General features: G+C 35.4%; 5 protein-coding genes across 11 annotated transcripts; 1 reads left to right on the top strand and 4 right to left on the bottom strand.

The window, feature by feature from the left end:
- Positions 1-6832: 6832 nt before the first annotated feature.
- Positions 6833-13428, bottom strand: LOC129294421 (oxysterol-binding protein-related protein 1C). Of its 5 annotated transcripts, none has more exons than XM_054932789.1 (10): positions 12518-13426; positions 11667-12023; positions 10360-10459; positions 9631-10076; positions 9359-9514; positions 8881-9048; positions 8668-8808; positions 8034-8264; positions 7743-7856; positions 6833-7143 (listed from the first exon to the last, which is right to left on the bottom strand). In XM_054932789.1, exons 1-10 carry the CDS (start codon positions 13040-13042, stop codon positions 6976-6978), a joined length of 2406 nt encoding a protein of 801 aa, XP_054788764.1. In that variant the 5' UTR covers positions 13043-13426; the 3' UTR covers positions 6833-6975. The 5 variants fall into 5 exon arrangements, with proteins under 5 accessions (XP_054788764.1, XP_054788763.1, XP_054788766.1 ...); XM_054932788.1 differs by having other exon boundaries at positions 9631-10079; positions 12518-13425; XM_054932790.1 differs by lacking the exon at positions 6833-7143 and adding an exon at positions 7165-7575 and having other exon boundaries at positions 9631-10079; positions 12518-13428.
- An 11344-nt stretch (positions 13429-24772) lies between these two features.
- LOC129294455 (biotin--protein ligase 2-like) lies at positions 24773-30041 on the bottom strand. Of its 3 annotated transcripts, none has more exons than XR_008589392.1 (10): positions 29864-30039; positions 29426-29696; positions 29144-29205; positions 28905-29053; positions 28234-28354; positions 27884-28039; positions 27185-27230; positions 26254-26359; positions 25970-26046; positions 24773-25041 (listed from the first exon to the last, which is right to left on the bottom strand). XR_008589392.1 is itself a non-coding variant. In XM_054932843.1 (10 exons), exons 1-10 carry the CDS (start codon positions 29988-29990, stop codon positions 24999-25001), a joined length of 1119 nt encoding a protein of 372 aa, XP_054788818.1. In that variant the 5' UTR covers positions 29991-30032; the 3' UTR covers positions 24773-24998. The 3 variants fall into 3 exon arrangements, 1 of the variants encoding a protein (XP_054788818.1); XM_054932843.1 differs by having other exon boundaries at positions 26293-26359; positions 29864-30032; XR_008589393.1 differs by lacking the exons at positions 24773-25041; positions 25970-26046 and having other exon boundaries at positions 26317-26359; positions 27185-27279; positions 29864-30041.
- A 5168-nt stretch (positions 30042-35209) lies between these two features.
- LOC129294621 (uncharacterized) lies at positions 35210-37088 on the top strand. The gene is made up of 2 exons (XM_054933045.1): positions 35210-36011; positions 36191-37088. The coding sequence occupies exons 1-2, from the start codon at positions 35339-35341 to the stop codon at positions 36814-36816; spliced, it is 1299 nt and encodes a 432-aa protein (XP_054789020.1). The 5' UTR covers positions 35210-35338; the 3' UTR covers positions 36817-37088.
- A 2637-nt stretch (positions 37089-39725) lies between these two features.
- LOC129294676 (O-fucosyltransferase 10-like) lies at positions 39726-46350 on the bottom strand. The gene is given in 11 exon segments (XM_054933133.1): positions 39726-40744; positions 41600-41790; positions 42352-42519; positions 42838-43005; positions 43127-43331; positions 43525-43722; positions 44413-44501; positions 44616-44683; positions 44893-44977; positions 45591-45676; positions 45679-46350. Coding segments are annotated over 11 exon segments (1755 nt in total). The 5' UTR covers positions 45968-46350; the 3' UTR covers positions 39726-40536.
- Positions 46351-50854: 4504 nt separating this feature from the next.
- On the bottom strand, positions 50855-54738 carry LOC129294466 (ubiquitin-fold modifier 1). The gene is made up of 4 exons (XM_054932862.1): positions 54577-54738; positions 54394-54491; positions 52701-52733; positions 50855-51220 (listed from the first exon to the last, which is right to left on the bottom strand). Exons 1-4 carry the CDS (start codon positions 54642-54644, stop codon positions 51135-51137), a joined length of 285 nt encoding a protein of 94 aa, XP_054788837.1. The 5' UTR covers positions 54645-54738; the 3' UTR covers positions 50855-51134.
- Between the last annotated feature and the right edge of the window lie 4255 nt (positions 54739-58993).

Genomic DNA, 58993 nt, shown 5'->3' with positions numbered 1-58993 from the left:
TCATTTATTAAATAGGAGGGGCGGTGGCCGTGACTCATGAGATGGATGGCTAGTGCACCAATTCCGTCTTATTGATTAATTAAGTAATGATATCCATTATTATCGCAAATTTTTATTTTCAATTATTAAAATGTGTATAACGTTGATAGTTTGATCATTCATCGTGAAACTGTTATTTTCAATTACGGCATTGAACTGGTCTAAATTTAGAGTCCGAACAGTTAAGGTTTAAAGCGAGGAATCAAGGGTATGATTTGAGAGGTTGACCAAGAGAATTAACGATACATGGCCAATTGCTTCAAATTTAACCTGTCCGGTCTCTTCTGCCCAAAACATTAGGCTTTATTTTCTTGTCATCTAACGTTCACTGCCCTGAGAGAAGTTTAGTTATCAGGATTAAGCCACGTTAGGGCTGCATAAAAGACTGGACGGGACTGGACTTTAGCCTAATTCGGAGTCTGGTCCTTTTCATGAAAAGGATTGGGTTAGATAATCCATAGTCCGGTCTAGTCCTGTGAAAATCCGAAGATTAACAAGACTGGACTTGGTCCATAGGACTGGGAGACTGATCCTGTTAGTCCAATACTCACTTGGCTTTTTTTTTTTCTTTTTTTTCTCTATGATGATCAATAATCTATTTCAACTTAACAAACTCAATTAAAATAATAAAAACACTTATAATCATAATAAATCCATAATAATTTCTAACAGCAAGAAAATAATATTTTAGTTACAGTCCAAACTCCAAATGATTTAAATACATAACTTCAATAAAAAATCAGAGGAAAGACCAAAAATAGACCAGAGAAAAAAAATCAGCAAGAACAGAAGTAATAAAAATCAGCCCACAGACATGTTCCTTCAAAATTCGAACAGATCAAGATCAGAGTGCAAAGTGCAAGGCAGGGGCTAAGGCTTTGGCGCACTGAAGAAATTGAGAATGAGAGCAAAGTTGAGTAAGTGGCTGAGACGCTAAATGCTGTTGAGTAACAGTGTTAAGGTTTTTTTTTCGATCAGAGTGTAAAGTGCAAGGCAGGATTAAGACTTTTTTCTCTAAGGCTTATTAATTAATAATTTATAAATTAATTTTAATTATATTAAAATAATTATATAGGATCAAACCGGACCACTTAGTCCAGATGCTTGGTCTCTAGTTTGGTCTTACTTGAAAAATCAGTCATGTCTTTTTGGTCCTATAGGACCAGCATTTTACAGGACTGGACAGGATCAAATTTTCATGGATCGAATTGGATCGAACGAGATCACGAGACTTTTGCACAGGCCTAAACCACGTGATCAAGCTACAGAGAAATTCTTCTTTTATCCATGTCGAATGGTTTCTTTTCTTCTTCTTCTTTTTTTCTCTCCCCTTTTTCACCTCACGTAATGAAATCTTCTGCACGCGCGCGTGATTAGTTCGTAATTGTTTATACAACTAAATTTTAGAAAAAAAACATAATTTCGTGACAATTCCACCAATATAACATAATGTTTAAATAATCGTGCAATATACTCATGAACCACAGAATCCCACTTTTTTTGTTTTCCAAACGCCATGTACCTCATGGGACCAACTTACAAGTTATAAATAAAAGACTGTGAATTGCACAATATCATTTACAAATTTCAAAGTAAATAATAATTAAAAAAAAAGTCTGTTCCATCCCACCGAGGCTCCGAGTTTAAAATAAAGAATCTGGATTGATATGCCATCACAGCAAATGTATTTGTTCTGACGGGGTTTGAGATGTCGCGGTACAAAAATATAATAAACAAAGTATTGTGACAGTATCATAAAAAATGTGAAACACGAATACAAAATTGCTTTTTTCAGAAAAAATTGGCGAAACCCTCCAATGAGAGAAGCAATATGTCAATGAAGATTAAGAGCAATAATTTTGAGAGTGAACAGGTGGCGATCTCACAAATGGTCAACGTTGGTGAGCACGTCATGGGATGAATATAATACAGGCAGGCAAGGGTCGCTCTCCAGGGTCGTTAATTAGACTCTAATTAGAAAGCTCCGCAGCCTTTGCCAACAGCGTCTTCTCACGCTTCGTTTATTTCAATATAATCAAGTTTATTTCCTACAGACAGCATCCGATGATCTCGTGTTAAGCTCAAGAGCACCCTTTTTATTATTATCATTATCATTATTATCGTCCCCATTTTTTGTCTCTCTCTCCGTTCACCAAGTTCCCTACGTGTTTTAACTAACCTCATATGCTGGTCGCTTTCAAAAATTTCACCTTCATATCAATTTACACCCCCAGACATGTTCTGGGAAACGGACTTTTAGGGCTCTTTCTTTATTAAAATTATGCACAGGAGTGGATGGCTAATGGTGCAAATTAATTAGTTAATGCAAAGATAACGCGCAGAAGCTGGATCGATTCGTAGAAGTGTTGCAAATTTGTGGGGTGGCTGACACTACCTAATTAGAAGGTATGATTTTCTCAAATACAGTTTTGTGGAAGTTGGAAGAAAGATGCCTTCATGTTATGTAGCTCTAGAGTATAGACTTTCCAGAAGCATCTCCTCACTATATTGTGGATATACTCTTTATTGAGAACTCTGGTAAAGTCGCTCCATTGCCTTGTATTAAAGAATGCGTACGTATGTGTCTGTGGGACACGAGGATGCAACTATGTCCACGCAACTATACGCTGTCTTTGTTGTCATTCGATAAACTTTATTTGTAGGTTAGTTATAATTTGTGGAGGTTGTCCGAAGGACGGTTTTGGTTTATGCCTTTATAATTATCTGCTGTTAATGCGAGATCAATGCAAAAGCTGGTCTGATCCAAGAGTAGTTAATTTCTATGGCCGCTAGTTAGCCTTCGCTGATGCCTTATGCATGTAAGTATGTGTACCGCCGTATAAGATGCAATTTTTATTCTTAAAAAAGGCAATAGATATATCATTAAAAAATAAATGACTGAGACTAACAGGAAATTAGGTCCAGTAAAAGAGATTAGTCACTCACAATATAGTGAATAAAATCCAATTCTTGCTGGAATAAATATTCACATTTAATGTTCAATTATGCTTTTAATATAATTGTTTTCAATAAAAAAAATACTCATGAACAATATAAAAAAAATAAAATAGATACACAAGTCTATTTAAGATAAAGTTGGGAGATAGAAATGAAAATTCTGTAATTATTTGAAATAAAAGAGGATGGAGACAGAGAAACTTTTGGATTTTGTATTAAGGCTTTGGCCTCCGGTGAATAATAACCAAAAAGGTATGGACGGGATGCAAAGGAGGAGAGCGGAATATGTGATGGAGGGGAAGTGGTCGGTTGCCAACTTAATATCATAGTGAATGAATGTGCGTGTGGCTCTGGTTCATTGAGGCGCAATGCAGGGGTCTCGATATTATCGAGAACGAGGAAATGATTAAGGCGACAATTGTTTGCAGAGGAGTATGATGGATTAACCCCGACTCCTAGTGATGCTACGGCGAAGGATTCAACAAAGATACTCAAGTTTTAACTTCTTGGATGCTCACGTACGTTAAAAGTAATCCTCCTTCCTCATGCATGCCAGTCTCCAAACCTGATCACCTGGACGACGAATATTTATTATATGCAGATCCCATCATGACTAGCCTCGGATTTGATTAATTTTACATAATATATATTCAGTCTTCTTAAGACCATCTCGATTAAGGGAAGTGCAGAGGAGGGGTATGGGAAGACACAGCTCGGGAGGGCCCGGGAAATGATGAGTGTAGGTGAATATTTTCTGATTCCATTGTCCTTTCTCTCTTTCTCCTCCTTTCCACCCCACAACTCAGTGTACGGCCATCATTATCTCCAATATTATTATATCATCGTTAGATTGTTACTTTGTTACTCACCTCCTAATTGTTCACCCGTCCATTATTCAGCCTTTTCTATCTTGCGTTACCCTCCAAGACCAATGTTTTCATTCATTTCAATATACAAGCATACAAGCGATCCTCTTTTACACGTTGTTACTTGAGAAAATGAAAATAAAATCTGATGAAAATATATAAATAATAATTAAATCTTTCAAAATGTTACAATTTTTTAAGGAATCACAATTTTTATTCTGTGAATCACAAAAATTAATTAAAAAATTACATCTTTTCATATGATTTTTTTTATGATTGATAAATAAGTTTTTAAAATAACCGGTCTCAATCATAACTTTTGTTTAAGCAATTATAACTTTAATTTTATGAATTCCAAAAATTAAACAAAAATCATAACTTTTTACATAAAATTTTTTTATTACTAAAGTATAAGTTCTAAAAAAATCAATCATAATTTTTATTTAGACAATCACAATTTTTATTATGTGAACGAGACAAAAGTTGAACAATCTTGCATAATTTTTTTTTATTATTGAAGTCCAAGTCATTATGAAAATAATCAATTACAATTTTTATTCAAACAATCACAATTTTTATTTTATGAACTGTAAGAATTAAATAAAAAATCATAACTTTTCATGTAACATGTTATTTTTTTATTTTAAATAAGAGATAATTTAATCATTCAACTTGAAAATAATTAATATTAAAAAGGTACCTAAAAACTTCATAGAAATTATGATATTTTTAGAAACTTATAATTTATATATTTTGATAAGATTTTATTAATGCTTTTCCTTGTTATTATTTTAAGCTTCAGTATTATAGTATTTTATATGAATGCTGATGTATATTCCTCCAGTCTTTTTTATAGATTATTTTTATCAACATCATCAATATCAATGTAAAAAATTATGTAAAATTTTAAATATATTTTTATAAAATAAATTTAAAAAAATGATATTATGTTATTTTTTATTTTTTATAAATAATTTTAAATATATCTTTTAATTATTACTTAAAAAATTAGTGATCTATAAATAAAATTAAATGAAAGTTTTAAAATGTGATTTATACATGGGAGGAGTGGAAGTATATAATAGGGCCAAGAAATATCTGGAAATGGGGAAATGGGATGACATGAGGGAGCAGAGGAATCAATGTAGAAGAAGGAAGTAGGTGGCCAGAGCCGGCCTACCATACTTTATACGCAAGGAAGCATCACCTCGTCAACACCTGAACTCGTCAAGAACATGTGAGAGTTGATAGTAGCGACTGTTCACGAAAACTTTAAAAGGACGCAGAAAGCAGCAGCTCCCTGAGATGACTAGACGCGTAACAGCGATTGACGAGCACGTCTCAGATATCCTGCATCCCCGTGTTAGTTCTAAGAAAAACTATCAACTTATGATCACGGTCTGAACGTAAGATCTGAGCGTGACTGATATGAGAAAGGCAGAAGCTGGCGATCGAAAACCAAGGAACGAGAGAAAGTGGGGAATGCTGATATGATATATATGTGAGTATTTCAAGTCATCAGAGACGGCGGATCTCGTTGCATTACATCTGTGGCTCAGGCTGTGATGGGATGGATTTACCCATCACCAGCTCCGCGTCACGCTATAATGGCAGCAAGAGCCAGAGACTGAAAACGTGAGGTTATGATATCATGATAAATTGAAGTTGCCTATGCTGAGCTTCACTCCTGCACTCATGTTTGTCAAACATTCCGGAGTCCACACAAACACACGCGCGCGCGCACACACACACACTCTCTCTCTCTCTCTCTCTGTGAATATGGGAAATACGTGTAACGTTAAAAAAAAAAATAATAATCCTAAAGCATCCATGCGATCAGAAATTTGAAACTAGACATTGAAAGCAAGTTGAGGAAGAGAATTGGGCACGGAACTAGAAATCGAGCAATGACAGGGACTTCGAAGGCGTGGATTGCGGAAGAGATATGTGATTAGTGAAATCGAGAAAAGCCTTTGATTAGGCAGATGGTATATATGCAGCAGTCAGCATCAGGTCAAAATCTGGAAACAAAGAGATTCAAAATAACAAGCACTTGCTCCCAGATAGTCAGGTGTTGGAGCCACCTTCCCTAACCTCATCCCTATGCTTCCTTGACCAACATATCAACTACGACATCTCATCATTTCCACCATGTCCCCTGCTCACAGGCCCCTATTTTTTGGACTAAAAATAAATCCCCCGTATTTCTTGTCCAAACGTTATACTCTTTCCTCTCCTTAGTATAGGATAATTTTAAAACAGCTTAGTTAATTAACACTCTCTCTATTTAAAAATATAAAATATTTTTAATCAAATTTCATCCTTCAATAAAGTAATTATCTACTTTCAAATCAATTTTATCTTTTCATTTTCAGAACTGCTGAGCTGAGCAATGCCTGCCTTGTTGGTTGGAAGTATAAGATTTTTACCTATGGATATATAAATTAGGTCCCGTAATTAGGCACTCTAGTAATTTCCTTGCTGGAACTAAAGCTTCAATCCTCGCTGTTTTCAAGTGCTTTCTTCTTACAAGACATTCGCTTAGAGATTAAAAAACAAGGGAATAAGCGAGAAATACAACTAGGGGGATCTCATATAGGGATTGTAACCAGTGAGAAACTGGCTAGTTTCTTTTGGGGAATGAGAAAGTAACAGCACTCGATACAGTTTTGGGATTTGAAAGAGATGACGCCATTGCTTTAACAATATGGCCAACTGGAAATCAAAGGCTTTTTTCTTTCTTTTTTGTTTTGTTTTTTTTGTTTTTGGTAGTGGCTGCGGTGGCGTAATCCAAGTGAAGACAAAGGCATTCATTGATGCAGCTTCACAAGGCACCATGCCCGTTGCTTCTGGATTCAGCGGGAACTTGCTCCTATCGAGATGCTTAAAGCCGATGGGTCCTGGCTTTTCTATTCACTCCTTGTTAGCCGGAAAACAACAACAATAATAATGGATAATGCACACAAAAATGAGAATTGAGGGACAGATTAAAAAAGGGGAGATTACATTATTACATGAATATTGCAGGGCACGATAACAGCCAACTAGCAGTCATGCAGCACCCTTCAGAGGGAAAAAAAATGGTGGAAAAAAAAATAAGAAATTTAGGCTCTTAATCAGAAAGATGGTCAGAGGGGATCTGGCCAAAAATATCAGGGCAAGATTCCCAATTTCCTCGTTCCCTGGCTTCCCAATACCCTCCCAAATAGCTGTAAGTGCCGCTTGCTTTGTCCAAGGCAAACCATCGGGGTTTCCAACCGCTCTCCTGCATCTTCCGAGCCTGTATGCCATTCAAATATACGCAAGGTCAATTGAATCCAGTTAAAAAACTAAAAAAAAAAAACAGTATTTTTGACCAAGTCCATGACCCAATACCACCGGCTTATCTGCTTAGCCCAATTTTCCCATCACTCAAGCTGGGGCTTATCGACAGTTTCTAACCTCGGCTCATGACAACCTCAAAGCCAACCAAGGAGGCAACCCAATCATGTAGTGATTATCACATTTTCACAAATGGAAATTGCCCCCCTCTCACGCTTCTGCTAAATGAGCTAGCAGGATATATCAGGATATCGACTCTAATGAAAATTTGCTCTAGATGCAAGGACCTCTAAAAATGATTTCAGCTGAATAGAACTTGCTCTCCTGACGAATCCAACAATTGAAACAGTACATCCCCCTTGCATAGGTAATACCCTCATCAGGTACAAATCTGAAAGGGGGAGATCGCACATCGCTATCAATTTAACTCATCAGATTGCCCAAAATTCAACCGGACAAAACAACTTACTTAGAACCCTGAGTGCTAATCCACCTTTGTAAGCAAAGACAAGGGAGAGACAGGGGGAAAAGACAGAAAACATCAGGAAAATTGATTACCTGGCGTTGCCGCCGCTCTAGCCGCAACTTTTCTGAATTCGCCATTTCATACTCCCCGTTTTCCAAATACCTTTGGTCTGGCCTCAACCTGGAATCTGTTGGTGGCAACTTCTCCTGCACGTTGAATTGAAGTACAGTTAAGAATCAATGTTACACTCAAATGCCAAACACAGGCTCGCGCGCGCATGAACAGCAATAAACTTCTGGGTGCTCAGTATATCTTTCAAAGGAAAAAGAAACAATAGATTGCAACACAAGGACAGTGTCAAATGAAAATGAAAAAAAACAGACCTTTAATCCAGGTGTAAGTTCATTTAATGTGATGGCAAAGCGAGTGAAATTATATCTAGTAGGAAACATCGGAGGCTTGCTCCGCTTCCACAGGAGTCGTGCTTCTGACAAAGAATCATAACCTTTTCCCTTCACAGCAAAGTCTCCACAAACATAATGCATACTTTCATCCCATTTTCCAAAAAGTGTTGCCACTGTTTTTCCATTTTTATCTTGAACTATACCATGTACCTAAAAAACAGTGAAACCACAATAAGAGAATCCTCTGGTAGAAAAGCTAATGTGCGGAGTATTAGTAACTAGCAAGAGTCCAAATGAAAGTAACAGCAATAATACCCATTGCTTTACCATTTAAGAAATTAATAGGGCTTTTGACAATTGACACTCTTCGTTCAAAGAATCACACATAACTGCACTTGGTCACTAATTAGATAACTTGCAGAAATCCACTGCAGGGATGATTTTCTTTCATAAAGCTATTACTTGTTTAAGAAGAATTATTTGAAAGAAATCTGAGGCTGATAAACAAAAGGTATGCATAAAGAACCTATACAGTGAGGCAACTCAGCCATATACAAAACATGGGCTTATGCTATAACTGAGAAAGATAGCATCCATGAAGCAAAGAGAGCACCTGGTGGGGATTTCGATCAATTATAGATTGCTCCTTGAACTTCAGTTTACACGAGTAATCTCCGTTTCCTTGTATACGCATTGTCCCATAGTGATCACAGTACAGCTTCCCCAGTATTAGATTGTATATTGATGTAGTTACCTGACAGAGAAAGGGCAATTGAGATGAAAACCAAGCCAGGACATAATAGCAACTGGAGCAGTTCAAATATACCTTACTCCACTGAAAAACTTCCCCATCATCAAATTCCAAAGTCAAAATACCAACAGGGTCAAGCTGAATTGATCGGCCCCAAAATTTGCTCTTCAAGTTGCTATCTCCCCAAAATTTCCAACCTGTACCTTGACAATGACAAGCAACCACCATAGGGTGATGACTAACCTGGAAGAAAAATACATATTAATACTTTTCAATAAGAATATAGATTCTAAAAACACAAATTTGCTTCTGTTTGATGCCAAAATTCACAACATGCTATGCTCATTTAATCCTTAAGAATTTATGCACCCAAATACACACCACAGCAACATAACAAGTTTAGAGTTCTTGCATTCTTCCTTTTTCCCTACTCTATGTTTTCCTTAGAACATTTCAATATCTAACACATTATAAACAAAGATATATCTAAAGTCAGCAAAGGGAAAAAAAAAATACACACATTAGAAACAACAATTATGAAGGGTTAAATTACCTTCTCCGAGAAAAAGCGAAGGCCTTTATCTGGATAATCAGCCTCGTATGTTTCCCCTAGTAAAGGATTAAACGGTTTGCAAATTCTTCCTTCAGTTGAGGCATAACCAGATACAGCAAAAGCAGCCACGTTAAGAATCCTCATGAGGCTATTACCCTGCATGATATGTCCAATAATATAAAGTGAGAATGCTGCATCTATGCACATTGAAAGAACTAACAGTAAGTAATGAATCTCGATAAATAATGACATGGGTTATTGTCCAGGATTACCCTTGTTCCTGATTCACATGCCCGATCCAAGAGATACGAGTACTCCATTTCTTCAAAACATTTTTGCAAAGATGAAAGAGGCTCATTGAAATAAACAGGAAGGCATACTTTTGTTAGATCCTTTCCAATATTATCCTTGATCATTGACCAAAGACTGACACCTTTTTCTTTTTCAACAGGGTCGGGCAATTTTTTACGCCGTTTAACATAGGGATAGCTGGTTCCAACTGATTTTATTGATGGATCTACATCCTCCTCTGATTCTATCACATAAAGTCCTTCATCATCCGAAGAGAAAGATGAAACCCTATAATCAGACCCATTACTTTTAAAAGAACTGGATGATAAAAAGTCTCGTGTGTCAAAAAAGGCATTGTCATCATCGTCTGTTTCCTCCTCTGCAGCGTCATTTCTCTCATTGTAATCCTCAGATTCACTTGCACTTCCTTCTGGATTAAAAATGTAAAAATGAAAAGAGAATTATAGATGAAACAATCAAATATAATTAGACTGAAATGCTTCTTCAGACTGATGACAAGTTGACTCTAGGCATCCTGGCTTCTGCTAATGAAGATAAGTCCTAACTATTGTCCATGAAAGAAAAACTCAGAGACACATCTAAACTAATTAATAGGAGGCTGAGTCTTGATATATCAAGCAATAAACTGATTCCATCAAGCACAAGGAACTAATAAATGACAATGAACAGGCTATCATGCAAAAACTTACCGCTAAACTTCTCGTGCTTTAATCTGGAAAAAGACTCATGGTCATTCAACTGTCTTTGGCTCTCATCAACAACTGTATTCTCCAGATCAACTTTTTCTGTCTACAATAAAGCAGTATAAGTAATAGTTTCTTAGCACACTAAGAAAAAGGAATTTAATAATAAAAACGGTATTTAATGAAAAAAGAAAGACTAAACAGACCATCCTGTGTGACAAATGAAATCTTATATTGGGCAAAAGGGAAATCACGGGCAAGTCAATAGGTTACAACATATAAAGCCATCTCATTCCCGGAACAATATTGAAATGATCTTCTCTTCCACATTTAACTGAGTCCAACCCTATTCCCCCTTTCAAAATCTTTCCGGGTTGAAAATAAGAAAACTTTTCTATCTATGGCATCTATGGCTCGTCACCCATGATACAAGATAATTCCAGGTCCTCACGTTGTATGCTAGGAGAAGATTCCTGCGTTTTCTTATTAAGGATTAGTGCACTTGCAAACAAAATTGGATTGAGAATTAAAAGTTTAAAACCTTAATGTAGTATCAATCTCATCAATATAAGAAATAAAAAATATAAGGAGCAATACTGTTCGTGGCTCAGCTCATCTCGGGCTTTGTACAAATACATGGAGCACACTCTAATTATTTTGACTATTTATGACCCATTAACCACCGAGAAATTAACTTTTAAGTCCTCAATGAAGAATCAAAATCAGTAATTGTTTTACCCTATAGTCTGCCTGGCCTTAAACTTGTTTAAAATTTAGAGTGAGATAAATGAACACGAGACAGAAAATAATGACAGTGCCTCAAACAGCTTATCACGGTTCTTTGTGAAGCACTAGATAATCCATTGTGTATATAATAAATTGAAGGTGCGGATTCTGACAACAGCAAGCAGTTTTGAATATGGAATCAATCGTCTGCCCAAACCCACAAAGTTAAAGTAAAAGGGGGAACCACGGGAGACTGACAACGTATTTGATTACACTGAGACTTACTGTCAAGTCAGAGATGAAGAATAGAAAGAAACCATTAAGGCGTTGGTTGTAAGGATAGAGGCACGCCCCAAGGAGTAAAAACAGCTTCAGAAACAAGAATCAGCCTGATACACGCTCATGAATCAGAGCACCCCCCCCCCTTCCCCGCTTTCTTGTATTAAGGAGGAAGATAGACACAACCCTTCTTTACAGAATTTTAGAGCATTAAAAAATGACCGCACTTTTATGTTGTAGCTGAAACCGAGCAAGAGCCAAGATTCCCCAGCTTATTAGACTAAAGTATCTACTTTTCATAAATGTACCTCTAACTGTCGTAATGTGTCAATGAGAATCAACTGCTTCTGCTTCAGCAGCACAAGCTGGTTTTGTAGCGCTACAAATTCACTTCTCATAATTTGTTCACTGTCTTGAATGGCTGCCTCACTTACACCTTCTTCCAGAAGCCGTTGTCTCAGTCTGTCAGTTGAAATCGTTAGATAGTCTAACGGAGCCATCAGTTCACTGTTGGACATTCGCGGGAACATATCTTTCACCGCTTGCAATGCCTCCATCCATGCCACTCGATCTTCACGGGTCTCAGCCCTCAAGTGGAGTCTTTTAGTTCCCGTGAAAATAGAAAAACGCTTGTCATCTGACCTGCTTTCGCGAATAGTCGAAACCTACGGAAGAAGAGCTAACACTCAATAGAGAAAAGAGGAAGGACAGAAATGTAGAGATGAACCTCGAGGAAACAGGACACAAGAATTCCCTGTTTTCATAAACATAGAAATGATACTCATATCAACAAATCCACATATTAAAAATTTTATATATATACATATATCCTCTGTTAGAATCGGTAACGAAAAATGCTGCACAAAATTGATCACCCGTTCTGGTTCATAACCGTATCGGCAAAGGTTTCTTTATTAAAAATGTAAGAAAGAGTCAGAAATTTTACAGTTTCGTAATCAGCATTTTTCTACCATGGACCCAATCATCAATGGAGCAAAATTATTGGAAGAAGAGACAGACATCAAATTACACCCGAAAATGAACCTCGAATATGTATTTGTGTATATTTAAGTAAAAAAAAGAGAGAGAGACGTAAGCAGAACGAATAAATAAACATGAAGCATGAAAGGAAAAAAAATCTCTGACTGGAGAGTAGAACCTTGAGATGGATTTCTCCAAAGGGCTTTCGTCGATGGAGGGACTGCTGATGAGGAGAATAAGAATTACGGTCACGCGAGATCCTTCGCATGGATTCTTCGCCAATGACCTTAGAACCCTTCTCGGTTTCTTTATTGACAACGATCTTATCGGGCCCGTGAATCTTATAGTAAGAAAGTACGCCGTCTTGGAGGACGAACCATCGAGGTCTCCAGCCTTTACCGTAATTGACCCACTTATACAATATCCCCGAGATTCCATTCCCAACCAAGTCATTGATCTTCACATCCACGACCGGCTGCTGCTGCTCTCGCTGACTGAGCCGCCCATCCTCGCCGAAGACATGATTGCTAGGGGCGTGGTTGTGGTTATCGGCGCGGGGAATCGAATCGGATCGAATGGCGGAGGCAGGAGCGGCGGCGGGAGGAGGAGGAGGAGGCATGTGGAAAGCAGAGAAGGGAGCGGGGGAAGGTTTGACCGGGGAAGACTGATCAGAAACGGCGGAGACGCAGCAAAAGGGATGCATTGGGAATTAATACGAAAGACGAAGGGATTGAAGGGCGAAGGCGGAGCCGGCGGGGGCAGAGACTATCGGAAACATCGTGTTATAAGCGATCACGAGAATGGGGAGGGAGGAGGGGGGGGGAGACGAATGGAGAAGAGAAATTGGGGCGACAAATGGGATGAAAACGGTTACGTGTAAGGAGAAATGAAGTGATGGGTTTAGGAGGGAATTAAGGAAGCCACAACGAAAAAGGGATAAAGCGAAAAGAGGTGAGAGGAGAGGGACGGTTGCGAACCCGTGACGGAGTGGGGAGAGGGGGAAAGGAATCGGAGTCGCGGCGAGATGAGGTGGCAGGGGCAGGAGAAGGGGAAGACGCAAACAAAAAGAAGAAAACCGCTGGGGGAATTGGATGCTCCCCGTATTTTAAATATGAGGGGTGTTGGTTGAGAAGAATTATGAATTATGATGAACCAAGGCCAGGATCGCGTGGGGAGAACCCCACAGCCAGGAAAAGGCCGCCCGCTCCTGAAGATGAAGACACGTGGCTCTGGATCAACCGCGTAGAACCCGCTCTTGGGAATGGACTGCCAACTCTATTCTCAAGTGATCTTTGTTGATCTTGATTAAAGAACATGTGTGATAATAGTAGACGTTATTGTAGTATTAACTACAAGACATAACCACGTAGTATTTTGGTGGAAATGGATGAGAAGAAGAAGAGAATTTTGTATAATGGGGTGAAGTGTGAAGTTCGTTGGAATTTGGAGAGGAGTGGCGAGAGAGTGGGGGGGGGGGGAAGAGGGAAAGTTTGGGGTAGAAGGAATGAGAGTGGATTAGAAAGGAGAATGGGCGTACGGGGGGTGGCGGCGGCCATGAGGACGTCTTGTCAATTTGGAAGCAGCTTAACCCAATTATGAGAGGCTCTTTCTCATTCACTGCGCTTCGTCAAACCTTCTGTACTCAGTTCAACTACGCCCCGTACGTATGTGTTTATAGCGGTCATCGTCCCTCCACTGCTCACCCAGTTATTAAATCCACCTACCAGCGTGCGTGTTTATTATTTACTTTTGGATCATTCTTTTGCTCACACTACATTTCACTGCATGCAATTGTTCTCCAACGGACAACCCAATCCCCGCGAATTCAAACACAATCTAAATCTTCCTCATTTATTATTGGAACTAGATTTTATACCCATACAAGACATTGTTTAAGAGAGACGGAAGGGAAGAGTAAAAGTTGAATTTTATTAATTTTTTAAGACAACAAAAAATACCCATGGTTTTTAAATTCATTAGTAACTTCTATTAATTTTTTTTTATTCCTAGTTTAATATTATAATTTTTTGGTTGTTAGAATATACAAATATAAATAACAATTTAGTTTATTTTCGTACAGTTTAATTTAGAATATACAAAAAATACTACTAACATTTTAATTTGAAAATATAAAGTATTTTTAATCGATTCTTGACTCTAATAAAGTAGTTAATTATTTTTAAATCAACACCATCTTTTTATATTTATCTTTATTTAATAAAATATTTTATTTTAAAATAAATATAAAGTGATTTATTTGTTACATGCACCTTTGTAAAAAGCACATTTATTATACTTTAAAATATTAAAAAAACTTTATATTTTTAACATACAATATTTAACTTTCAACCCCTTAAAAAATATCTTTTATTTTTAAATGGGAGAGTACAATTTAAATTTTAAAAACCCACAGCATAAAATATAATTTTAATTTAAAAAATATAACTTTTGATCCTTACAATTTGTTCGATCTTTGCCACAGATCCCTGTGCTTTTTTATGTTCAAGATTCCTACACTTTTATTTTTTGATATTCTAGATTTATAGATCAAAATTTATGTTTTTCCTTTTAATTTTAATTTTTGTTATTAAAAATTAATTTTTTAAAACGATTTTAATTTATTAAAAAATAAAAAATATTTGCAACTGATGGCACTGTAGTAATAATCACATGTAAGGACCATTTAAAAAATTTATTCATAGATAAGAACTAATATAAAATAGATTATTGTTAAAATAAAAATATAAATTTGTTTTTTTTTTTCAAATGACACCTGTTATTGGTACTTGCCTGTAAATAAATTTTCTAAGTGGCCCATGGATGCCATTCTCCTTTTATCATTTTAATTCCTCCGTAGTTCTTTTTTTTTTTTTACGTTTTTGAAAATACCCTTTCATGGGTTCAGATACTGCGGATTAAACAAAGGTAAGAATGGAGAAACAATTATCTGTTGCATCACACAGAGATTGAGCTTAGCATGTCATTTACGTGTTTTTTAATAATATAACTCATATTTACGGGAAGGTATAAAATGCTCTTGCCTGCAACCTTATCAAGTAACGCTGGACATACACTACATACACTTGTTAGAAAGATCTCTGTATTTATAATGACAATATTTATACGTTGGCAAAAAAATAATAATAACAATACATAGGTTAAGGTCAGGCTGCGAGACTACTATTTTTTCGTTCCCTTTCAATATAGACGACATGGCTGGTGGCTGAGATGACTGAACTGTAAAGATGAGTCGTTGTGAAGTGTTGGACAATAAAAAAAAAAAAGAAGGGTTAATATTTCAGCACGGCAAGTTGCTCACAACCAAGCATGAACTGTGAGTTACGAATAACGCTAAATATATCAGCTTTTAGAGAACGAAGATGCGCGTGAACATGAGCTCCTTGGTATTAAAAAAAACAAAAAACAAAGAAAGAATGAAGTGAATAGTTGAGCAATGCAATTAATATTTAATAGATATGATTGGGCGGGGATAGAGAAGCAGTAAAACGGGATTATATTCCATGCATGACGCATGCATTATTATAATCAAACAAGGATCTCGCAATATTTTCGCACTCGCATTCCACACCACCACCACCCCACCACTTTGACTCCATTAAAGTATTTTTTTTTAAAACAATTTCATTGAAGGACCTTTAATTAGAGATAATAAGAAAGAGAATACTTCAATTTTTAAAATTTTATTATAGGATCCATATGAATTTTTATTTAAATTTATAATAAAAATAATAAAATTATCCTCATTTAAATGAACAACACCAACAATTTATTCATTCTCATACTATACGTTATTCATTTATTTATAAAATATTATTTGTTTCCTCACTTTATTTGTTTATAGTAATAATAAACAAGTGAAATAAAAAAATAACATTTTATAAATAAAGAAATAATATATAAAAGAAGAATCAATAAATCATCTTACCATAAAATGAATACTGAAATGAAATTAAATAAAACTAAAGACATAAACAAATGAAATAAAAAATAAACAATATATAATATGAAAATAATAAGTCATCTTATATTATTCATGTAAATGAAGTTAATTTTTTTTATCATAAATTTAAATAAAAATTCTTACGAGTCTTTCAATAAAATTTTAAAAATTCAGTATTATGTTTTTTATTATTTCTACCTCACTGAAACTTTCCCATCTTTCTTGCATATCCGTGTTTATTTTTGGAGTCAACAGCTATCTTATTTGTCTCGGCCCCCAAGGCAAGGCAATTCCAGTAGTACATCGACATAGCATCTAGGCAGGCTCGCACTGCCCTCTTCGATCCTTTTCGGCTTTCGCTACTTTTGAGAGCTTCGGTAAATTAACATTAATTCACCTCGGGCACCATGACATATTCAGATAAAAAAAAATCTTCATTACAAATTAAATGTTAATAAATATAAAATATTTTAAATTTTTTAAAATATAATTTTTTTAAATTATCTCTATTAAATAGGTTACTCTATTTTTTAAATATTTAATATAAATAAATATAAAAAATATAATTAATTTTAAAATAACTAATTATTTTTTCTATTTTTATCTGTAAAAAAATTATATCACAAAATTTAAAAAATTAATTAATATATTAATTGAATTTAAAAATAAAAATTAAACTATAATATCTTTCATTAATTATATTAATTAAAATTTTATTAATTATTTTTTATGACTATGATGGATAAAATTATGGAGAATAATTTAAAAAATATGCACTAAATATTTATTGAAAAAATGTGATTTTATTTGTATAAAAAATAATTTAAAATTAATAGTTTTTTCTATAAATAAAAATGAAAGGAATACTTTATTGAGGATAAAATTTAATTTAAAATACATTACATTTTTAAATAAAAAAAGTATTGAAATAACCATTCATTTAATATTTTGAAAAAATATCAAGCAGAGAAAATACATGAAAATAGTAAAATTAAAAAAATTTTATTAATAAAATCTTATTTTTATTAAAATATTTTATATTTAAATATAATGAGTCTCTCTCAAAAGTATTTGACACATCCACACCCTATCACAAATAAGCTAATCAATTTATAAATCATTTTTAGATAAAATTATGCATACCCATAGATTTTAGTAAACACACTTTATGATTTTAGTTTTAAAAAAATATAAATATAAATTTTTAAAAATATTCTTCATTAAATACTCTATTTGTGAGAGAATATTAAAAAAAATGATAGAAATAATGATATTGACCAAACTTTATTTTTATAAAAGTATTTTATATATTAAAAAAATAATACTATAGAGACATGTATAATCATCTATACTTTATCTCATCTTCACTTTAAAATTTAATTAAAATTTTTATTTATATTTTAAATATAAGATCTCAAATTTTTTTCCTCGTTTTACATATTGTGTTCCGAGTGCTCTCGTCAATTGCACGTTTTTTTCACTCATTCCGCCTCTCATATTTAATACTTTCCTTAAAGTAGAGATTTAGGAAACAGTACATCTTTTTTATGCAATAATAATAAATAATCAAATTAACCAGTCTTCTTAATTTTTATAAATTAACTAGCTAGGTCTTAACTTTAAAATCGAAATGGATAAATGACAAGAGCGCATATATAAAGTGTTCCAATCATTTTGTTATGATTTCCTAGTAGAGTAATGCTTACGGCTTTTTAATGATCTCTTATTCGTTTTGTGATATTTAGTGCAAAAATTCCTTATATTTTTTGTTAGATTACTATTTAACACGTTGAATAATTTATAACAATCTGATTATACATGTTTTCCAGTGTGTTGTTGTTCAGGGTATAAAAAATAAAAAATGAGCGGTGTTCTCAATGGCTTATAAACAGTTCTTATTGTAAATTTTATCTTATATATATTGATATTTTTATCGTGCATGTCTTAAAAACTCAAGCAATATATATATATATATATATATATATATTGCCAATCGAAACTAATCAACTTAGAACTAAACATGTGAAGAAATGCATTTACCTAGAATATGTTAGACTCTTATGTTATGAATCATATATGACGTATAAAATGAGATTTCAAAGTATATAAATTAATCCGGTTCAATTGAGTTGGTTTCATTTATAGGCCATGGAGAGCATTTATTCTAGTATTGTTTATAGGTTTTTCAAGGATTATTATATCTATGTTTATCCTTTTATCCCTGTTAAATATTAAAAAATTATTAAATACTGTAATATTTTATTTTTAAAGTGGATACATTTAATAGGAATAAAATTTAAAAATTATTAAATTTTTATATAAAATTAATAAAGTTTAAAATTTCTCTAATTTTTAATAACAGTGTTAGAAGTAACTCATTAATCAGATCGGACTCCAAAGTAATGTCATATTCTCAGGCATGCCTCCCAAAAACGTGGCTCATTAAAATGTTTACTACCATGCAGTGTTGTAATAATCGCACGAATAAACAGATGGCCGGTGTCCTGGCCAAAAAAAAAAAAAAAAAAAAAGATGGTGACTTACTTATTCTCATTAAACGGTAAAGATCGTGTAGCCCAGTCAAAGCAAAATCTATGTTCGATGGCTTAATTATTAGTGCTGAGGAAACCAAGCATCGTTTCATGTAGAGAGACACACAAGTAATGTAATGATAAGATATTCTCTTCCATATCAATTTATAAGATATTTTTTTAATTTAATATTTAAAATATAACACTTTGATAAAAAAATGTTTTATTAATTATTTTTTAATATTATCTTTCCTGTTATATTCTTTATTTTTTAATATTTTTTACAATCTGAACATTAAATAAATGATATTATAAAAAGTTTATGTTTTTTAAGGAAACATGGTAATAAAATCTTTTTAAAATATATAAATAATAATTTAATCTCTTAAAACGTCATAATTTTTTTGAAATTTTTAAAAACTTTTCTATCATCAATGAATTTATATAAATTATCAAATTGCTTTTGTTGAAAATAAATTATTCATAAGTTTTGTTTAAATATTTAATTTTTTTTATATTCACAACAATACGACAGTAAATTACAATTTTATATATTAAATTTTTTATTTATTGATGTATCGTTTTAAATATAAGAAGAAAAATTGTGAATATTTTTAAAAAAATTTGTGAATCATTTCTTTTCAATAAGGATAATTTAATAATTTATATAAATTCATTAACGATGAAAATTTTTTCAGAGATTTTAAAAAAATTATAATATTTTGAGAGATTAAATTATTATTTATATATTTTAGAGAGATTTTATTGTTATTTTTTTTAAATAATAAGACGGTAAAATATATTTATTAATATTTTCAGGAAAGTTGGCATCATTATTTTATCTTGCAAACTTTTGGATCTTTGCAGCTGAAACCACTAACGAGGATCATTTTCTAGTGCATAATGTGCCCACAGTCAATCGCGCACTTTGAAATTTTCACACTCTTAATTAGCACCCTCATGTAACTGTCCCGCCCGCTTTCGTTCCCTTTTGTTTCCCTTATGATTTTTCCTGTCTGATATACAGTTTTGATTAATATATTTTTCTCTTTGACTAAAAAAAAACTCTAACAAAAAAAAAATCTTTTACCAATATGCATCGTTAAGATAGGAGTAATTGATAATAAGTACTTGATGCTCCATGAGAATGCCCCTCTGATCATATTTATAAAAAAAATTAATTTTAATTCTATTTATAGAATATTTTTATCTTTACTATTATGCTCTTATTAAATTTAAAAAAAGTTTTTAAAAATAGTTTTTTATTCTTATCAAGGGTAAAGATTGAAACTTATTAATTTTTATGACATATTAATAATATTTAAAGTTTTTTAATTTTAATAAAACACACTAAAAGTAATTTATAAACGAGACGAGAGAGTATTATTGAACTATAATCTCATAACTCTTGCATTTATAACGTTATTCCTATGATGACTCTGTCATTGATATGGAATTATGGTGATTACTAACGGCCTGCTTGGTGTGTTTGAATTGAGGAGGTTGAAAATAGTATCAATGGTTGAAATGAAATTTTAACTTATTTGGTATAATGAAAACTAATTTTAAATGGAAGTCATTTTCACAAAAAATGATGGAAAATCTCAGTTTTGTATTTCCTTATATATATATATATATATATATATTTTCATTTTTTACCCTTCCTGACTCGTCCACTTCCCATCACTCTCTTCTCTCATCCACGCAAGCTGCCACCCACCGCGGGCCATCTTCTTCCCCACAGCCGGTGAACGTCTCAGCACCGACGACCTCGAACAACTAGCACTGGTGGCGACGTCCAGCTCTGAGATAGCGACAGCGACCACCACCATTGTCCTGCCCTTTGTCTTCGATTCGATAGCAACAAAGGGGGTCGCATTCCAACTTGCTATCTGCTTCCCTTTTCATACCTTGCTGGACTGGAAGATGCAAATTACGAAGACGATCCATGATATTCTTTCTTTCTCTGTGGCTGAAGGAGGATCTTGGTTTTCGATTTCCTCCCTCCTTGATTTTTGTTTCCAGATTCGCCTCTTTGATTCCCCCCCCCCAAGTTTTGATGCTCACAAAATCAATCTTACATATATTCAAACTCCTTTTTTTTTCTTTTTTGTTTAGCTTCATCAATTCTTCCAAGGATATTGATTTTCCGAAGATGATCCAAGATATCGTTTCCAGTTTGTTTTATTTTCCAGTTTTTTAATCTGCTCTGTTGGTGATCTGGGTTTCTGTGAGTGTAGTTTTCTAATGAGGATATTTTGAATAAAAATTATATCAGGAATATACACACATCAAACATATTTTTAAATATCATTTTCAATTTTCATTTTTATATTTATCTTTATTTTTATATTCATTTTTATTTCTATCAAAATTAATTCCAACATACAAACGAGAGGGAGCATTTTGAAACTTATTGGATTGGGGCAGAGTGGCTAATGAATTAAGTCTTAATTGGGCGGACTAAGAAATGAAGACTGGGGAACCTTGGAATCATTCCGATTTCCAGAACCATTGGCCACCGCTTTGGTTTTCTCGTGCATCTCCCCTTTCAGAATTTAGCAAAAGCCGCGACAGATCAAGAATGTCCGCCTCTTCCATTTAGAATATCCCCCGCATCTCCGACTTCATGTAGGCAATTTGATATCTTGGTCAAAACAAATATCATATATTCAACTTTTGTTATTTTAAATTATTAAAATTATATAAAGACTGAATTGTATTAAATTAAAGTTTAAAATTGAGTTATAATAAAGTTGAGACTATAATGATCAAGTTATAATAAGTTAAAAGGTTAAGTTATGATAATAAGTTAAAAGGTTAAGTTATGATCGAGTTAAAATTATAATATTATAGATTACTTTTTTTTTTAAATATAATTATTATACCATAAGACTTTATCGAAGCACGCAAAAGTTTTCATGTCATGTATTTTATCTTATCTGAAACATCTATATTTTGTCAAAATTTTCTTATGTGTTAAAAAAAAATGAAGCACTTGTGTGGCAAAAAAAAAGAATTTGCAGCACTCATTAATCAATATCAAATAGTTCGCTCATCTGAGCAAATTCGCCCCCGGGAAAGGGGGGGGGGGAGCCGACGGTTAAATTCACATAAGGCTCAACGCCACTGACGAGATCCCGTGCCCTTCTTCATGACATATACAGAGGATTATGAAATATTTGATTTGCAACATTTAATTTGAGCATTAGGAAAAGCCTAATGAAATCAAACCACGCATGACAGATTAACGGTACGAGAGAATACAAAGGACGCCAGGAATATAGGGCGAGGTGATGCGACGTTGGAGTGATGTAATCTCTTTCAGAGTCACAGGACACAAATTAAAGAGCCCACAATTCAAGTGCGTGCACACCAAGATTCGTTCAAATGTGACCAAATGGTCCAAACTGGCGAAACAAGCTCACACTCACCCCTTCTCTCTCTTCCAAATGCAACCGGACAATCTTCTTTTTCCTCACATGATCGGACCCGCCTTCCTCCTCTTTCTTTCACATTCTTCATCCTCACCCGTCCTTCTCTCTCGATCGCTCACTCACCTTCCGAGGATCTTGTATTGCACAGTGTTTATGATAATAATAATAATAATGATAGTAATAATAATAATAATAATACATGCATCCACGAACCACGATGTCAGGAAGAAAAACGCACATAAGAATAACCATTTCCACAACTCATGCGTGGAAAATCAATACATACATACGTGTGTGTGTGTGTGTGTGTGTCACTTTCTTCAGCCACTACCAGGTCTCGTGGGGACAATCTCTTGTGATTCGCTGGCTTTAATGAGTGAATTTGATCATATATATCTATTTCGATAATGCTGAGATTATCCCTTTGCTTGTACCAGCGGAAAACGTAGAATATGGCATTAATCCAAAGTACACTTGAGATCACTTGTCCAAGGTCTCATGCATCACGCATGCGTGCCCCGGAAATTGAATAGCAAAAAGGAAAAGGAGAGATCAGTATTCATCAGTTCAGATTTTATTTCATTAAATTAATGTAAATAGTTGTGGAGGTAGTCATAACCGACAACGGTTCAAAAATTTCCGTATGTTTAACTGAGGGTTGGGGGTGCTATTCGATCCGCCACGTTGTTACAAAAACGGTGATGACCTGTGAAAACTGAAAAGGGGTCGCATTCACAATCAAGGGGGCCCGCCAAGGCCTGCTCCCCCATGTGATCATCCAAAGGATCTTTGACTAATCTGCTTTTGGCATTAATCATAAGGGATTGTCATTCCCCAATTTAATTCACGGCAGCTCTTAACGCCATCTCATGCCTTTTGCCTGTCTTCCAGTGAGATGCTTCTTAAATCCCTTCGCTTTATCATTTCCTGTCGTCACCTTTAATCTCTTTCCTCTTGCCTCTACAAAAGGTCTGTCGTGGGTGCCTCTCCAGGACCACTACACTGCATTCACCAGTTTCGTCTCTTCACTTTTGACATTTCCACAGTTTCTAAAACCGTTCGCATTAACTATCATTGCTCCGGTCATTATCCACAGTGTAAAAGTGCTTATAGACTCATCATTTGCTCATTAACCCCACAACTTTCTTTCCCGTTACCAAATCTCTGATTTCATTTGTCCGTATTCAAGACGTGTTGAGGATCTTCACTTTCCCGAAGCCTCTTGTAATCATGTGACGAAGGTGAAATTTTCAATCGCAAATCTTCTTGACAGTGCTCAAAACGACCTTATTCCCTCCATAGCGACTGTGGTACTAGGAACCTTCATTTTTTTTTTTAACTTCCTTTGTATTTAAACAATGATCAGTACAATTGCTATGGTATAAATTATTTAGTAATATTACAGATCGATATCTGATGGTGACATATACCAACCATGCATTTTTCCCAAACCTGCTGGAAGACACTCCATGGGCCTCGAGACGTGATTACAAGTTCGCTTTATCCTTCACCGATCTATTTCCGTAAACAGTGTAAATAAACTCCATGGGGCTCGAGACGTGGTGACAACGGAGCTACCAGCAAACACCAAGTCTTATATTGAGGTCATTTGTCTCCTATGGAGAGCTACATCTTACTAACCTAAGTGTTTGTTTTCATTACATAACGACAACCCCAGTTTAAACGTTCTCTCTCTCGCTCTCGCTAGCTCGCTCGCTCAGTTGGTCAGCTTACTTAAATTAGTTCGGCTTTCATATTACTATATCTTAATTAAGAATTAATGGCTACATCGCTCTTTGATCCAAATGAGGGAAGCTATGTCTGCTGTGGTTTTTGGCATATCTGAAACATTAACGAATGACGGGGAGATAGAGGTCGACTTCCACCCACTTTCCATTTGGCTGTCCTTGTGAGAATGACTCGACCACCAAATGATCCACAGGTGGTCACAGACACATCGGATGTTACATAAACATCTGTCATGAGTTATTGCCTCTAAGCCACAAATCGTTTAGGCATTTTGTTGAAACAGTAAGGGTTGTGCATGTGCGCCTGTAGAGAACTCTTTTGTTCTATAGGAATACAATCATATGAAGACATTAAGACCCACACCGGTTAAGAAAAAATAACGAGTACCACACTATTAGAGAACATGTCACTTCACAAGTTTGTCTCACACCAAAAGGGTCGATTCCCCCCACTCCCTTTGTCTAGAGCCAAATGTTTAATTACAGAAGGAAAGAAAAAGCGCCCCTACATGTTTAAAACGAAATCAAACACTTAGGTCATGGTGGGATCGATGTGGATGAATGTCGGTCAACACAATTATTCTGATGACGCTTCACAATCAAGCATAGTTCATTCGGGAGGCAAAGGACAACATTAGGCAACAAACAAAGAAACATTTATTCCAGTGATTTCATAGCTGGCGAGGAAAAGACCACCATATTCCTTGCAAATGATTGTCAAAGTAATCATGAATTCAAGTCCTAGCTACCAAGATGTGGGAAAAATATTATCATCATATATTATGTTTTGGTTACAAATGTACGTAGTTTCTTACATGCCATAATTAGAGCCAATCTGCGATAGTAGCGTACATTTTAACTACAATGAACAAGTTTTGATCATTGGATAATTTTGCGCTACAAAGCCAGGCTCTTCATGCTGTGTACAGTGCGGAAGATTTCTTGCCTCGTGTGGAGTCTGCTATGGAACCTTCTTCAGTCTTCACTCAAGTTTCCTTCTAACCAGTCCTTTGAAAAAATCAAAGCTACAGCCAAAGAAGAGGAATAAGTGTTCAAGCTACGACAAGGCAAAGTAATAACTTGCTTGAAATTTATGTATCTGTAGAATCTCACAAGAGCATTAGTATTCATACATCATGAACATGACTGCCCTCTATAATTTACTTTTCCCAGGTCACAGGATTGCAGCTCACACTGGTGTCTGTGCCTTGTTAACACTATTTCTTCATACACTCTCTACTGTCAATTTACTACTTGAATTTGGATTTTAAATTTATCACCTTTATTCAAATCAATAAATATTTTACTATCCTCCTTTGTTTCAAACATTATACTATTTTCTACTAAAATAAAAAAAAAAAAGTTACGCCACGTTTTTTCACTTGCATAAAAATAAACTACAAATATATTCATTTGAACCAACATACTTTCAATTTATAACTTATACAGGTATTAACTAACATTGAGCACTTTTTAATATATAGAATAAACCATTTTTGCAACACAATAAATAAATTGGATAACAGTTTTTTTTATAAATATAATTTTCTAGTAAAAGAAATAAATATGATTCTCAAACGTATTTTAGGCTTTTGATTTGAAGAAAAATGTGTGCATATTTTTTATAGTAGAAGTGAAGAATGTCTAATCAGACATCTTTTAGCTAAGAGAAATTTCCCTTGCTGATTTTCTAATGTACTACATAACACTGGCCATTTTTTCTGAAAACTCGTGCACAAGCAAAATTCAAGAACCCAAAGGCCCACGTTCAGTAAGTGTTTTGAGGATACTCAGAAGTATTAAATAAACAAAGCGACAATAACTCAGGAGACAAGTCATGAGAAATTACAAACTTTTCGTGGTTGAACAAGTGAGGTTTCATATTCAGCCCAAACACAAATATCAAATATTCGTACCTAATTCATGAAGATTGGAAGAAAACCTATTCTTTACCTATTGCCATCAGGATGGAGCTCACACATTTGATTATCATTGCCGATGGCCAACAAGTAGCCTGAGGATGTTAAACCCTGCATAATTAAAGAATTAATTAAATGATAGGCATAATACAACCCTTTCTGACAACAATGAAAAACCTTATCTAAACAATTTAAAATATCATTTGTAAGTGGCTGACAGATGATATATACTATCAACTTGCAGTTACGAAGCACAATTGTTTGCTTTTAAACAAATCTATATTCGTTGTTAAAAAATCAACTCCAGAATGCCGTTACTTGTCACAGTAAGTCAAAAGATGTCCATATCCGCCAAACCTGAATGGTTACCACGTGTTCAATCATTTGATCCTCATTCTTTTCCTGCACAATAACTCTTTGTCCACTGCATGACATTTTGAATATTTGGATTACTCAAGCTAAATAATTCCACGTGTGAATAAATATGATCATGCATACAGCATAACATCCAAACTGCTAACTAGATTCAACCAACTTAAGTTCAGCTTTGGCATATACGATATAGGATTTCAGATGCAAGTTCAACTCCTTCATGGTTACTGGTTAGGCTATCATGTTTAAAGGGCATAAAAAGGTAAACAACAAGCCATCTTGAAGTAAGTACCGGGACCCAGTCTGGCAGATCATTAATCCAAATTCTTTTTTTTTTCCCAGATTTTTTTGTACAAAGTAAGTGCCAGGACCCAGTCTGGCAGATCAGAAGAAAATGGGTACGGTATAGCATGAAAGAGGGTATTACAGGACAAAGATATCATTAGTTTTGAGTTTTTTAGATAGTCTATATAGCCACACACATTCATTCACTAAAACCAATATAGGTCATCCGGAAAGCTGATAGAAAAATGAAAAATTCCAGATTAACAATTGTCAGATTTGAGGTAGGAAGACTGACAAAAAATTATCACAATTTTGCCAATATACTACAAGTTTGCAGCTTCAAGTCACCACTTCTCACTTTTTTTTCCCCAACCCCAACCATGATGCATATCCTCATCAGTACTAGATCCTGCCTGAATCCCCAATTAAGATTTCATCTACAACTAATATTTGCTAATACATTTCTGTGCATTTAGCATGCATGCCACAAGTGTCAGAGGCAAAAGCTATTGTAGCTGGACCAGGCTTTTCTTCATCCCATTACCCACAAGAACCTACAGATGAGATCGACAGTAAATAAAATCCACGTCACCTGTGCAACCATGTCTTATAATATAGCTGCTCCAGGGTTTGGAATCCTGCATCACATGGAGCAAGTGAACTTGACATCATAAGCCATGCAAAGTTCTGCAAATTATTGATTTGCAATTAGTTATTAATTGACAGAATAAAGTGAGGGCAAGAAAACTCTGATTTAACAGGTCCATGATAAAACCAAAACCGTTGACACTTCATTATGGCTCCTTAATTATTAAACATTCCTGACAGGATAAATTATAAAGTATACTATAAAGGAAAACAGAACGTCAAGTTGAATTTTTAGCCCTTAGGTATAGATTGTAAGTTCTTCCCTTCTTTCTCTTGAATAGAGGCCAAGATTAACATCTTTGAATAACAAAGCCAAACCTCTGAGAATAAAAACCTAACAAGAGGACATAGTTGATAGCCAAACTCTTGCATCCACAAGGTCTAAAAATGTTCGTGCTTGGAATTACAGGTATGGCTTGATAAATGAAAAACAACACAGAAGGATTGGGAAGCATATATGACAGCCCATATAATCCATTTTAATTATATAAAAAGATGAAGTTACAAGTATCATCGGATACCCATCCGTAACAGTTCTTTATTGTATAGCCATTTCATCAGGATCGACAGTGAAGGAGGGCAGGACTTGGGAAGGTTTATATACATGTTCACGAGAAAGTACTCAAATTATTCACTATAATACCTTGATTCACAAAAAGGTCATAAAATTTCTCAAATTTGTTAAAGAAGGCTGCCAGAACATCCTCTCTCCGAAATTGGTACCCTTTCATGGACAACTCTCTCAGAGCCGAATCTAAACATGTTGTTGGCTTCTCATTGTTGACATTCAAGCCGATACCTACAAGAGCTATGCATTACTATCTTTATTACGAGCATAGATTTGAAGAACAATTTGCTGATACCAAAATGACATTAACAAAACTTAAATTTTTGCAGAGAAGAGATTAGTTGATTAAGCATTTGAAAGTATATACAGTCATTGGTCGGCCATCAGCCACCATAGAATAGCACTTCAAGAGTATGTCTTGTTACCTGCACTAACATTAAACTTCTTAGATTTATAGGTTGAGGTGCATAAAATGCCTCCAACTTTAAGACCATTTAGGTAGAGATCATTTGGCCACTTAATTTTTACATCAACACTGGGTAAGCCCTGGAGTAGAAAGTGTTGAAAGAAGAAACATTTAAGAGAAGAATCAATCACAAATTAAGTATTGCACAAAATTGAGCAAGAAAGTTCAAGTGACTGACCATGCGCAATGAAAATAGTCTGTTTCTCAAAAATACAAACTTACTGAGCAACTAACCATCCTGTTAACGGTGACTTTACAAATATGGAACTCAATCTTCCTCTTCTTTACAGAAAACTTGCAGCAAATGTGTGCTTCATCTTTGATAGGTTCTGTGCTTACATTCTTATTCTTTTAAAAACTAACCAAACAGGTTTGGCACTGAGCTAAGCAAAATGAAATTCTTTTTCATAACATATTTCTTGCAGATACCTGTGACTTACATTTTCAAGATTAAAAGACACATACTGCAAAGATCATAATTAATTTTCTCAAAAAAATGACCCCACTGAGTGGGATAAAACTTCTTCTTGCTCAGCAGAATTGTCTTCTATGGTACTGAAGTAAGAATACCTAAAGTTCAAAAAGCACTAGACCAGTGATTAAGCCAGTAGTTAAAGATCAAACGATTACATTTTTGTCACAGATATCCTTTATTGCCTCCGTGATAGCCAGGGAAACTACATACTGTAGTAAAGGAACAACCCGTCCATCCTCCATTTGTAGAGTGAAAGAAAATAGGAGGCAGCCCAACGGAGACTCCCACACATTCTTTGACCGACCTGAGATTTTATGGAAATTAAACCATTTTGACCTGACAACCCAAATGTAAATGGACTAGACAGAAATACAGTAACACTTTCATCTCAAACCTCGTCCCTTGGTCTGAACATCAGCAACACAAACCGTGCCAATGGGAAGTTCACAAAAGTTGCTGCAGAAAAATAATTTGGAATCATCACCATCATCAATACCAATATATATATGTAAAAGTTAGAGGAAGCCACTCTCTTCACAGAGCTGCAAGTAGTGCGGCTTGTTCCTTGGTCTCCATCTAATGCACAGGGCTGAGAGCCGAGGTCTAGTTTAAAATAACATGACATTAAATCACGTAGATGATACAAAATGCAGCAATGTAACTCTGGAAGACATACTGTGAAACCACGTCGTGCGTTGAAGACAACAGTGGGGACCAAACGAGAAACCGGCCAAATTTGTGAGTGGAAAGCGAGTTCATGAATAAATCAATTCCAAAGGAATCTTCTTTAAGAGGTTCATTATCCAATTCAGACTGAAGAGCAATCGAAATTTCACTACTGTCAGGAAGCTTCAAAGTATTATCCATCTTGATTTTTTTAGCAATTTCATTCTCGGCCAGTGATTTCCCGCATAAAACCAGCGAACTAGTTGAGTTACTCCCCGGATCTGGAAAAGAAATGCCGAGAGTTTTACTGTTCAATATCTGTGGCTGATTCAGTCGTGAGAGAAGAACCTTAAACTCCCAGTAGTTCATCCGAGACAAATTATTATTCATGAAAATTCAGCACAGACAAACTCAGAAATTGTGAAAAGAAAATAAATTGCGAACGAACCCATAGCCGCCATTGATGGAGAGAGGTTGCAGAGCCCGGCAGTGGTCGGTAATCTTAGGTTTGGTGAATAGAAGAAGGACGGCGCGGGCAAAGGGTTCCGCACGAAGTGGAAAAGTAGCGATCGCATTAATCGCAGGCGTTTCCAGTTTCATGTCTCAAAAATCTAGTGCTCAGGTTCTAGATCACGTGTCGTTCCAAATTGTTGTCATCATGGACACGTGACTCCTCGTAGGTTGTCAACTTTTTTTTTTTTTTTTTTACCAGAATAGGTTGTCAACTCTGTGATAACCGCCTATTGTCATATGACATATCCAAGATCAACGTTAGGATGAGAATTCCAGAGTCCCGGGGCCATTTGTATTTCATAGCCGGTTATTGTAATCATAGCTGGTTCAAAAGCTTTTTCCCCCATAAACAAGGGACCGAGTTCACTTTTTGTTTTGTGTTTTGAGAAAATTACTGCTAAATGATTTTTTGAAAATTTGAAATTTAATATAGCTTTTCCAAAACTGATTGGAATTGAATACATCTTTTAAGAAAACGAAGTTCACGAGTTCGTATTTCACACTTTATATTATATTTTCATATTTTGATGATTTGATTCAGACGTTGATTTGATATATTGTTGGCTATCTGCTCTAGATAATAGGTGGCAAAAAAACTTCGGATAATAATCACATATCAAACTTCAAGCGTACTTGTGAGGGATATAAACAGAACCAACCGCAGGGGCAGAACCATATAGTTTTTGGGCCGTGAGGCCCATCCAGTTAAGGAGTGTTTTATATAGAGGGCTCAATGTAACACACCAATTTTTTTTTTTAAATAATTTAACTCAACTATAGTTGGGTTACAGCCACCCAACACATTTTTATATCAATAATTTCGATATAAAATATTTTATAATTGGCTTCAACTCACACACTATAACATTTCAGAAAAATTTTTACCTCCCACATGCCATTAGGCTAAATCACATTTGTCCATCCTTATACTCCCAACAAGTAAACTAAATCACATTTGTCCATCCTTATACTCCCAACAAGTAAAATAAGCAATTTAGTCAATTTTCAACACAAGCCAGTTATTTGGCCTTATAATCATGCCATTTTAACCAATCCAAAGTAAACCAAATATTAAAATTACAGTCATCCAAATTGTACCAAAAATAGAAATAGTTTGAAAAGCATGATTACATTTATATATTCATATAATTGACAATAAACAAAAAGCCCTAATATTGGCAATATAACACATTATAAATCATAAATTAAATACCCAAAAGAGACAGTGGATCTATACCACTAAGCCTCTAGGACTCCTCCACGTGTCACTCGTGGCTCTTCTCCTGAAAATTGTTAACCACATAATGAGACTCAAAAGTCCCAGTAACCAAAGCCAATTTATGATAGTGTATACAAACAGTTAAGTGTGTGCTTACTAAGTGAGAATTAAAAATAATATAATTCCAATAAATATAAAAATATTATAATAAACACAAACAACCATCCTTATATCCCTCCATTAACCTCGAGCCGTAGCCCTCACTCGGTGCTAAATTACCCGGCCAAAAGTAGATTAGCCTGAGCCCTTACAAGCCACCTATTGAGCTCCAATAGGGGCATACCACGTGGTACATAAATACAACAATAATAGCAAGTCTCCCAACACCTTTCACAATAATTAAACAAATTCATAATAATATTGCACAATTATATAATATTACAAAATTCATAATTTTCTCAATAATCACCCAATTAACATGAAGTAACACTAATCACAAATTAAAAGCATGGTTACCTTGTGGCTTTTTCAATAAATTATTCCTTAAAATTTCTCTCTCACCACAATCTTCACCAGTAATACAATCTACAAATAACATATTATTTATAAATATTAGTTTCAATTTTTGAAACTAATAAAATAATTCTAATAATAGAATTAAAAATATAACATAATTCCTAATCTCAATCTTAATACAAATCTAGAGTCAATACTATTAAGTAAAATTTTTAACTCCTCTTTTAATTATCAATAAACATTAATAATCTAAAAATCAACTTCTAAACTAATTTTTATTATCAAAATTTTCTTTTTATTTCATAAATTCGTACCTAAAATACCCAAAAATTAAAAATTAAGTCTCTAGCTTAGAATCATAATCCTATAACCATAATAATTCATTTCTCATCCCAAATAATCATCTAAACCTCAATAAATCAACATATATTTTCAGATCTAGTTTAGAATTTGATCCATAAGCCACAGATTCAAAGATCATCAATAAATTTATACTCTAGAACATTTATTATACTACTGACAACCTCAAAGATCATATTTATTCAACATAAATTCATCCCTCTTCCAGATCTTAAATTTTCTACCACTACAAACTCAGAAACTAAAGAAGAAGGATGACTAAGAAAAAATTTTAGAACACTTACTTAGTCTTGAAAAGCTTAAAATCACATCCTAAATATCTTATTAAAAACTCTTACCTTAAAAATTTAGATATTTCGCATCGGCGACTCGCGTTCTCTCTGCCTCAGCGCGCACGAAGGAATGAATGAAGAAACGAAGGAACATGTGAGTTTTTATAAAAATTCAGTGGGTCCCACACATTTTTTTTATTCTTTTCTCTCTCTTCTTTCTTCTTCTTCTTTTTTTATTATTATTTTATTTTACTATTGTTACTATTGAGGCGGCGGCACGTTTTCTTCCTTCCCTTTTTTTTTCAAACCTTTTTCTTTTTTTTTATTATAATAATAATTTAATAATATATTTTTTTTATTTTTTTAAATTTTTTTTATTTAATTAATTTTTTTTATTTCTATTAACCCAAATTAACTATTAAAATTTAAATTGGGATGTTACACTCAACGGGGCAAACAAGGCTGAGTGGGCTCTAGTTGACATCATTTTTCAAATTCTAATTCAGTACTCTCTTCTTATTTCTTAGCATGTACCCTATCCATGACTCTATTTTCTTTCTCCTTTTTTAATACAATTACACATTACTCATTAATAACGAAACCTAGTATATATTTGGAGTAACAAAGCTTTTTCAACAAGTATTTAATACAATTACATGTTCAGGATTCGAATTTAAAACTATTGATTAAGTTAGCACAATTTTTTACTACTTGAACTATGTGTTCATTAGTTGTTTTCTTTATCCTCTTAACTTGTCCTAACATCTGTAAAGGCAAGACCTAGGATATATTTGCTCACAAGTTCGAACAGCTTTGGCGGGGCGTTTGATTATTCGAGTCCAATTCCCACGTGTCATCTTTGTTCGTTGCCATTTTGTTCCCGGAGTGGACAATAATAATAATATAATTAAACTTCTTCGTACATATATCCATATCTGTGTCTCGTTACGTTTAACAAAGGCTCTTTTGTTTCCCAATGTCTCTAAATTTTCGCGCTCACCTATTTACTTTGTATTTTTGTAATTAAGTGTCGCGTCCTGCATTTAATCCACCATTGTGCCCGAAGTAAACATTTCAAACCCACCCCTTTCTTCTCTTTTGAGAGAAATATTCCCAAGCTTCCCTTTTTTATTCTTAAATTCTGTCTAGTGTGCTTTAACTGACCAGATTTAGATTTAAATTTCAAAACAGGGTGAGGCTCTCGCGTCTGTGTTGACATCTGATTAATTATCATGGTATCTGGCAGCATCAAGCTTTAGTACGTTGTTTCACTCAATCAGGGCAAGAAATAAAGCTCTTGCCTTATTGTCCCACTGAAAAAGGCGATAAAAAAACACAAAGACATGTGAAAGCAAGGTGACAGCTTTCCAGAGTTAGAAAGATTTTCAATTTCCCAGCGAAAGTGAAAATCAGAAGCCCTTGCCTCGGTTCTTCTTGTCCGTGATCAGATTTTAATCAAGGCTAAGATCAAATGTAGTACGAGCTTCTAATGACTATCAATTCGATGACGAACCCACACAATGCAAAGGCCGTTTTTGGGTGGGGATCATGATGTAATTTAGCGTTGAACAGAGATGTGAAAACTTCAGAGTGGCATGCATGATTTTGAGGAAAAAGGAATCAGGTTGAAGAACTTTTGCTTTGTCCATAAAAGCACAGCATTATGGGGTAATAAGTAGGGAACTAGAAAATCTGTGCCACGCGCTCGACCCGAAAAAAGGCTCACCTTGGGCTTCTAATAACGACAACCCCAATTAATTATTCCAACTCCCATCCACCAAAAATTCGAGCTTGCTTTGACGCTATGAAAATGAAATATAATGAACTAATCATTACTGCACCGGTATGTATTCAGTCAGTCATATAATATTGGAGTAGTTATATGGAACTCGCTTATATACACTCATTATAATGACATGGCCAGAATATGGTCCTATGAAGAAGAATTAGTTTGTCTACTGATTTATTTTACATGCCAAATAAATGGTCCATGTCATTGACTGTCAGACTCAAGTGGCCAAGATATTTTTGTTGTTATATGCAAACAGCTTCATTCTTCGATGATGGGTGAATGAATAGTTTCAGGGCTTGTAAATATGGTAATAGACTTAAATCCCTATGGAAGTCGCCGAATGGACCAGAAGCAGTTTCCAATATCGGAAAGGGAAACAACTGTATATCAAAGGATAGCTGGATGTGCAAGTTAAAAGCATATTGGGCGGTTCACTGGCTTCGAAAGAAGATAAGAACAACAGATTTCAAGTTCACAAGAATTTCAAATAAGTATTCAATCCAACCACCCTCGCCCAAGAAGAAGCATCAAATTCAATTACTATGGGTGGGAATATCAAAGATCCGTATGCTATTTACAGAATGTTTAATATGAAGATTCCCGTTGACATGCATGAACTCTTTAGAAAATCATATTCTGAAAGGTAGCTCATCAGAGATCAAACTGGATGTCCTAAAGACGTGAGACTTAAACTTTACACCTCTTTCATTTCAATCTCATTAGTGCTGTACAAAAAGACACCAAGCAGTCCAATAGTTTCCCTCCTTGACAGTTGACACTACTAGAGGAGCCAAATAAGAATCGAGTCAATACCATTCCATTGCAAAAGGTAGATGCTCTATTTCTTTTAAGGCATGCATGTGTCAAGTATAAAATTATTAAATAACTAGATTTCATCCCCAGGGTGGAGGAAAGACACAAATTTTGGAAAAATAAAAAAAGAAAAAGAAAAAAACACGCAGCTCAAAGCCTAACTGATGGTACCATTACAATATTGGCTCTTTAGATATGTATGGTACCCGTTCCTGCTAGATTATATATAAACAGACGACAAAGAATTAGAAATTAAAGTTACTATAAATTATGACATTATTTTGTGATCCCGTATATAAAAATGGCACGTGCGAGCTTCAACTCCCAACCCTTACAAGTACAAGAGTGCAAGCACACTCAGTCATGTTGTAAACATCCTAGTGCGCTGTGGTGTGAAATAGTTTCAAAAGCAAGCCGCCACTTGCATCTTTTCCTACGATGAGCAAACCCAGAACCCAGAGGAGAGACCCCAACCATGTCAGTCGAAAACAAAACCAGCTTCCCCAGAAAACAGAGAAACAAGCCTCTTGGGCGGTGATAAGAGGCCTCTTGCCTTGCAGAACTGTCCAAATTCAACAGCAGCAGCAGAAGCAGGCGGTAGTGAAACAACCAAAGAAGAAACAAGAGCAAAGGAAGCTGCAGGAAGAAGAAGAAGCCATCCCAGAAGAAAGCAGAGAGAAGTGCAAGAAAATGAGGTGTTCAGGTTCACTCTGTGATAACACCAAGGTCGTGGCAAGGCCTGAAACAGTGTCCCCTGACATCAACAAGATCAAAAGGGTGTCTCTGGGTGTCTGTAATACTGCCAACAACGATGCTTCTAATTCTAACAGATACTTGAAAGCTCCTCTGCATGAACTAAATGGGGTTGCCGTGTCTACCTCCACTTTCAACTCCCTGTCAGTATCTTCAAACTCGTCTGTGAGTGGGTCTCTCAGGGGAAAGCCGTTCAGGAGGTTCTCTGGTTGCTATGAGTGTCGAATGGTGGTTGACCCTCTTCTTCCTTTCACTCGAGACCCTTCTCTCAGGAGTAGCATTTACCCTTGCCCTCACTGTGGCGAGATCTTCATGAAGCCTGAAAATTTAGAGCTTCATCAGGCCGTCAAACATGCTGGTATCTGTTGCTCCCGTAACTCCTTTTGATTGATATGTTACCAGAAAGAATTTTTCTTTGGCTTGTGATTTTCATTTTCTCTAGCTGAATTAGTTGATATGTTCTGTTGCTCTGTCAAATCCATGACACAATAACTAGGTGTTTGTTTTGTAATCCTTCTATTGTGTTACAAATTTCAGTATCTGAGCTGGGTCCAGAAGATACGAGCAAGAACATAGTGGAAATCATATTCCACTCGAGCTGGCTAAAGAAACAATCTCCAGTCTGCAAAATAGACCGCATCCTTAAAGTCCACAACACCCAGCGGACAATTACGAAATTCGAAGAGTACAGAGACTCCATCAAAGCCAGAGCCATAAAGCTCCCCAAGAAGCATCCTCGTTGCATAGCAGACGGGAACGAGCTGCTGAGGTTCCATTGCACGACCACTTTGTGCTCACTGGGCCTAAAAGGCTCCACCAACCTCTGTAACTCAATACCACAGTGCAGCGTGTGTGGCATAATCAAGAACGGCTTCAAGGTAGTCGCCGGCGGGAAGGGGATATTGACGACGGCGACAAGTGGGAAAGCACACGACAAAGCGGAGGTTTCAGGAGATGACAAAAATAACGAGAAAAGGGCAATGCTGGTATGTAGGGTGATAGCAGGAAGGGTAAAGAAGAATATAGAAGGAGGAATAATTAGCACGGAGGAGTATGATTCCATTGCAGGAGAAGTTGGGGCTTATTCCAATTTGGAAGAGTTGTATGTGTCGAATCCTAGAGCTATTTTGCCTTGCTTCGTTGTTTTCTACTCTGGTTTTTGATGTGTGTTCTTGATTTGGAGCCCAGGGACTAGGACTGAACCTTTCCTGCTATGAATTTCTTTGCTTGATTAGCTCCTTTTTCTTTTCATCTAAACTACTAGTATGTGCCAATTTTGGCGATTGATGGGCTCACCTGACTCAGGAGTGTATATTACTGCATTAGAATTAGAATTTACCTTTTCCTTTTTGTCTTTCCTAAGCCACTGCTTTAGGTTAAAGCTATCCCTTTATGAAACTTTCGATATATAATAAAGGAATTATTTCTTTAGTTACTTTACTTGCTACTATAATAGTTATGGATAGAGATTATACTGATGCATCCATAATATTATAATTACTTGGTTTTTGTGGAAGAGATTTCAGGCCCTCAGTTAAATTGAAGCCGGATGAAAATTTGTGTTTAACCTGCACATGACTGTTTGACATGCAGTACTCAAATTTCGTTACAACTAGATGAGAAATATTCTCGCAAGACGTACAGTTTCTTTACACAATCAACGTCCAGAAAGGTTCCAGCTGAAACTAGAAAAATGAATTAGTACCCCTGATAACTACTCCCAAAAAATCAATGGAGATTAGATTTGGTTGAAAGGCTTAATCCCTGATAACATGTTCAAATTTTGTTAAAAGAAATACTTATATTTAATATTCAACCGTACCTTAAATAAAATTATTTTTAATAAGAGAATACTGCAGGCAATGAAAAAAAATACTCCAAAAAAAAAAATCAATTGGTGTTGTGAATTATTATTCATTTTTTACCCGGTTGACATCTCATGAATGTGAGGAAGCAGAGTATTCATTACGGGTGAGTGAACTGCGCCGTTAATTACCGCGGAGTGAAGATTGAGTTCAGTGGAAGTTATCATCATAGCAAGACGTAGGAACAAACAATAGCGTATATTTGTATAAATTTTTTATTGTTTCAGACCCAAATATATATCAGCAATATACTCCCACCACCGATCCTTTTTACAAGACATGAATAACCGCATCATGTAAATAAAAAATATGGTTAAAAATGCCCTTATTTATGGAATTAATTGTGATTTTTAATAATCAATCCCATTGAATGTTCTATTTTTTAATGGGACAAAATTGAAATATGTTAATAAATATTTTAGGAAGATAGTTGAAGTCTCTTAAGAATAAGAGATCAAATTCTCTGAAAATTGATTGTCTAAACTTTTATGAATTTGACAAAATATAATATGAACCATCGATTAAACAAAATGTTATAACTGTCACGTAATAAATGAAGTGGTGTATTGCTCAAGTCATTGATCTGTTTCAACCTCCAATATAATACAATGAGATCAGTGATAACGAGGAACAACTTAGTTCCCTTTTCATGTGAATTTTCACGCCATTCATTGTAACAGCTTCTTCCAATACCTCTTGATCAGGAGAAATAACTGGCAGGGGCAGGGCAGGGGCAGGGGCGAGAACAACTTTTGGTAAGGCGTACAAAAATGGACAAATGCTAAGTTCTGAGGGAATAGAAGGGCCTCCTGATCGAGACACGGAAACGTGAAACCATTTTCGTGGCGGGAGCACTTGTGTCGTTCTGGGGTCGCCTGGCTTCTAGATTTGTGTGTTGTGTTTTTCCATTCCACGGGTTTCCGGAACCATTTGTGCTTTTAGTTGACTCTTGTTTTGTACTCATTGTGTAATGATTTGGGATCTTTTCGAGGTTTGTTGCCAAAAGTTAAGCAACTCGGCATGGGGTTAACAAGCACCAGCAATATCAAGAGAAAATTTACGTCAAACCCCACGAAAGAACCGCACAAGAAAATACATTATGTAAACATTTTTATTGCCTGGCTCACCATGGTTCGAGAATAGTGGGACGCCAGGTAGCAAGAATGAATACGAGGCCAAGATGGAGCAAAAGAAAAGGCGAGCTTGGAGGTTTTGGGGTAACTTTTGCTGTGCGTGCTTCTAGCTATTGAAAAAAAGTAGGAAGATCAGAATCAACTGGGGACATGTAATGCTTGCGAAAGAACAAAAGGAAAAGGTCACGGAAATCAGAATGAAGACTTGGCTGGGGCACGAAGTGGATGCAATGATTAAAAGAAATCAACCCAGCACCAGCATGCATGATGAAGACTTGTCTGAAGGGCACGGCCGAACTTGTCTCTAGAAACATAAAAGTTGCTGTTATTATTTTTTATTTTTAGTTTTTTGGGTGATATCGAGGGCTAAAGCTTAGCGAAGATTAAAGAATAGAGATTGACCTTACAGGTGCGGAGAGTGGGCCACGGGGTAGCCAGCTTACGTGATAATGATGAGGAGTGAGGGGGTGGGGTTCACTAGCATTTGATACGCTCTCTAGTGGGACCTACCCATGTTCCTTGTGTACAGTTGCACACGGTGCTGCTCAGACGGAATCATGGAATGATAGGGCTTAGTTGATAGGACCAGCGGCCCCCCTTTGCTTCAGCCTCGTTGCTCATATTAAATTTGGTTTGCGATAATTTGGGTACATGGCGCCGTCGCAATTCGCCGACCATATGAGGCGTATAACGGTGGGAGAAGCAGGAAACAAAACGAGAGATTTCCTAGGTTAGTATTGTCCTTCTTTCCCCCTGTGACAAGAAAATCACAAGTCCCCGACCCCAGGGCTGCCTAGCTGTCTCCCAGGCCACATTCATACGGTGGATTCTCCGATGCTGCAAGTGCAGGAGATAATTTACCCAAAAAAATATTGGTGTCTAATATTCGGCTATCAACACATATAGGGGATTGTTGTAGTTTTGCATTTGTCATCACAAGAATCGGCCCCATATTGCCCAAATCAAAAGAACTTTTAATGCATAAATACTAAAGCGTGAAATTGGATTAGTGAGATGGGTCAAGGAGAAGAGTAAGCTTGACTACACAACGAGCCAATTAGAGGGGCAACGAAATAACATCGTTTAGAAGATGGTCTAACACTTAGAAGGCAGGAAAACCCTGCTATAGTTTATCTGCAATTATGAACAGAAGGAGAAGTTTCAAGACATGATAAGGAAATATCTCAACTCCTTTCGGATAATTTTCACTACCTACTTTTCAAAGATCATCATCTGAGGAATCTTCGAGTACAGAAAGTTGAGATAAGGTTAAAAAAGAGCCTGAAGAAGTGAAATTGAATCTTAAAAGATGGAGGAGGGCACAAGACACAAGCACACGTCCACAGCACCTAGAGAATGCCTCCCTAAGCTGAAACTGGTAGAAAGAATCCAAAAAATGCAAAATTTGATCAATTCACTTTTTCAATTCCCTCTCCTAGCCTAATAATTTTACAAAATAAATGACATATTTAGAAGGTCCGTATCAGCTCTAAAAACATGGATTAGAGAGAGAAGTCAAAATACAACTCTGTACCTGAGTTCTTATGTACTTCTCCGTGGAACACAAGCGAAGTTGAGCAGTGTCACCACTTCTACCTTCCCATGGCAAAGCCAAAAAACTATCAGCCTATGAAAAACATGTAATATGCACAGAAAATCTTCCTTCAGTGCCAGAAAAACACACAAACGGAATTTCTCATCCTCTGAACTGCAGTGCCCACATCTTGGCATTGGGCAGTAACAACTCATTTTTACCCTCAAAATCAGAAGAGCATGTAGCATCATTAGCCACAGAAGGGTGAAATACCAAGGGTGTTGAACTGATGCAAATCTGATGATTTCAGGGGCGTGGAAGACATGACATCAGAAGAATGGCATTATTCATTTAAGTTTTTCTGCGGATGTAATTATCATGACTGTCTAAATTGTGGTCAATTTGACTGGCATGCAACTGCTGTAGACATCTGCATTCTGGCAACGGATATGTGTAGACTGAAGTTTTCCTGTTAATTTTTCTAACTCTTGGTACAAGGATTCCTTTCCGGTCATTGTCACCAAGCATAGACTCCATCTTCTCCTTGAAAGTTCTCCAACTGCAAAACCGATACCCAAATATTTTCTATCATCCAGCGCCTTCAAATTTTTCAAACCCTAACCCCAAGCCTAAATTTCAGTAATCAAATTTTTGAATATATCTTATTTTTATATATTAGGTACAAAGCAAAGTGTTAGAGGGCAGCTTTAAAAAAGATAAACTACAATAGCGATAAAACAAAAACCACGTTGAGAAAGTTGAGTCAACCTTAAGTTGGAAAACCTGGTGAAATATTTATGAGAAAATTACTTATTTCTCTAAAATTTTGCCAACATTGCACAGATCTCATCTTTATTTTCAAAATATACACATTTTCAGATTTATATGTTTTTTAAAAATATTCTCCATTAATCAGTGCAAAGATTAAGACCTTATTAACAGTGCTCTCCAAAGAAATTCATTCTGATGCGAAGGCCATGGTTTTTTGTTAGTGTGTGTGCATGTGTTTTCCATTTTCCCAGTTTCCCTTCCCTTGCTGAATCACTAAGGTTGACAACATGGCCGCACCAGCTCAAATGCTACCCTTAAACTCTCCAAGTTACACCACAGATCAAGATTTTATCAGATATATAGCACTTTTGTATCTGCTTCTTCACTCATACAATACTCATTAAAAGGTTCCCTTTCAAGTCTATGGGAAACAATCAGTATGACCATTCCAACCTATTAGAATTTTGTAAAGTAACTCTTAGCATGATCTAATTTTTTACAAGTATCAAACAAGAACAGAATGAAATACAAGAAAACAAATTAAATATTCCTATCAGCAGTTTGAAATGCTTTACTGGAGCATAGAAGGTCTGTAAACGATGAGAGAGAAAGAAAGAGTTGAGGGTGGATTGAGAAAATATACCTAATACTAGCATTCCCCAGGAGACCAACAAGCTTGCGCTTATCAGGGTTAATGGTCTTTGCATGTCCATCATAGAGAAATCTTCGATGACCCATCAGAAAATGAGGGAAGTTACCACCCTGAGTTGTTACAAAAACCTCACTATACAAGCATACTGTGTAGTCTAGTGCTGCTAATTGAGAGGAATATTCCTAAAGGAGGATGAAGTTGAGTATCAGCACTTTAAAACTCCCAATAACAAATTCAGCACACACTCTTGTAGAAGAAGGTAACACACTATTAGCAGCAACACTAAAATTAATCTTCTGAATGATGAATTATTTGAAGTTTTTCATATTCTTGAACCTCCCAAAACTTGCAGTATAAGCTCACGAGACATCAAAACTGCAAGAGATTGAAGAGAGACCATTTTTTTTAAAAAAGAAAAGGTTGAAAAAAGATGTCCCTGATCATTATAACTTTGTTGGAATGATTAACCGAGGAAGGGAAAGAATGGCAAAAACTATAACATTCGACTTCATTATAGCCTTGTGCATTATAAACAAACTTTTTCAATAAAACAGGAGGTAGATTGGAGTCAGGCGATAAAAGTGTGATGCATTATAAACATACTTCTCTTTTTTGGACAGGTAAGAGGAACACCCATCCTCTCTATACTCCCTGTCCACCCAACCTGAATTAAACTGCCAAATATAGGGAATGATTCCTTTCATCCCTTCCTCCATATCTGCTATCCAAATAAGAAGATTTACCTTAAAGGGAGCAAGCTCATTTGGAGTTGCAAGAGATTCCTTCGTATGAAGATTGGGAAACATCTTTATTAAAGGAGCCAAATGTCTCTCTGCCTGGTATATTTTCCCAGAAGCCAAATATATTGATGTATTGTTATCAAACCCAATGCCACGCAACATCATCCCAACCTACAAAGCGAAGGCATATACATTAAAACATGAGTCTTCTGTGTAACAAGAGCTTTCTTACAAACTTGCAGGGTTATGGTTTTTTTTTTTTTTTTTTTGGGGAGGGGGGGAGTTAACTTGCATAGATTTGTTTGGTTCTCTGTTGTGCCACTTTTTAATTACTATTAATAAAGATACAAATACTGAAGAACCATTAGAATCAGGAAAGAGAGCTACCAAGAACATAATATGGAAATCCCTGTTTATTGAGAACTATTAAGAAAGTTGTTTTAAAAATTTAGAAAAATTCGAGAAGCACTAATTCAAATAAATAAATACCTCCAAAGGGGTAAGTGGGCATTTTCCTTTGATTCTATTGAGGTTAGGTAGAATAATACGATCTTTTCGCTTGAATTTCCCCTTCCATCCTTTCTCTCGAACTGAATCCATTTCCAACCTTTCTACCTCCCCTCCATCATATATACAACAGGAGAATGCCACCATGTCCTGCATGTTCAGAAATAATTAACATTCAATAATAACGTGAAACTGGTTAAAGTAAAGCCCCTGACCATAATGTACTGATGCCAATAACTTGCTCACTACAGGAAAGAATGGGCATCAATACCTCCTCAAAGCGTAGATGCACAGCAGCATACTTCCCATCTGTTCTTGAACTCTTCTCAATCATTCGGTTAACCAGTTTCGTGGCTAGTATTGATATTGAAGAAGCAAACTTCAGAGCTTTATAATTAGTAAGACATCTCAAAAATTGAATGTGAGGAGGGACACTCATTGCTAATCGGTTGGCAAATGGCGATATTCGAATGACTCTGCATAGGGTTTACCAAGCCCCAAACAAAAGAAAAACCTTAGTCTTATCAAATTGTTAGTTTAAAACCAGTGTTAAGTGACTAATTTGGATGCTAAAAGAAATTTATTCATAAAATTATATATTTAACATTTTCATCCCAAAGATTATAGAAAGTTAAATAATAACAGGTGAGAAAGCTGTCCAATACATACCCTTCCTTTTGCATGATTGGATAAACAACTCCCAAGTAATAACTGACAGGAGCCCAAGCTTGGACCCGGATAGTAGTGATATTGCTGATGTTATAATTATACCTCTCCATGAGTACCTCAGGAAGTTCTTTAACCACCTTCACATAACCCTCAAGAGTAGATATAAAATGATCTTCATCGTAGATATCCCCAAATTCACTGACAGGCAAGTAATATTAATTTGAGAATTGGATGTGGCTCCAGAAATAATCAAGGACAAAATGGGCCCAAGAAGCATTACTATGCTCACTATGTTGCATTTAAATATTAAAAATCCGTTCATAAAGGCATCACAAATCCAGTAAGGTCTAGTTTGGTCTCATTACCACCGCTAGTTGGTTAAAACATTTACCAAATTTAAAACTTGACTTGTCACATGCCAAATTTTAAAAGTTCTAACAAATTTGGATCAACAAATCAGATTGTGAGAAATTTGCTCCTCACCTAGGCCTTATAGCATGTGTAGTTTAGCTGATAATTTTTAGCATGCAAAGCAATAGCATTGTTAATGAGATCAAGGTGTATATAAACATATTTCTCTATTCCAACTCATTTATTTAGAAAGAGATATACTAATGTTAACATGGCAGGGAACTACTAGCACAGGAAACAGAAATTTTCTCAGAACTATGCAATTAAATTGTCAGACAACTCAGACCCTCAGTTAATGGAAACATTCTACTAACTAATATAGAATAATCTTTTCCCTCTCAGCCACATATTAGAGAGTTAAAAGCCATGAAATTAGCCTAACAATTCACAAGACACGGTTTATGCATCAAAAAGTCCTCGAGAAGCACTTTAAAGGCCTAGCTTTTATAGTTCTGAGACGATAAGAAGATCAATCACCTTGGATCTCTCCAGACATTGTGGAATTCGAAGTGAGGTATAACCAGTATAGCATTCAAGAGTCCAGCCACGGCCACAGCATTGCAAATCTGCGGATGATACATATGATAGACAATATAACAAAAATATGGATAATGTTATGAGCTTATGTCTTAAATGAAAATAAAACAGCTTAAAGCAAGAGGGAAAAAAAACTATCATACTGCAGAACGTTGCTGGTTAAGGCCTCCATTAGCCTCCACAATTAGGAAACCATTATGGCCTGAAGACGCTGAAATTGAAAAGAAGCACTGATTTAACGTCATACACTAAGCTTCGTCCAGTGTAAATCCCACTTTCCGACAAAGAGGTTGTCGAAGAATACAAGTTGGAACATGGTGATAAACGGCCCAAATAACATAAGTTACACTTCACAGAAAGATTAGGAAAAACTATGGAATGAAAAGGGTAAATCAATCCCAATCAAATCTAAGCGCGTACCAAAATGTTCATGTTGCATTGAGGTGACATTTGGACAAGGTTTGGGCTCCCTCAACTTTCTTTTGTACTTCCATACTGAAGATAACTGTTGAAATGGCCAGAAACAAATCAGTGCATCTGAATAAAGATAACAAATTTCATATTTCATACATCTACGAAGTAGTCAACACTTGACAGTCAAAATGGTTTTAAAAAAAAGTAATGGTAAGGCCAATTCGATTAAATGTGAGATTCAGCAAGTAGACTCTAAAACGCACTTCTTCGACAGCAACCAAACAAATAATGGCAAATAATGATGAACAGGAAGAGGCCACCATTTTTATCACAAGGATCTTCCCTCGTGAAATAGTTAAAGAGCCGCATTTTTCTTAAATTTTGCCAGCAAACATTAGGAGCTACGGAATGGTGGGAGAAGAAAAGATTTCAACAGAACTTTACGTTGCCCTTCATCTTTTAGTTTGATTTTTATCAGAAGAATAGCAATTTTAGCACTTGACTCATGCTGCGGCTATGCAAACATCATGTGAATTTTCTCATCATCAATACATATGTCATTTTCTGAACATCAGGTGGGGAGGATTTGTAAATTGATGCTTACTTGAGGGTATCCTTCCATTCCCTTCCAGAATACGGATGACAAAATAACGTGAACACGATAGAGAACGCAGTGCAAAATAAAAGAAACCCGGGAAACGAACCTCCACTGCAGACGAATTGTCAGACTCAATATCGGGCCAAAGCTTTTGAAAAATCTCGTGACTACGATAGACTGAGCCGGGAACAGGGCGTGGCCAATGAGGGCAGAGAACGGCCCCACCCACATGAGCAAGCCAGAGATGTAGAGAAGTGGCAGCAGGAAGAAGTAGCGGATATTCCGGCGAGCAATGATACCGGCGGCGAAGCTTTCTAGACGGTGGGTGGTGTGAGAGAGGGCTTTGGGTCGCAGTCGTCGACGGCAATGCGATGTGTTGGTGGATGATTGACGGCGCGGTGACCTTGGCGGGCTGGGAGAGCTGCTGCTCCCACTCTCGCTAGCGTAGCCATTTCCAGTGTGAGCATGGGCTTTAGATTTCATGGCAAACTAAGCCAGCGATGATCGATCAGCTTCTGCAGCCTCTAATCCAGTAGAGAAGTACAGGGAGGGAGGAGAACAGGTTGAGTTCTTGAGAGGGGGAGAGAGAGTTACCAGAGAGCGAGCAAGCGATTTGAGATTGAGACCAGTGAAAAAAGAAACGTGTCTGTAATTTTCGTAGACGTCGTAGTTGTGACTTTGTGAAGTCTGGGTGCTTTCTTTGCTCCGATTCCTATCAGCCAGGTCTTTTATTTTCTGCAGTGAGTAGAGAAGCAGGACCCACTCAACGAGACAGCGACTCTGAACCGACTCAGGGAGCGAGTGTGTGTACCCGTTCGAGCATAGCAAGCAGGGATGGCTTTGCCTTCGACTTGAGACACAGCCGACGAAAGTGACGGTTGGGAAAACCGAGATTGAAATAACGGGATTTGTGTTGTTAATTTGTCATGTCATGCCATGTAGTATAAGCTTGTGGCTTGAGGCTATCAATATTTTTTTATTTCGTTTTCAAATAAATTGATATTCATATTGATATTGGTCACCCTATGATTGAAGTTTTGTATGATCGGATTTGGATGTTGGTTGTCTAGATGCATAAAAAAATAAAATACATTTTGTGCAAGATTGTAGCAGTGGATCTGTTTGGCCAAAAAAGCAGCAGATGTGTATGCGTAAATAACGAGAAACGAGCTAAAGAGCTTGTTTGAAAATTTGCTTTAAAATCAGTTTTTTATTATTCAAAACAAAAAATAAAAAAATATATATTTGGTAACTAGTTCTTAAAAGGTGTTTTGGAAAAAAAATTAAATATTATTTTGAACAATAAAAAATAAAAGTATTTTTAAATATTTCAAAATTATTGTTATAAAAAAATGCAAAAAAAAAAATCTGTTTTCATTATTTTTTGTTATCAAAATATATTTTAGAAAATAACAGTTCTTAAAATAATAAATTAAGCCCAGAGTCTCGTAGAGAAATAGGCATTGCAAAGTTGACGCACAAGAATTAAAAGTGAACCTCGTCTCCACAATTACCCCTAACAAACATATAAATAGAAGATAAAAATATAAAAGAAGACTTTGAAAAGATGAAGAAGAAAGTTTGAGTGACCAGTGAATTAATTTCTCTAAAATATATGTACCCACTATCCACCCTACCTAGTTAAAATAGTTATATTGGGCATTAATTTAATTGGTTACCTTATTTTGCATAAGTTAGGAATGAGATCAGTTTGGATGGAAGGAAAGTAGGAAGAAAACAAGAAAAAAAAGAAAATTTAAAGAAAAAAATTTAAAAATAGTAATTTTTTTTATCTTTTAAAAAAATTCTCCTAACTTTTTTTACCTTTATTTTTCTCCACATTCAAATAAAGGACTAAACTAGTGAAGAAAAAAAAACACGAAAAGGCTTTGGATTAAGTTCAACTAAAATAAGTTGTCGTTAAACCATTTGATCTGTCATTTGTGCATATTTAATATCATATGAGATTCTTTCACTTTAAATTATAAGATATTTTTAAATAAAATTTAAAATAGTTTATATTTTAAAATAATTTTTTTAATTATTCTGCATTTGGGGGGGAGGGGAATGGAAAGGAACAGGGCTTGCATATGAAGAGAAAATAAGGATAGATAGGTGGACAAGAAGAGACTGACATTCCTCACAAAAGCTCATACGCATTCTAAAATGGCTCAAGCAAAGAATAAAATTAAACCCGACAAACGAGCAAAGAATAACTAAATTTTAGATCTCGGCAGAAAATTAAATAACCTTTATGTTTAAAAATATTTTAATTAAATTTTATTCTCAATAAAATAATTATTTATTTTTAATTAATTTTATTTTTTTATATTAAAACACCCTACAATAAATATAATATCATTATTAATAAAAATATTATTAAAAAAAATAATTTGATCATGATTAAAAATATCTTATGTTTTTGGCATTTAATTCTTTAAAAAATATCTTATATTTTTTAATGAATGGAGTAAGTTTTTAAATGATTATTTTATTTAATTATTTAAATAATGGAGCTATTCGAATGAAAACTAGAAGGATAAACATTTCGTTTTCCAAGTGTTCATTCATTCTAGCGAAGAACGCTGGATGAAGGGAGGGGTGGGAGAGCATAGTCGGTAACGGAACGGGGTTTGTTCGTAGGAGGAACGGGGTCACAGCTCTGGCAGAAGCGGTCAGCAAAGTGAATTGCCTCGGTTTCGCTGTTCTCGCCACAGAATTTACCGTTGTCAAGATTTGTTGCGTTACGTCTCAAAAAATCAATCAATTGATTAATTAAAAATACTAAAAAAGAGGCATTATAGAACCCTCTCACTTTAGCTGCCTCTTTTTTCTTTTTATTTTTTGGTTAGGCGTCCCAGATAATCCGCCTTTTTAATCGCCACTTTTTCTTTCGTCTTCTCTTCTCTTCTCTTCTTACAATGCCAGAGTAAACCTTCATTTACATGGTGCCTTGATACGAAGTTATGAATCTGCCCTTTTGTCAATGTTAGACTGTCGCAATACGAATACATGAAAGAAGGTGTTTGTACCTAATGAAAATTGGCAGGCAAAACAATCACTAGTTAGGTAAGTCTAGATGGCATTCACTGGGATTGAAAATGAGAAACGTAGAGGTAGAGGAGGGACCGAAGCCGTAAAGAGAAGGTAATTTCATCTTCCTTTAATCCTTATTAAACACAGTGTAGCCTTTCCGTTAGTTATGGATAAAGAAAGGGCAAATTGGTAACTTGAGCCAGGTAAGAATTTGAGCAGCGCCCGGGCCCAGGTGGAGGCCGCCTGAACTTACCGGCGAGACGTGCGGTTGATCTCTCCCCCCCCCCCCCACTCTCTGTACCGCTTTTTGTCCGTGTATGAAATTTACGGAATTGCCTTTACTCGCAGCAGTTGACAAGATCGTTATTTTTTGATGTCGTGGAGGGCATTTATGTAAAACCAGTACACAACGCTGCCGGCCGCTTGTCCTCCGCTAAATTTGGGTTCAGCTGAGTCGTAAATTCAGGCGCCTCCACGTGTCCTCCCTCACATCTACATTCCAGGCTAGATGGGCAATGTTGTACTAGTACTGACCGGCGGCTCCACCTCATTGTACAGTGTACTGAATTGAATGGCTTCCAGAATCCGTATGGCGTTGTATTCTAGTGGTATGCAAGTTCCCTGTAAGAAGGAGATCTCAGTCCTGTCTAGGTTGTAACTTCATGTTGTGAGCACCTGTGCCTCTAATTCAAAAAAGAATTTTACTCCTCAACTTCCAAACCCATTGCCCATGGCTACACTGACTTTGCTGCTCATTATTTGCTCTCTCTGTTTTTTTTTTGGGCAATAAACAGAGACGCAATTCATTCCTGTGAACGAGTTTCCAGATATAGAACATAAAAACAAGACCGATGATACAGCATGTGCCGGCGTTTCTAGAATTCAGCTGTTATCTTGGATCACAAGTTCGCAACTATCTGATCTCTGTTCAGGCATCCTTTAATTTTTGGTTAAAAAGAGAAAAAACGGAGGGCACGAGATTTGTTGTTTGAGCAGTGTGTTTCTCCAATACCACGGCTTGTTGAGGAATTTTATGCTCATCGATGTCCGGGGAAACCATAAAAAGAATAACCGATGTTGCTTCTTCCTGTCACCCTTGCCCCATTTTACTAGCAGACTGTTTATATTCTTCCATTATAACTTAACTTCATCACGTCTTCTCCCAACTTCCATGCTTTGTTTAATTAACTGCCTCGGAGTCTTGTCGTTATCTGATTGCAAAACATGTGTCTGGTGCTCTAAGCTGTATCCTATTAGAGGGGCCTTTGCAAGGTTGCAGGAAGCTGAGGCATGCGGGAAAATCAAGTAAAACCGCATAATTGGATAGCTGATAGCATCCTCTTTTACATTCTAAGTGACCACGCAAAAGCTCAAATGGGTTATTCCTTTAATTTCATCGCGCCAACAAATTTTACTCCTCCTTACCAGGCCATCCCCTAGAAGTTCACTTTTCTTGTCTCGATTGAAAATTTCCATGGGTTGCATAACAGGTTTGTTTTAGGGAAGTTAATTTATTGGATGTAGCGAGGATGATTGATTCTTTGCACGGTAATTGGTATAGTAATCATGAAGGCTGAAGCTCATTTATTGAGGGGTAATCGTAGTAATACTGAACGGGAATTTTACGACAAAGGGTACGTTTACGCACAAGACACGCTGTATTAACCGAATCTTATTTTAGACAAGCGTTTGATCTATACTGTCAAATATCTTTCCGACATCGCAAGTGGCAGAAGATTTAGGAACTGGGGATGGAATTAAATGCCTGACCTCGTAAGTAGCTCCGGGGGAAGCCTTATATACTCATTTATTACTATAAAAGTTGAAGGATTGGGAGGGGCTAGGGAGGAGGGAACTGTATAAATGTTATGGGACCAGTTCACTGAGAAGCAGAGAGTCGGTTGAGTTATGACAACATAAATGTGCCATTTTCTGTTGGATACAAAGCCTAAATGGCGTTGTCTTTACTTCTACTAACTACCTGACCATCAGTCCATCATCACCCGGTACGGCCCCCTTGCCCTGCCCCATGCTTAGGGAGATCATTGATCGTGGCAAATTAATGACTTTATATTATATTTATACTAAAATGTTAATATATCATTGATTCTAGATGAACCATTTGAATAATCTTCTCCAAACATTCCATTGATCCCAAATGTAGATAGAATAGGAATTTTACAAGAATCCATCCTGAGCATTCGCACCATCTCAACCTTTTTTCGGGGTGCCGACAGACGATTATGCAATATGCACCCAGTTGTGCCTTTTCAATATTACTTTATCATGAATTCAAGGAGTTGCCCATGGGAAAAATCTACCACATGTTTAAAGTGATCGAATAAAGGGAGCACTCCCACCCTTTTTCTTTTTAAATGTGATAAGGAAACCTTCTTGCGGATGAACATAATCAAAGCCCAGACAGAAGGCTCTACAATGCCAGGGAAGCTTGTATTATCCTTTCCGAAGAATTTATTTATTTATTCAACCAAACTTTATCTACCGCAGGAAATCATTACACCCTCTGTTAACTACGAGAACGTCAGCAATAATCATAGCATCTAGGAAGCTACGGCAGTGGAGGTGAGTATAACTAAAAAGGTGCGGCATCCACTCAGACATTCAGCAACATCTCAGAGGCTCCAACCCTATCCCGCGGAATCAGCCGTAACTCTGACCCATGCTTGAGGAAAACATTGCCTGAAAGTCATTGAAATGCATGTCAATCCAATGATGTCATCAACTGTAACCAAGCAGTATTAATCCATTGTGCATATTAAATTCACTGTCATCGTATAAACCTTTTAGGAGCCACAGATTGCAACTCGACCATGTGAATCATGAGGTCTCATAAAACAATTGTAAGCAAAGCCCCAAATACCATTTTCATTATGCTCGTTAGAAAAATGTCCCTCCCAATGTTCAACCATTAAAAGTTTTTCTTCTATTTTGTGCATGACTAAATTATAGTGCGTTGGCAAATACTCCTCCAATCTTCTTTATAAATCATCTCTACCAATTTCATCAATATCAATATAAAAAAAAGTACAATGAATAAAAGTGTAAAATTTTAAATATGCCACCATATAACAAATCCAAAAAAATGATGTCATGTGATTTTTTTTTTCATGAAGAGTAATTTTGGATATCTTTAAAGGGTGTGTTTGAATTTTAATTGAAAAAAATTAAGAAAAAAATTGATTATTAGAATGTGATGGTATTTGGATAAATTTTCAAAAATTGATTATGATATTGATTTTTCAAAATAGAACAAATTTTAACTTATTTCAAATGGAGTCTTGAAAACCAAATGGAGTATGGGAAAATTGGAGTGTTTGGATAAAATTTTTTAAAATCATGGTTTTGAACCTAAAATTTATTCTAAAAGGATATCCAAATATGTCCGAAATATTACCTAAAAAGCCACACCGTGACTTATCAATGGGCCCAAATTGATTTTCTAGAATATGCCTTGTAAATGGGACTGGAGGAAGTATGTGACAAGTAATGAAACTAAATCCCATTGAACTGATGGGAACCACCCACAACGGGTTGGATGAAATTAAACGTGGATGGAGCTTTTTCGATGACATCTAATACCGCTGCATGTGACGGGTTGCTTGAGGACTCTTTCGTCTCAGTTTTTGAGTAAGACGGAGATCATCTTACTGCAGAGTTATGGGCATCTGTACATGGGCTTAGGATGGCGTGGGATCTTGGCTTGATCATCCTAGAGTCTGATTCTACTGAAGTTTTAGAACTCATAAAGGTGCATGTTAATCTGGAGCATCAAGATCACAGAATTATCTTGGAATTGAAAAGGATATTGGAAAGGGATTGGATGGTGAAGGTTCGACATGTCTTTAGAGAGATAAATCAAGCTGCAGGTTACTTGGCGAAATGGGGATTCTCAGTTATGCCTGGCTTCCATGCTATCAGGCAAGTGCCTCACGAGCTCGGGAATATTTTAACCAAGGATTGTACCAAAACCTGTTTGATGGCTGGGGGTGTAACTGCCCACAGGTAGTTTCTTTTCGTATTTGAAAAAAATCCCATTGAACCAACTAAAATTAAGCAATGACAACCGTCTGAGGCCAACCTCAGGCAGTAAAAGTGAGAGGGGATACATAATTCATACCGTCCAGCTTCAATTAAAAAAAGAATTGACAATTTGACATACCTGCACTCTGCTGGGGATTTATCCCAACACCATCTGCATGCATAAGAAGTAATAAATATCATTTGGAGCACATCTGACATGAAGGTGCTAATAAGAAAGATGAAAGAATAAATCACAAGTCTTTTAGTCACACAAATCGATTCACGTGCAGAGACAGGATATAATTTTGGCCAAAGGCTGACAGCCAACAAGGAAATGGATTTGGATTCCCTCATTTTTGGCAGGAAAATTATTTATTGAGTCAAGCATGACAATCTAATCAGATGATATAGATTTATTTTTTCATTAAAAGTAAAAAAGTGTTTCTAACAGATGCAGACCATCCAAATTAACAGGAGAGTAACATTTTACTCCAAATGACTGTCAATTTACCTACCGCAACACAAGAGGATCCATACACACTGGCACTGAACAAATCAGAGAAACAGTGAATGATTGGCTTGTGGCGTGCGTTAAAAAAAAAAAAATGATGAGCCCACCAACTAAAAAGTAAACATCCAAAATTTATAAGTAACAAATATTTAAATTTGTCAGCTTGTCCCGACGAAATCTTAATATCTATTCATTTTCAGTCTTGCAGATTGGAATGGTGAGGGACCCACTTTTACAAAAGATGTAACTGGGCAATGACTATGTTGCTGCTAAGAATCATCTGAACACTAATACTGGATAAAACATAATCTTGGTCAGAGCATTGTTTTTCACAACGCAGAGAGCAAACCTCTTGGAATCAGTCTTATGTCAAAAGAGAAAGGACACATCACATACAATGTTAATTACTGTAACATGGCATCAAAAGTTACAACATTACCCAGGTTACACGGCACCTAGCAACATTTCACAATCCAATGGGTTAATGATATCCTTGAAGTCCCGTGCATCTTCTGCTAGAGGTTTTTTCATGCCAAGGAAGAAAAGGATTTGGGGTTTCAGGTTTTCCCCACATCGTGATGTATAAACCAAACAATGAACAGTCAATCTTGGCGTGTAATGATAAGGAATAAGGTTAAGGGAAAAAAAAAATTAAAGTTTGCATCTCAATTTATACGAGGATATTGATAATTTTTGAAATTAAATTTCTTTTTGTAGTTTAATCTAGCAGCATAGTTTAAAAGGGTGCAAGTATTTTCAATGGACTCCACAGCAGGCTGGCCGCACATATCAGTATTATACCATGAAAGGGATCTTGTAAGCTGAGAGGAAAGTGTGCCAACACGCAACAACATCCATCATACGCAATATAAGTTCATTGCTGAGAAGCTCTTGTATTATGTCTCGGAAGGAAAATAATTTTAGGGTTCAGGAATAATATGATCCCCGCTTCCTCACTTCATCTTTTAACTTTTTTCTGTTTTTCCTTTTTAAAAGCTCGGTGGTTGTTAGATAGATTTAGTCTAGTCTTAGGATCAAGCGCTTTTCTCTCGCAGGGCAATAGTAAAGAGTTATCAGGACGAATACAATTCCGAATTGGAAAAAGTCCGCGTGAATTGAAATGCACTTTGAATAACCCAAAAACTTCACAAATCAGCAACCCTAATCTGACGATCCGATCATTGATTACATTGTCCAAAAAAAATTGAACACAAGCTTAAACTACCAATATAACAAACAAGAAAGATGAGAGGCAAAAGTTAGGAAACACACAACAATGGAGAAGATAACAATCTGAGAGAGAGGTTATAGAGCTAACTACCGTTGGTGATAATTGCACTGGTCTGTGGAGGCACCTTGAATTCTTCAGCTGCGAATTTGAGGACGGCAGTGAAAGGTGCAGCCTCTGGAACGCTGAATCTGAAATTGATATGACCAAGATATTGAGAGATTAAGAACCGACGAAAAATGAATTGGAATTTGGAGGATATGGGAAATTGCGTACACTTTGAAGGGTAACTTAGGATCGGAGGTGAGGGTGACTTTGAAGGAGACCTTTCCACCGCCCGCCATTTTTCAGTTCCGCTTAGTGCCCTCTTCGCGCCCGGTGCTGTTGTGATCACGGCAAGCACTCCAGCGACCATCGAGTTTGCGTATTTATAACGCCATTGTCGTGTTGCTGGCCATCCTTGTGTCTCTTCTTACCGGCGTTAAAACGACATGCGCAGCGACATTGTGGCTGCCGTTGCGGGGTTGATTATCTTTGCTCGTCTTTACCCTCATCTCATTGGACACCTGAAGAACTCAATTAATTTTTTTTTTTTCGATGAACAGAAGTAAAAATTTATTTATACTAGTAGCAATTACAATTTGAGTGTTGAATGGTATCTACAAATGGAAATGATTTTAAGAATCTCATTATAGTATAATTAACTAGAAAATACCATGTGCGATGCACAGAATTAATGAAAAATTCATCTTTTTTTTTCTTTTTTTTTCTTTTGTTTGTCTTTGGGCATTATAAGAAGTTTTTGCGTACCAGAATGTATTAGGGCAAAATTGACTTCAATTCCAAAAGGTCAACTGCTTAATTAAAAAGAAAAATAACATAACATTTAAGTATTTAGCTAATAATTTATAAAATTACATGACAATGTATCAAATGTAAGCCTTTTTTTTTGTTTAGTAAATAAAGTTTAACTATTTCCTCTTTCATGTCATTAAAATTAATTACACGATATTCTACATCAAATTCTTTAACAATATATTCTTTTTTCAAACGGAAAGAGTTAATTTCTTGTAATATGATAAACTAATACTTAATTTTTATAGGAAATATGTTTATAATTAGTGTCAAGCTGTACTTTGAATAAAATTGTTTTTAATATAGAATACCAACAAAAAAAGAAAGAAGAGTATCCATCTATCATCTCATTACATTGCATGATCTTAATAATGTCAATAGCTAGGAAAAAAAAACATTTGTAACAAATTAACAAAACAAATATTAACCTTTGGCTACATATTTTAGTTGGATTGGTTTAAGTTTTATCTAACATGAACGTCACTGCTTCTCCTAAAAGACAAGGCAAAGTTACAATTAAAAATTTCCAAAAAAACATAATTGATAGGCATACCATTGAATTGATACTCCAAACAATGACTAAACAAGATGTTTGAGTAGATTACCATGAATTTGTGATACAATAATTAGTCTTGAATCTATCCAAGTCAAATTAACCTCCAAACTTTAATGATACATGCTTAATAAAAAAGATGGCAAGATTTACAAAAAAATGGACTGGTAACCTAATGCACAACTAATAACTACATAAAGTACAGTGCTTTATATGAAACTAATTCACAACAAACCAATGAAGCTTATAAAATATAGAACTGAAAATGAGATCAAACACTTATTCATTATGTTTGCATACTTTATACAACGTAGACTTGAGACAAATAAAGCATATAAATCTAGTTTCTCCTCCTTGTTAAAATACGGACATGCTTTTACTTTAACAAAGGCTTTAAATTTCACTTGCCTTAAGAATTTTTAAGCCAGAGACTATGGTCACAAATAAGTAGAAAAGAGTTTTTGAAAAAGGCATTGCATTAAAAAAAACTATTATTTTAATAATAACTTGTTATTATTTTATTTTTACACATGCTTAAAAATATAAACACCTTATTTTTCTTATAAACTTATAACTTGTAAAAAAAATTAAAAATAAATTGAGAATTACATAAATATAAAATATTTTAATATGATATTATAAAAATACTAGATAAAAACATTTTAAAATGTGGTCAAGCATGCTTTAATTTTTTTTCAACAAAATGAAAAAAACATAAGACAACAACACAAATGTAAGGAAACAATTGAATTTAAAAAACAATTGATGAGCCTACTGTTAAATTAACTGTTTCATGAACAATTAAATTTTTTAGGGAAAATTACATTCAAATCTCATAGAAAGAAATTTATCAATCCCATAAATTTCACAAAATATTCTCAAATCTCAGATCTTGCACACTGACAATTTGATCAAGGCCATTTACAACTTGTTATTACAAGTTGTCATTTTTCTTTTAAGGTTGTAAATGGTCGTTACATGGTTGTCAATGCCCTTGGTCAAGTTGTCAATACAAGATCTGGAACTTTGGAATATTTTATGAAATTTATGGGATCCTTTGATAATAAATTTCTTTTTGTGAGACTTTAATGTAATTTTTTCAAATTTTTATACTTTACTGTATATACATAATATATAAGATTCTTTCTACTTTCTTTAGCAAGAAATAAAAAGATTCTTTCTACTTCTAAGGACTCCTATTTGCTCTCTAGAATCAAGATGTGAATTATTGCAAAGAGAAATATGGCCCTATTTGATATGCAAGACTTAATTTAGAGGGATTGGTATTAGGATTAGGATTAGTAACAGGATTGGTATTGGTATTGAGAATGAGACTTTAAAATTAAATTTGGGATGAGGTAATACTTGCAGAGAATAATTATTTTTCTTTTATTTTACAATTAAACATAAATTATGAAAAGGCTATACTACTGATTTAAATAAAAAGAAATTGTAACACTTTCTCTTAAAAAAGCAACCATGTCAACACAGAGTTTATCTTCTCTGACCATACTCTGCCACAAGCCATTTTGCATCTTTTGAGAGAGGGAGATCGAGTTCAAACACGTGAGAGAAGGAGACGAAAGTGGTTGCAAGATCCATTCGGCGGTGTTTGCGAGATCTAAATGATAATGATTGCAAGATCGGAGAGGGAGAAGGTGACGACTTTTGTGAGATCCAGAGATCAGTGGCTATGAGATCAGAGAAGGAGAAGGCTATGGCAATTGTGAGACCCAAAAGTTAATGGCTGTGAGATTGGAGAAGGAAAAGGTTGTGGCAATGTAAGGTCACCCTTACTAATTCGTCATTAACTCCAAGATTAAAGTAATCATAGGACTAAGCCTATTGAATCACCAAGTTTACAAAATTTATATAAATGGAATCCTAAGTTTTTAAAGCTTAACATAATAAAAAAATCATTTCATAAACAAAAATCAAAGGAAAACATGTATACAAAAGCATGGACATTATACGAGGTAAGATAACATCAAATTGGGGTCAAAAGAGCAAAAGTAGTAATTCTACCATAATATGCTAAAATTTTATGTTACGGCATAAAATGCAAAAGCCAATGATGTCATGGCAAATTTTTTGATTGAACTTTCAACATACCCCAAATGTTCGTTCGACGTCTAATTAAGATGATCAAGGTGTCTCCAAAAAGTTTTCTCCAAGCTCTAACTAATGGCACGGGTTTTACATTCAAATCATTTCTCAATCAAAAGTTAGACACTAAAATACAAACTTACTCATTTATACTTTCAAAAAATATCTAAGGTGTTCAAAATCACAACTAAGTGCTATAAGCTCACAACTACCTCTAGACCATGCTCAATAAACTTAATAAGATTTGTGCAACACATCACAACACTCTAATGACATGCATAATACATTTTTAAAGCTCAACCCCTAATTTCATTAAACACGAGGGGGAGGACATTCTTGCACAAATCATCCATATTCATCAATAAAAACTCAAAATACACTTTATGCTACTTTTATAAGTATTTTAGCTCTATATAAGGTTTCACAACCATCATTCACTAACTTAGGGCACGAAATACACAAGTTTTACACAATAATAATGCAAGTAGTTCAAAACAATCATATGATTCCTAGTTGGTAAATTAACAACATTAATACATATAAACAACATAATGAGGCATACAAGTAGGATTTACTTTACAATGCTAAGCCTTAACATGCTTTTCCTGATCTGGATCCTATGATCTATGCCTTAAAAATTTGGAAGAATGATGGGTGAGTACAATCATTCAATAACCAAGTTTCACCTAATTTACAAAGTTATATATCAATTAAAAACAAATGCAATTAGCAATAGCACACATATATTTTTCACATATATAACAAACATAGCCACAGTCACAATAATAACAGTTATGTAATTGGGCATTATACACATATCATCATGTACTTACCAACTATGCATGCTATGGGGTCGTAAAACTAATAACCATGTGCCCTTAACGCATGTCGAATCAAAATAATAATAACCATGTGGTCAAATCTAAATGCATGATTAATGTCAACTTTATACCTGCTTATTACCACCGACATGAAACTGGTGGCTATTAAGTAGCTACGTCCATAATATAAACTAACCCGGCCTTTCACTTACGAGCAGCTGCTGAATCAAGGTTAACTCACTTACTTGTGTATCATGGTTTCCTCTAATACTAACAATCATGGAATGTCATACCTCTAAGCTAGCCTCCTCATGAACTGGTAGAGATTAGTTAAGTTTGAGTCCCTTACAGAACAAGT

The sequence above is a fragment of the Prosopis cineraria genome, unplaced genomic scaffold (assembly GCF_029017545.1).
Source record: "Prosopis cineraria cultivar Desert tree isolate PC_DT_omini unplaced genomic scaffold, ASM2901754v1 PC15, whole genome shotgun sequence".
In the NCBI taxonomy this organism is placed as follows: Eukaryota; Viridiplantae; Streptophyta; class Magnoliopsida; order Fabales; family Fabaceae; genus Prosopis; species Prosopis cineraria.
This window is presented reverse-complemented; position numbering and strand designations above follow the sequence as displayed.

Bases quoted from the DNA above. Each gene is read 5' to 3' on its own strand.
- LOC129294421 (XM_054932788.1), bottom strand. From the start codon at position 13,042: ATGCATCCCTTTTGCTGCGTCTCCGCCGTTTCTGATCAGTCTTCCCCG. The intron at 12,024-12,517 runs GTTCTACTCTCC...CTTCTTCCGTAG, and splicing joins TTGGAGAAATCCATCTCAAG to GTTTCGACTATTCGCGAAAG. The intron at 7,144-7,742 runs GTAATCAATTTT...AATGGCATACAG, and splicing joins TAGAGCGGCGGCAACGCCAG to GCTCGGAAGATGCAGGAGAG.
- LOC129294621 (XM_054933045.1), top strand. From the start codon at position 35,339: ATGAGCAAACCCAGAACCCAGAGGAGAGACCCCAACCATGTCAGTCGA. The intron at 36,012-36,190 runs GTATCTGTTGCT...TACAAATTTCAG, and splicing joins TCAGGCCGTCAAACATGCTG to TATCTGAGCTGGGTCCAGAA.
- LOC129294466 (XM_054932862.1), bottom strand. From the start codon at position 54,644: ATGGCGGGCGGTGGAAAGGTCTCCTTCAAAGTCACCCTCACCTCCGAT. The intron at 52,734-54,393 runs GTAGTTAGCTCT...TTATGCATGCAG, and splicing joins CAGTGCAATTATCACCAACG to ATGGTGTTGGGATAAATCCC. The intron at 51,221-52,700 runs GTATGTCAAATT...AATGACTTTCAG, and splicing joins AAATCCCCAGCAGAGTGCAG to GCAATGTTTTCCTCAAGCAT.
- LOC129294455 (XM_054932843.1), bottom strand. From the start codon at position 29,990: ATGCGATCGCTACTTTTCCACTTCGTGCGGAACCCTTTGCCCGCGCCG. The intron at 29,697-29,863 runs GTTCGTTCGCAA...TTTCTTTTCCAG, and splicing joins TCCATCAATGGCGGCTATGG to ATCCGGGGAGTAACTCAACT. The intron at 28,355-28,904 runs GTAATCGTTTGA...TTTCTACTCCAG, and splicing joins AGGATATCTGTGACAAAAAT to GGCTTACCCAGTGTTGATGT.